The 72,089-nt window shown below is 32.9% G+C and overlaps 3 protein-coding genes across 6 annotated transcripts; all 3 read right to left on the bottom strand.

Annotated features, from left to right (window-relative positions):
* Window positions 1-4,030: 4,030 nt before the first annotated feature.
* LOC120078620 (probable galacturonosyltransferase 3) lies at window positions 4,031-9,149 on the bottom strand. Of its 2 annotated transcripts, XM_039032907.1 has the most exons (9): window positions 8,880-9,149; window positions 8,096-8,148; window positions 7,897-7,945; window positions 7,213-7,257; window positions 6,986-7,123; window positions 6,588-6,719; window positions 6,177-6,511; window positions 5,149-6,094; window positions 4,031-4,513 (listed from the first exon to the last, which is right to left on the bottom strand). In XM_039032907.1, exons 1-9 carry the CDS (start codon window positions 8,943-8,945, stop codon window positions 4,238-4,240), a joined length of 2,040 nt encoding a protein of 679 aa, XP_038888835.1. In that variant the 5' UTR covers window positions 8,946-9,149; the 3' UTR covers window positions 4,031-4,237. The 2 variants fall into 2 exon arrangements, with proteins under 2 accessions (XP_038888835.1, XP_038888836.1); XM_039032908.1 differs by lacking the exons at window positions 7,897-7,945; window positions 8,096-8,148; window positions 8,880-9,149 and having other exon boundaries at window positions 6,588-6,715; window positions 7,213-7,263.
* Window positions 9,150-20,674: 11,525 nt separating this feature from the next.
* On the bottom strand, window positions 20,675-24,595 carry LOC120077077 (probable serine/threonine-protein kinase PIX13). 3 transcript variants are annotated; one of them, XM_039030932.1, is made up of 7 exons: window positions 24,577-24,595; window positions 23,999-24,090; window positions 23,139-23,461; window positions 22,095-22,230; window positions 21,817-21,959; window positions 21,539-21,662; window positions 20,675-21,406 (listed from the first exon to the last, which is right to left on the bottom strand). In XM_039030932.1, the coding sequence occupies exons 2-7, from the start codon at window positions 24,063-24,065 to the stop codon at window positions 20,958-20,960; spliced, it is 1,242 nt and encodes a 413-aa protein (XP_038886860.1). In that variant the 5' UTR covers window positions 24,066-24,090; window positions 24,577-24,595; the 3' UTR covers window positions 20,675-20,957. The 3 variants fall into 3 exon arrangements, with proteins under 3 accessions (XP_038886860.1, XP_038886861.1, XP_038886859.1); XM_039030933.1 differs by lacking the exon at window positions 24,577-24,595 and adding an exon at window positions 24,377-24,395; XM_039030931.1 differs by lacking the exon at window positions 24,577-24,595 and adding an exon at window positions 24,206-24,250.
* A 5,540-nt stretch (window positions 24,596-30,135) lies between these two features.
* On the bottom strand, window positions 30,136-35,228 carry LOC120078081 (bromodomain-containing protein 4-like). The gene is made up of 9 exons (XM_039032289.1): window positions 34,665-35,228; window positions 33,996-34,041; window positions 33,834-33,912; window positions 33,696-33,741; window positions 33,500-33,598; window positions 32,522-32,590; window positions 32,076-32,430; window positions 31,817-31,974; window positions 30,136-31,443 (listed from the first exon to the last, which is right to left on the bottom strand). The coding sequence occupies exons 1-9, from the start codon at window positions 35,139-35,141 to the stop codon at window positions 30,433-30,435; spliced, it is 2,340 nt and encodes a 779-aa protein (XP_038888217.1). The 5' UTR covers window positions 35,142-35,228; the 3' UTR covers window positions 30,136-30,432.
* Between the last annotated feature and the right edge of the window lie 36,861 nt (window positions 35,229-72,089).

The raw sequence follows: 72,089 nt of genomic DNA, 5'->3' as shown, positions 1-72,089 counted from the left end.
ATCTATAACTTAATTTGAAAGTTAAAACAATGTAATTATAATTTAAATTACTTTTATATTCTTTATTTACAAAAGTATTGATGATATCGATATATTTATAAAATAAAAATATCTATATTGATATCAACATCAATATCAACGTCAATATTTTAATCCTCCTACCTAATTAACTTGTTTCTTTCTAATATCAAATAGAAAATTTTCCCTCAATTCCAAATCCCAATCATCCCAACCAACATGAAAATTCTTATAGCAACCCTTAATTTCAAAGCAGGAATATAAAGTTTAAAGTAGTTGTTAAGGACCCAATCAATTGTCCCAATTCTTATCATTTTTATCATTACGTAAGTTTGAAGGCCCAATTTTAACATTTATATAAATTTGAAGGTTCAATTTTTATCATTTGAGGATCTAATTCTACAACTATTGTAAGATTGAGGAGTCTAAATTTGACATTTGTAGAAGTTGCCAAGTACAGAGCCTAAGAAGTACGGACACTTTAAGTTTGGCTAGCGTGTCCGTGTCCAACACGTGTCAAACACTTGGATACTCTGACAGTTGTTGGACACGTACGAAGCACTTGTTAGTACAACAAATGTGTTAGACATGTAAAGAGCACTTGTTAAGTAGATTAAAAAGACACATATGACAAAAATAATAAATTTTGAGTGTGAATTATGTCAAACTAAGTTTTTTAAACATTCAATCTATTTAATTTGAATTTTCTTTTGGTATAATAATGATACATATTTTTAAAATGTATATTTTAATAAATATGTCCTTGCAGTATCGTATTCCTATCCAGTATTTATATTTGTGCTTCTTAGTACGAAGCTCAAGATAAATTATAAATAGACAATGAATTAAATCGTTTACTTGTAAAAGATACATGAATTTCAAGGCAAAAAACGAGTTGGCAAGGAGAGGTTATACTGTTGTGTCTTTCATTTGGTACTCTAATATTTTAAATTGGTTAATTTCTTGGGAAATTTGAACCTCTAACTAATTTAATAATTACTTTACATGAATTTAATTATTAAAATGTATACCTTTCTTAAAATACATATTAAATTTAAGGAAAAAAATCTCCCCTTTTAAAATTACTATTTTTTGTCCATAGAAATAAATTTATTTAAAGTAAAGTTAGCATGTACGTTGAATTATTAAATGATCCAGTTTAGTTAATATTTAGTTTAAATGTAAATTTGAATTAACTAGTTTTTAATTAATATTTTAAAATTAATTAATAAATGATCTTATTTTCTTGTAAAGTTATAAATAGTCACGTTAGGGTGGTAATAGAAAGCCTAAATACCTGAATTAGAATATTGTTTTTTTAATTAGAGAGAGTTATTTCATCAAAGGGATAAACTTCCCTTACTACATCATGTGATATATTTTTACTTTATAATTGAAGTTGTTTCATTTTCATTTACTAAAGGTTAATCCATATCTATAAAACTAGTTTTCCACACGTGTGCGTTGCACGTGACTTTTTGTTGATGCGTTTGTAATGGAGAAAGCTACATTATTATTTTGAGTTGTAAGTCTCCTAATGTGAAGGGTGTCTCCTTTGCTTTTTTTATTAAAAAAATAATTATTATAAAAATAACTAAAAAGTAATAATAGTAATGAGAAATACCTTAAAATTATAGAAAAACTATGCACTTGTGATCTAATAAACGAAAAATAAAAAATTTCTAATAGTACTTTTATGTCAAACCCTAAATATTAATTTTAGGGAGTATCATTAGTTTCTTTAAAATAAATAGAATAAAAGATTGTTCATACTATACCATTTATTTTTCATTTATTCATCAATAATTATAAATGAATTTAAGCCTTCAAAAATGCTCATAAATGATTTTTAATTAATGTTATTAGTGTATAAATAATTTTTTTTATTTGTATGTTTTTTGAGAAAAAAAAAAGGACATTTGTACTCTTTTTTTTTTTTTTATTGTTATGCAATAACTTTAAACAATAAAGATAATCTAAGAAATGTTAAAAAAAATGTCCCACTTGACGTTTTTGTAATATCAAGTGTCATTGTTCTTAACATTTAGTGTTCAAGAATATCGGGGTTCTTGACAAAGTAAAATCGTCAAGAACATTAACACTTGACATACTTGAAATGTCAAGAATATGGGTTTTCTTGACAAAGAAAAAACGTCAAGGTATTTTTACTTTACTCAATATGCGAAAAATGTCATGAATATGGACGTTCTTGATAAAAATCTCTTAACATTTTCTACTTCTCAAATATATTTATATCTTGACACATTTAACTTGTCAAGTTTGTTTGTATTTTTTTAAAATTTTTAATATAGATGTCTACTTATAAATTGCTCATGTATCTTGGTTCAATAATCGCATGTAATATATATATATATATATATATATATATATAGAAGCCCTAATTCTCGAAGAAGGCTGAAAAGGGGGCTTGATTTTGGCTATGAAAAGGAAGAAGAAAGTGTTGATGGAGCGCTTAGTCTGAGAATGTGTTGAACAAGAAATGTAAGTGAGAATGAGGGAGAAATATATAGGAATTTAATAATAGAGGCATTGGTTTAACTATTGTTCCTTGTAAAACTAACGGCTACTTTTTTAAACAAATTGAAATGTGTTTTCCTTTTAATTGATTTTTTTTTTTTAATTATACAGATTTTTAAAAGATATATTAACATTCTTTTGTTTAATTTTTAAACCAAATAAATCATGTACAGCAATTAAAGGCTTCTTTTTCATTTTTCCTTTTCTTTTTTAGTTTATAATATTTAAAGTTTTCATCTTATCAGAGAAAAAAAAATTAAACTTTTATAAGAATTATAAAAATTTGAAATGGTTGTATTAAGAACAAATAATAATTCCTAATTAATTTTGGCTTATATTGAAAAATTATAATTAAATTTATTTGATTAAAAAGAGAAAAGAAAAAGATGATGAATTAATCAATTACATTGTTTTTTTAATTCAAATAATTAATTACATTGTTGTGCGTTTGTTTGAAGATGTTTATTATCTTATGTAAAATAAAGTTTATTATCATATTATAAGTGATTTCATTAAACATTTTAGTATGCCCTTTTTTTTTATTAATGATTAATACTAATACATTTTAAGATGTCGGTTGAATTTAAATGATGTATTAAACATGGGAGTTCTTTTTTCTTTAACAATGTGAAACGTTCTCTCTTGTTTAATGGTCACTATTGGCACATAGTTGGCTTACATTTTTTTTTTCTTTTTGATATTCTAATTAGATTTTTATTGCCAATATGAACGTAGCTCAACCAGCATAGTGTTTGTCCTATCAATTTCAAGGTTAGAAAAAATATATATATGTAAAATGTGGAATCAAGTCTTTAAATCAAGGTTAACAATATAATAATCAAATATGATGGTAGAAAAATCATTTTTGAACCATTTGTACTTTTAAGTTTTTAACAATGCCACTAATATAATTTTTAAATTTTTGTTTTTAAAATACAAATGCCTTAATGGATCGATTTTTATTTTCAAATATATATATAACTTTGACGCACACAATAAGTATAGGAAGCAGAAAGGTGACCCACAGTCTAATTAGTTGGACTTCATCAATTATGTGATTTTTAGGTTGAAAATCCTCCTTTTATGTCTTCTTCATGCTAATGTTGATGGTTGTAGCCCTTTAGGTTTGTTGAGTCCTTAACGTTATGGACAGTTTTGATTGAAACTAGATCAATCCCATTATTTCTAATAAATCTAATCTGACCATCATCATCAACTAAAAATTAAGGGAGGTTTTAATCAACTTTATAGGTCGGTGTTAAATAACTCAACTCCACCGACTTCAATAGACACTATTAAAGTTTGCATATTTATAAAAATAAAAATAAAAATAAACTTCATATTTCTTCATTTCTCTCTTTTACATTTATCGACAAACTTCATCTTTCTTTCTCTCTTTTGCACATTTATCAAGAAACTCAAACTTTACACTTCAGATATAGACTTCCTAAAACAACTAAACAAACATGCATTCTGAACAAAGACTTGTTAACTCTAATATATTAACTTCATACTTCAAAACTCAACTCACGCACTAAACACCCACTTCACTAGCTTCCCTGTCCTCATATTGTGCTTCTTTGGCAGTCGATAAAGGAAATCTTAGGACTTGAACAGAAAAAATGATCTACTTCATTTCTTTCTATTGAAAAATTTAATGAAAAAGAGGAGAAAAAAATTGTTATTCACTGATGTTACAAAGCTGGAGATAAGGGTTTCCAAACATCACATATTTAGACCAGTATGACTTGTACTTGGAAACAGCTAAATCTAACCAAGGTTTGTAGTTTCCATTGTAATGGATAACTGCAGCATTCTCTATTTCTGTGACATTGAGGGCGGGGTCGTATCCGAGACCTAGCACGTGCCACCCTCTATCTAGTGGATAAGTAAGATTGTAAAAAGTGATCAGGCCTGGAGGCAGCGACCCGAGTTTCCACAGAGTTCTATCCTCATTCTGCACAGAGTTTATTCAATTACCATCCAAATGTGTTTGATTAAGAGAAAAGAAGAAGTATGTGCATGGGAAATTGGAAATAAACTTGCCAGTTATATGATAAAATGTCTAAGATATGGATTCCATGTCTAAATAAAATAAGAGTTTTCCTTTTTTTTTTTTTCCTTTTTGAAAAAGGAAATATAACATTTCATTGGAAAAATATTAACCTTTAAGAGATGAGAGAAACTGAGAAAAACAAAAGAAGACAATACAATTGAGATGACATAAAGAGAAAACACCAAAAAACAAAGACTTCAACTTAACCACCCAAAGCTAGTGAACACATAAACTTTAAAGACAGAGCCAACTGAAGAGCAAATGAGGAAAGAAGTCCTTTTAAGACCAAAAGTGCGGATCCATTAAAGTTTATGCTTGAAAAAGTAATATAACAAATTCATTGTCTAATCTACTCCAGCTTAAAACTTTATTCCTTTGCTATTAAATATTCATATTGCATTTAACAAAAGTTTTGGGCCACTTGTTTTTATGATACCAGACCAAATACGTGGGTTAGAACACAAGCTAAATAGGCATACCACATGAAAATCAAAGCAGTTTAGAGGCAAGCAGAAACAGGATTTAGTATGATTTACCATATCTTGCCAGTAATGGTAGATTCCCGTCATGTTTCGTTTTCTCCATTCCTTCAAGTCAAAAATATTCATGCCGAATGCCCAACCACATGCATTTGGATCAAAATTCTCAGAAATCTTTGGATTTGAGAAGTTGAGATATTTGTCAAACCTATGAAAGCTTTCTTTACAGGTCTCCACTGCCCCATTCACCATACCTTTTAGATCAATGGACCATAACGGCGTTAAATCCTTCTGAACTACGATATCGTCATCCAAAAATAGGATCTTGTCCAACTTTGGATACACTTCAGGGAGGTAGAATCTAAGATGATTCAGCATGGACAGATATTTTGGATTCCTATACTTCAGATTATCCATACCAACAGAAAGGGAAGAAGGATGATTTGCCTTGAAGTAATACTCTTTAAGTCTTGCAGATTCAAGTTGTCGGAGAACAGAGCAGTAAGAGGAATTCAACCACTTGAAATCATCAATATTTTGAACTTGGATTGTTGCTTTCGAGGGAGAATTAACAAGAAACCACATTCTCATAGCAGCAAAATTCAGCTTATCTGTGACAATATGGAAAACATGTTTCTCAGGTTCCTTAGCATGTAAAACCGTGGAGTTGACTACGACGGACGTTGCCAACACATTATCTGAGAAAATAGCATAGTGATACAGAGAAGGATTTTCAGTCTTTTCTCTGTCAATATTATGATTAAGATGATGACCCTGAAGGAAATAGTCTCCTGCAAGCTGTAAAGGGAGGCAATGCAAGGATTTAGGGACTGTTTTGGCTGCAAGCTGAGTCAAGAATGCACTCTTTTTCTTTTGGGCATTCACATTGTCCTCAGTTGATTGCAGCATGGCTCTCAACTTTCTCGACATAATAAGACAATCATACAGTTCGTCTTTGGCCATTGCAAGAGCATGGCCCATGGCTTTTGCTCGATCTAGTGCTCTACAGAAAACAAGAACATTACATGAACACCAAGTAAAATAGGAAAGTGGTGACAGGAATAGAGTATGAAGCTTTCTAAAACCTTGGATGAAGCCCAGCATCAGAATTTGCTTCCCCAATGGCAAGTTGACTTTCTCTGCAGTGTTTCATTAGAGTATCGTATAGTCCGGTATCATTCTTTGACCTGGCTATATTTGCATATGCTTTGGCCATTATGATCTGATCGCGCATAAGTTTCAAGGTGGAATCAGATTTTGGGTTTTCAAAATCCTTCCTCCAAATGCTGTACTTTCCCTTCACTGTAGTGTCAAAATTTTTAGACCGTTCAATAGCAGCAACTGCCATCTGATTGTCTATCTCTTTATCTTCTCGAATCAAATCTGCAGCTCGTAAAGCCCTCCTCTCCAGTCGCATTGCCTGAAGTAATAAAATATTAAAAACTACTTCAAATTACCAATATAGGTATGCCAAGTAGAAGTATCAGAAAAATCACCCGTCGTTTCAGCTTCACTGGATTCATTGATGATAAACGAGAAAATTCAGCTTCACCTTCTCCAGGAGGATGGTCATCCACAGAATGCTCCACCTTTTCTTTATTCTCCTTCCTGGAAACTAATGGGTCTGTCTGAAAGGAAAGAATATATGAATTATATTTTACATGAGCATATGCACCAGGCAAATATTATCGACCACTATGATAGTTTTGTGAGCAACAACAAAAAGAGGAAAAGAAACATTGATCATTGATGTTATACCTTGAAAGGATTATGGAAAGTTAGAATCTAACAAAAACAATAATACGCATAATATAACATGTTTAAACCCCATGCATACTATCTAAACAGGAGCATTCAAGAGGGACTTAATCAGCTTCAAAAATATTCACAGTACCTGGGAACTCAGTGGCTGATGGTGGTTTCCATCCAAAGAATTTTCCCATATCCATGAGGCAGACAAATCCTTCAATTTGACCTTTCCGAGACGAAATGCCCCAGAAGGATCACTGTAGGCTGCAATTATGTCAATATCCTGTTTGAAACGAATGATACAAACATAAACATTGTAAGTGTTAAATGCAAAGAATATTGTAATTTATGAACTTCATAACAATTTAATACCTTATCATCTTCATTGGTGCTGATTCTATTTGTTGTATCTTGCTCCTGCATGCATTTGAGTTGGTCAATAGGTACATGAACTTCTGAAAGCAGAAAGCTTATAAATGAAATAAAATTAGAATCGAGAGTATGACAAGGATCCCACAATTAATTGATGGAATTATTTTCCACTAGGTGTGATGGGAGGAAGAAACTAAACTCGTCAAAAACATAACTTCATCAAGGAAGGCCTCTAATGACATAAGTACTCAGCCTTCAATTTGGGTAGAATAAATTTTTTTTAACCATCTCTCTATTTCAAGTAAACAATTACAACGAGGACATGATTAGCAAAACAAGTCATAGTAATACAGGTAGGATAAAACCAAAAAAACCTCATAAGCCCTTGGAATGACCAATAGATAAGAAACCATATGTAGGCATGCATATTGCCAAATGTTATTATTGCCAAAGTCATAACACCAGAGTGTAAATTATGTCATATACTAAACAATGTTTCCATCAACCTAAAGGCTGATAGGATATTCTGCTAAAAAAATCTAAAATAAAAATAAAAATAAAAAGTTCAGTGCAAAAATGCATACATACAAACATCAAATAAAAGGATATTACTGACAAAACAGAACAATAGAAAATAGGATAGGAACATTAGATGCATGTGCCACAAGGAGACAAGTTCGATACCTCTCCATCTCCACATTGAACACATTGATACATAGGCTTCCCATCTTGACTGCAGCACATACAAAATCAAGCCTAGTCAATGTTTATCTATCAGATGGAAATCACCATCCAAACATGATAATCATGGAAAAACCAATACACAATTAAATGAAGAAATAAGAAATGGCCGGCATAGAGAATTTTTCAGAAATCTTCTTACGTGAGAGAAGCATTGGATGCATCCGCTCCAATGAGACCAACGTGAGATACAACCTGCATCGAAAATTAGGCTTAAACTGCATCCATATGGAAGACGAGAAATGATATACATGGCAACTACAATCTGATCATGTGAAGGAATTCTTCTAAATTCAGAAAAATAAAGATACAAGAAGAGAAACTCTATTACGAAAAGATTGCGACACAACAGACAAACAAACTTAAGATCAGCTGGTTCATTTCACTAAGGAGCAAACAAATCTCTAAACAGACACAAAAGTTAAAAAGAAAATCCCAAAAAGTATCAAAACAATCGGCATCAATCAACAGCAAACGGAAATAGATATACAATGACAACTGCGATCTAATCATGTGAATGAATCCTTCTAAATTCAGAAACATAAATATACAAGCAGAGAAACACTATTACGAAAAGATTGCGACACAACAGAAGAACAAACTTAAGATCAGAGTCAACAGTCTGGTTAATTTCACTAAGGAGCAATCAAATCTCTAAACAGACACAAAAGTTCCAAAAAGTATAAAAAAATCGGCATCAATCAACAGGAAACTACTCCAAAGGCCGCTAGAAAAGATAATCTCAAGACCTCGTCAAGGTCTACGAAAAATTCAGCAAACAATCGCCACAGTACCGAATGAGAAGGATCTTGAAGAACATATAAAAATTCACTACCACATTTCAACTAAAAAGAACAAACAGAACAAGAAAAAGAAAATAAAAAAAGAACAGGTAGTACTCGCGAATAGGAATCGAAACTAGTTACCAGAAAGACGCAGAAGATAGACAGAAGATTCAAGCTGAGAGAAATTCCTTTTGGGAGAACTTCCATGGAAGAAATTTGAGTGTGAAGATCAATTGCTTATTGGTTCTAAGTAGAATGAACGCAGAATCTTCAAGATTCAGTTCATCTTCATTGGCCAGCGCGGGACTGACATGCGGAACTCCATGAGAGCGCGTTTCAAAGTCGGTAGATCAAGAAGAGAATATGGAAAATGGAAAATGAAATTGGGAAATTGGGAAATCAGCAAAAATATGATACATTTGAGGGGGGACAAATGAATATTGAAATGTCCAATAATAATAATTTACTATTGTTATTTTTTTTTTAATAATCTATTTGTTATAATATAAGCCATGATAATTTTGGTACATATATGCAAAATTCATACCCATCATTCTTGATTTTACCGTAATTCATCCCTCCATTAAATATATATATATTAGGGTTAAAAACCAAATTCATAATCACTTTACTTGTTTTAAGTGATTTTGAATGAGTATGAATGTGTTTTGGCTTTGGTTTTATGCATGTTTTCAGGTACTGTGCTACTATTTTTTATCTCGTAACTATTTTTCAATTTTTAAATTAAAAAATTCTGATATTTTTATACTTATTTTAGATAATTTTAAATGGGTTTACACATATTTTAGTAGGTTTTTTACCTACTATTTTTTATCTCGCAATCAGCTCGCAATTATCTTTCAACTTTCAAACTTGAAATGGTTAACTCCAAAATATATATATTTGTTTTAGGTGATTTAGGATAAGTATAAACATGTTTTAACAAGTTTTTTAACTACTGTCTTTTATCTCGCGACCATCTCGCAATTATCTTCCAACTTCCAAACTTAAAAGATCGAACTCCATATCATTTTTATACTAGTTTTAAGTCATTTAGAATGGTTAGGAACATATTTTAGCAAGTTTTTTTTTTTTATCTCCCAATCATCTTGCAACTATCTTTCAACTTTCATACTTGAAATGTCTAACTTCGAATCATTTTTATATTTGTTTTAGTTCGTTTTGGGTTAGTTCACACATGTTTTGTCAAAGATTTGTTCTAGATGTTTGTTTTTTTAATTTTTTTTAAATATTACCATTGAATTTTTCGAATAATATACATAAATATTGAGATATTCGTCTTTCTTTTTTCTCTCTCATCCCATACTCCACCGTAACATGGATCATCCTTCAATTATCGCGAAGTTCTTATTTGTCCCAAAAGTCTTCTTTTTAGAAAGTAATACCAAAAATCCTTAATACCCTAATATATGTTCCATTTTCGGCAATTTTTCTTATATTTTATATTATTCTTTTTTTCTCATCTCAATTTGCTCGATAAAATATTGGTAATACCAATGTTTAAAAATGTCCATTTCGACAGAAATATCAAAGCCTTAATCTTACAGAGATTTTGATGTAAACATTTCTAAAAGAAGTATAAAAATCAAAAAATCAAAAAAAATAAATTTAAATAAATAAATAAATATTATATTCTTTTTAAACTAGTTAACATATGTAATTTATACTATATTTACATTAGTAATATTTTGTTGCTTATTTTTTACGTTTAATAGTTTTTTTTACAATACAATGGAAATACGATCCCTCGCGTCGATATCGAATCTATAAGAACGTAGAAATATCGATGAAAATATCGACAAGTAGATGAAAATTTAATATATGGGCAATATAAAGAAGAAATATATATATATACACACACATATCACATACATACATTGGGTGTAGAATTCGAATAGTAATTAGTATCTTTATCATCTAAATTATTTTTACATAGATAGTGATAAATGAAGGTTTGATGTAATTAATTGTTGAAAATCCAAATCTTTAGTATATAGCTTATATATTTTTAACCAAATTGAACATAGTTCAATTGGTATACAAGTGTGTTAGTAACCACGAGATCTTAATTTGAATCTCCCTACTCTCAATTGTACTAAAAAATTTGTTCTATGTGCACCAACTTAAACAACTATTAAGCTACATTCACTAAGCTCTATATGTTGAAATTCGAATTGAGATGAGTTTTCAAGAGACAAATTGATGGAAAATAATATAAATGGTCTAATTGGTTGTAGTTCAAATACTAAAATCAATGTTTTGGACCTCCTAAATATAAGTGAGATAGTAGAAGTATAGAAACTAAATTGAAATTTAAATCAAACATGAATTATAGTAATATTCTACCTATCAAATATAAGTAACCATGTATTGCTAACCTAAGCAAATTTATGTTGGGTTTTATGTCCTGAAACTCGTGATTTGTAAAACAATAAACTTATTCTAAAATTTAATAAAGTTATTATTAAAGTTTGATTCAATAAAGATGTTATTGAATTTATGAATTGCTTATTTCGTTTTAGAAATAAATCCAATAAACTTAGATTATAGTGATCAAGGTGCTTTGAAGTTGAGTTTGTGAGTTTTTCCAAATTTCTAACATTTTCCATTTGGAATTTGGAATTTTGAATTTCAATTTCAAAACCAAAATCAATTTTTAATTTTTAATTTTAATTCTTTAATTAAAATTAAAATTTTAATAATTTTATAAAAATAATTCAATAATTAATTTTTCTAATAAAATTAAATAATTTTATTAATTTTATTAATTTAATATCAAATATTAAACTAATTTGTCACCAAATCCATCACCATGAATCCCTATTCATGAAATTAATATTTAAATCATATTTATATATTAATTGATTCCCCAATTACGTTTATTCAAAGTTAAATGTGTAATTATATCACATATAATTACTAATTCCCTTAATTCGAATTTAAACGTTTCAAATCAACTTATCACGCTATTATAAGGCTAATTCCGTTTGTGAGCTAGTAGGGGACTAATGGATCTACAGATCATAGGCTCTAATGATCAGAGATTAATTGGCTAAACTCAACTCAGTAGTTACACTCCCCTTACTATAGATATATTGTGTCCACTCGATATAACTATGTGTTGGTGCAAAATCCAAAGAAGTTAGAACATCGTTCAAAGATATGCCTATTTGTAGACTATCCCAAAGAGACAAAAGGTGGTTTCTTTTATGATCCTCAGGAAGATAAAGTATTTGTATCAGCAAATGCAATATTCTTGGAGGAAGACCACATTAAAAATCATCAACCTCGTAGTAAGCTAGTATTAAGTAAGATAACCAAATAAACTACAGATAGATCAACAAGAGTTGTTGATCAAACAGGTCCTTCAACAAGAATTGTTTGTGGAACTGGTACTTCACATCCTTCTCAAGAGATGGGAATGTGTTGACGTAATGGGAGGGATGTGCAACAGCCTGAACGGTACATTGGTTTAACTGAAACTCAAGTCGTCATATATGATGATGGCTTAGAGGATCCATTAACTTTTATACAAGCAATAGGTGATGTGGATAAAGTAGAATTTCTAATTCTATATGTTGATGATATTCTACTCATTGGGAATGAAGTAGAATTTCTAGTTGACATTAAGATATGGCTAGCCACGCAGTTCCAAATGAAGGATTTGAGAGAAGCACAGTATATTCTTAGGATCCGAATTGTTCGGAACCGCAAGAACAGAACGATAGCTTATATAAAAAAGATGTTGTCTCGATATAAAATGTAAGATTCTAAGAAAGTTATGTTGTCTTTTAGGCATGGAATTCATCTATTTAAGGAACAGTGTCCTAAGACACCTCAAAAGGTTGAGGTTATAAAACGAATTCCATATGCATCAGCAGTATAATGTATGTCATATTGTCTACTTGTCCCAAGTATGCTATGCAGTTGGAATTGTTAGCAGATATCAGTCCAATCCTGGATATGATCATTGAACTGTCGTTAAAAACATCCCCAAGTATCTTTGGAGAACGAGGGGCTATATGCTCGTGTATGATGCTAAGGATCTGATCCTTACTGGATACACTGATTCTGACTTTTAAACCGATTTAGATTCTAGAAAATCTACTTCGGGGTCAGTATTTACTCTGGACGGAGGAGCTATAGTGTGGAGGAGTATCAAGAAAAGTTGTATTGCTGACTCCACCATAGAAGTTGAGTATGTACACCGAAGAGACGTGATTTTCATGCAGATTGCCTCTGAAGACAACTTAGTTTATCCATTTACAAAGGCCCTCTCGGCTAAAGTGTTCGAGGGTCACCTAGTGGGACTAGGACTGCGAAATAGATAGAACTAGGGCATGTGGGAGAAGTACTGGGTGTCTGATGCCCTAGTTTCTTGTATTTATTCTCTTATTACTCAACATTGTATATATATGTAAAAACCCATTGAAATTTTAGTCCAAGTAGAAGTTTGTTGGATTTTATGTCCTAAAACTCATGGTTTGTAAAACAATAAACTTATTCAGAAATTTAATAAAGTTATTATTAAAGTTTGATTCAATAAAGTTGTTACTGAATTTATGAATAGTTTATTTCGTTTTAGAAATAAATCCAATAAACTGAAAGATCCATGACTATTATATGAGTACTTGAACTTTATGTGGAGACATAAAAGTGGATCAGGATTGAGTAAATAGTCAAAATGATCTATAGTATATGAATAAGGTTGGGTATCTTATTCTGGTAACACTATGGATGTGACCCACTCTGTAGTTGTTACAAAGAGTTGTAAAGTGCTACAAACGAAGTGATCCTGATTTGTTCATGTGGTGACATGAGGAGTTGGGGTGTCCTATGCAATGAGTTTGCATAAGATCGAACCAAGAAATAAGTCACTCTTACTTTATAACGCTGTTTACTGTTTAAGACTGACTATTTTATAGTGATGACCTAGGTAACGTAACTCCTGTTTATTCGGGATTATCCTTAGATTTACATAAGTGACAGTTGGCTCAACAGCACCGACTCAATAAGCCTCCCATTTCAGGGTAAGATCGGGTAGATAGCTGAGGACATAGGGTGCAAGACGGAATTCACTTCTACCCATTTTTAGGGATAGTAGAGAGGTTGTTCCCTTACGTGCTGACTTTGGGTCTTGAACAAGGGATCTCACCCTCTCATTGGCTCGAGAGAGATTCTGTTTGTTGATTGGATCACAAACAAATTGTTCATTAAAGAATTAGTGGGACTTTAGGAACAAGAGGTAATATCGGGAGTAAAACAGCCTTTTGACCCAGCCGTTATTACAAACAACCTGTGAAGGGTTAACTTACTAATCATGGTTATATCGAGTGGACACGATATATCTACAGTGAGAAGAGTGCAACTACTAGGCTTTAGTGGATTGACCCAGTAGTTAACGAAGGGGGGTTAATTCGGTGTAAAGAGTTTAGCCAGTTAATCTCGAATCGATGGAGCCATGTAGGTCCATTAGATTCCCCTATTAGTTCACAAACAGAATTAGCCTTAGAATAGCGTGATAAATTAATTTGAAATGTTCAAATTCAAATTAAGGGAATTAGTGATTATATGTGGTATAATTACATGTTTAATTTTGGAATTAAACGTAATTGGAGAATCGATTAATATATAAATATGATTGAAATATTAATTTCATTAATAGGGATTCATGGTAATAGAATTGGTAACAAACTAATTTAATATTTGATATTAAATTAATAAAATTAATTAAAAATTTTAATTAATTATTATTTTTATTAGAAAAATTGATTATTGAATTAATTTTTGTAAAATTAATAAAATTTCAAATTTAATTAAAGATTTAAAATTGGAAAAAGTTTTGATTTTGAAAATCAATTTCAAATTCAAAAGGGAAATTAAAAATTGAGGAAAATCTCATCCCACTTTCAAGCAAGAAGGTTAGTCACTTTCTTACACATAATTCCACCACCAAATTCAAGGAGTAGTTGGAATCATTTCAAGTGATCAGTTTGCATGAGAGTCATGTAATAAAACTACTCTTGATTGAGTGGAAAATGACATGCAATTTGTTGAATCGCTGAGTTTTTTTAAAGTTGAAGAAGTTGTTCTTCAACAAGCTGAAAAACCAGAAAACCTCTCATCCAATTTTCCTAAGTTCGAACTTGTTTTGAGTCCCACGACTCAATCTAAGGCTCCTAGAGAATAGTAAAAAAGCTCTAGTGGTGGTCCACGACTTCAAATAGAGAAGATTGCAGCTCAAATTCGTGTTTGAAGAGGATCTTCAAAGGTATGTGTTGAAACCCTTTTAATACCCTATGAACATGCTTATTTTGATGTCAAAAATTAAGAAATTAGAATGCTTAATGATCATGTTTTCTTCCGCTGCAGGTTTTTGTAAACCATCAATTTATACTATCAACTTTAAAGTTTCAAGTTTGGTCCATTGTAATAATAATAATAAAAAAAAAAGATAATATTAAAAAAAAAAGACTATGTATCAACAAAAGTGAATGTTCGCACAAGGTTTCCAATAAACTTAATTTGTGAAATTTGAACTTTTGTATTTTTATTAATTTTAGTGTAACAAATGCAATCTCTAATATAATAATTCTTTAAAGCTTTCAAAATAAACTTTAATCTGTAAGGTGGTTGATCTTATTGGATGATCGGCCTTTGGCTGGTTGATTTTCTTGGATGATCGTCCTTTGGGCTTGATGATTTTCTTGGATGATCGGCCTTTGCACTTATTGATCTTCTTAGATGATCGTCCTTTGGGCTTGATGATCTTCTGGGATGATTAGCCTTTAGATTTGTTGATCTTCTTGGATGATCATCCCTTGGGATTGATGATCTTCTTGGATGATTGGCCTTTGGACTTGTTGATCTTTTTGGATGATCGACCTTTAGGCTTGATGATCTTAGAGGATTAGTGTCCGCACGAGGCTTCTGGAGAAACTTGTTTCATGCAGTTGAACTTGTTAATTTGATGCGATGTAGTTTGCGATGTAGTTTGATCTACTTGATCCTTTGATTCTCTGTTGGTTGAATGCGTATGCTTGATTAACTTTAGTCTTTAGGTGTGGTCAGCTTCTGGTTGTTGAGAAAATTCTTTGCCCTTTGGAATGTAGAATTTCTCTATTTATAGAGTTCTTAGGTGGGCCTCGTGGGCTTAGACTTGGTTGATCCATGGACCTGGCCCTTGGGCCCAATTAGTTAGACTTGGGCTTGGTTTATCCATGGGCCTAGCTTTTATGCCCAATTAGTTGGTTTTGAGTTTAATTTGACATTTGGATCCAATTCAGCCCATTTTTTGGTTGAGAGATTTTAACTCAAATAATAGTAATATTAAATTGGACCAAGTTAATATTATCCAATTCAACGATCATGATAAAACCATGTGTCGTCATCGAAATTTGTCTTCAACTGAAATTTGGGACACATGTCACCTCCTAGTTGGTCCCAAATTTGATAATTTGAAATTTCGTCATTAATTTAGTGAATGATATGATAGTTTGTGATTGATCCAAAATTTCTCGTTCAATAGTGTAATTTAAACTTAATTATATATTTAGTAGTATGTTATTTTAATAAGTAATCTTTCCACAATTGCTTAGTATGTCATTCATTATTTTTTGGCTTTATTTAAAAGGGCGTTATTGTTTATGTTGTAATAAGACAGATGAAATCATTAAATTGAAATTTAAATCAATTATGAATTATAGTAACATTCTACATATCAAACATGAACAATCACCTATTGTTCCTTTATTAAAAAATAAAAACAAACAAACAAACCAACCAAAAAAAAAAAAAAACCTACGTACCTATTAAAGTGTAATTTAAACTTAATACGTACTTTTCCCTAAATTGTTTATTATGTCATTCATTGTTTTTTTGGCTTTATTTAAAAGGGCATTATTATTTATGTTGTAATAAGACAAATGAAATCATAAATTTATCAATAAGCTGTCCTACCCTTCAATGTTGTATCCATGTTGTATCTAAAAAATTTATCAACATGCAAAGTTTAATCTCTTATACTTTTTAAAATTTAAAAATCAAATGGATACAAACTTCAAGATTAAACTTTTCATAAATAATCAAAAGATAGCAACAAAAAAATATATTATATATTCCGAGAACATGGTTTAAGTACTAGACTAAATCTTGAAAAGAGGATCAACATAAGGGAGGACGAGGTCACTTAGGACTCGTTTGATAACGTTCTCATTCCCTGTTTCTTATTTCTCGTTTCATGATTCTTGTTTCCTGTTTTTTTTTTTTAGAACAAGAAACAGGAATATATTTGATAACTAATTCAGTTTCCTGTTCTTAGAAAAAACAGGAACAGAAACTTGTTTAATGACTGTTTATTGTTTCCTATTTCTTATTTCTTGTTTTTTAATAATATAATATAAAAAAGATATGTCCTATATTAAACATCGAAAAAGAAATTATCAAAAGTTTATATCATTTAATACAAATAAGTCTCAATACACACCTAAAAACAATAACAAAGTTGTATCAATCCTTCAAATGTTGCCCATATTTGATTGGCAATATCATCTCTCACTTGAGCCATTTGTCTTAGATGATGTCGACTCACATCTAGTTCAATTGTAGCACTTTATAAACTGTTTGGCAAACTTTGTGTATCTTCAACGATCATTGATTCATTGCTAAAGTGATTGAATAGATCATCTTGACGATCATTCAATCTAATATAATTATGAATTATGCAACATACCATCGGTAATTTTGGGAACATTCTTTAAATTTTGGGAACAAGAAACCAGAAACATTATAAAAAAAACATGTTCTTTAAAAAATGAGAAATAGGAAATGGAAACATTATCCAGTGGACCCTTGATGTCGGGCAAGTTGTGGAAGGGACATATGGTCATGCAGCAATGGGCAATGAAATACAACATTGTTCTTACTTCTTACAAAGTTAATTGATTCGGTTCGGCTCGATTATTTATTAAGCTCTAAATCGAGATAACAAAACCAACGTTTAATCGTACGCACATAACCCAATATATCAAACCTCTCACAAATCGATATCATGAAACGGAATCCACCTACACCCAATCTAACACCTTTAAGCTTAACACTAATGTTACGGTACTAAATGAAAATAGTGAGCTAGAAGTGATTGTTTGAGATTCTTGTTGAGAGTCTCATGTTGGAAAGGTGGAGAGATTTCAAAATCTTTATAAGGTATTATAGGGTCATGTTTATTCCAGATAAAATATAGTAAAACAATGGTAATCTGAAAAGTTAGCGATATATTGGTTCCGTTTGGTGTTGCGTACCTATACTGTCATTTGAGACACACTTCCAAATCTATAATAAAAAAGCGCAATTCGTTTGAGGAGCAAAGGGTGATCAATCCGATTGCATTTGAAAATTACGTTACCATTACCACTACAATTCCGGTTTCGATTATGATATTGTTACAACATGAGAACCATAAAATCTATCACATTTACTGTAACCGTTATCGTTACTATTTGATCCTAAAAGGTAATGGTGACGGTGACAGTTAATGTGACAGATACATAATTCTAAGTAAACATGATAAAAAACAATCCAATTACGTTTCTGATTGTGGCTCATTACAAATGATCTATCAATGGAATCTCATTACAATTACACCAATTTTCATCACGTATTGGTAAACCTAGCCTAGAAGTTTCTCCTCATAGTCAATTAGTTTTGATTTTTGAAATAGAACTTCATGGTTATCTAATATTGTATCATAATCAATTAGTTTTGATTTTTGAAATAGAACTTCAAGTTTATCTACTATTGTATCAGAGTCTACAAAACCTAAATAGGTATTTGATTAAAAAAAGAAATTTGACTCAAGAGTGGCATAAAGATTCTTTTTTTTAGTTGACAACATGGTGGGAAGATGATCGAGCCTCTAACCTCAAAGTTAATAATGCATTTTATATGTCAATTGAGTCATAGCCATTTTGTTAAATGCTATTGTTTATAAATATGCAATATTTTTCATACTATAATAGTAGGAAAGCAATCCACAAATGCCACATATTTAATCATATCAATTAAAGTAGTGCAGTACTACACAACTCAATAAACAAAATAAAAAATTAAGCTATAGAAAATTTTGTATTACTACCACAATAAAATGTGTGGATATTTAAAAGTCAAAAGAAATGTTATATCGACCATCATTTCACGCAAACCATTCATTAATTAATCATGTAGATAAACTAAACTACCTTGTTTTCAAAAATAATAAATACGTTAAAATATCACTTCCATCCATATTTTAGATTCTCTTTCATTATAGTCTCTTTACTTTTAATATCTATTTATAGTCTATATATTTTTAATAAATCTTAAATTTAATTTTTATACTTTCAATAAATCAAAATTTTAGTTTTTCAAAATTAAATTTTATTAAAATTGTTAAATAATAATACTTTTAAATAAGAAACGACGGGACCTTTCACAATTTGTAATTGGAATGCTAATAATGACTATTTATTTTTAAGAAAATATCAACTATATTCTAATTGCATAGATTAATTTAAAGACTTGGTAGAAATACAGAAATTAAAATTAAACATTTAAAGGTGTTGAAACTAAAACAAAATAAAATTCAAAGTACAAACAGTAAAATAGTATGTAAACCTAAAAAAATATACATTTTTTTTTTTTTTTTTTAAGTACGAGAAAAACAACGATAAGAAAATTTGAATTATAGACTTATTAATTATTAATAGATCCATATCTTAATTGAATTATATTCACTTTGACAGTATATATGATATTATAGACATACGTGATTGTAGGAAGCATGACTTAACAACAAGGCTAGTTATTTTGACCGCTATTCATTTTCAATTCTTTATTGTATATTATATAATTGAACCAGAAAATGATTGGCCCTACTTTAATCATTCGGATAACTAACATTGAAATAAATGCTATTTATATAATTATTCTAATTGAAGCTAAATGTGTGGTTTGACTCATGATGTTTGGATGTTTGGTTTTGAGAAAATGTTAATTTAATGTCTTGTAGTTAATATTTTAGTCTAATAACCTTAGTTCAACGATAATTAACGTGACTTTTTATCCTATAAAAGTTAGAGATTCGATTTCACATTCCCACAATTATTATACTAAAAAATATCAATTTAATCTTTCGTATTTAATATTTTTCAATCATACTCTGACAGTTGAAAAATATAAAAATTAGTCTATGATAAACATGCATAACATGAAACTTTAGGAAGAAATTTAGGGACTAATCACCAATGCAAGGAGAAAGAAATCTAATTACTTCAATTTGTTATAAAGTAGGCAAATTTTTATACTTTTCTTCTTTTAGAAAAACATAAAACATAATTTCTCTTCTAAATTTGTACATTTATTATAAGTCAATTGATGTAAGAAGAATAGGGGTTAATTTAGTAATTAAGTAATATTCTAGATTAATTTCCTTTTTACCCTCACTTGTAGTAAAACTCTATAAATAGGAACTTTCCCCTCTTGTATGAAATACATTATTCATTCTAATAAAAGATCAACAATCTTGATTTTTGGAGAGAATTCTCCTTTTATCTTCTTTAATATACATTACCAATTTTCACATTTCTTAATGGCAAGAGTATGATTGAAAATACAACGATTAATGTAAAGTTAAACACATATGTATGTCACCCGTAATTCGATTAATTTAAACTTTTATACTAAATGAGGAATACAATTGATTTTTTTCTTCTATTATTTTTTTAATTTAACGTGTGGGATTGGAGATTCGAACTTTGACCTCTCGATCGAGAATATATGCTTTAACCACTTGAACTATGCCTCAAAAGCGGATTCGTAATTTGTGTTTTGAATCAAACTAATTAGGTTATCACCTCTCTATCTAATTACAAAAGACCATCTGGCTTCATCATTTTTGCTCTTCCTTTCTTTTGCAGATAACAATTTAAGTTTTTACTAACAAAAGAAAATAGGAACAGCTGGACTTCAAAGAACAAACAAACTCGCAATCCAGTGTAGTTCAATAACCAGAACCTGTCCTAATTCCCAACATCCACAACCTAAGAAATACTTAATTACAATCTTATAATTGAGAAAACAAACTCCAAACTAACATCTATAAGAAAGAAACATATGAATGAAGAAATGAGAGTGGGATAAGAGAATCAGTTACCACTGAAAAATCTATCTCAACCTGGGTGGTGTTTGATTAGCATGGATTCCATATTGCTTCATGTGAAGTGGAGAATTATGGTGAAGAGGCTGATGAGCATTGCGATTTGATGCCAGACGGGAAGCACGGTTTCTAGGCTCGATTGGTTTCTCGTTTGCAGTTTCAATCTGTTCCAATGTCTCCACGACCTCTTTCATTGATGGTCGATTTTTCTGTTCTTGCTCAATACATTGGAGAGCTAGCTGAGCCACTTGGTATGCAGATCTTGATGGATATTTTCCTTCCAACCGAAAGTCCATCACATTTTTCAGCTTCCTCCTCTCTGATAAGTATGGTTTTATCCAATCCACGAGGTTTTCTTGCCCGGTTGGACGATTTTCATCAAGCGCACGTAAACCGGTCAACATCTCAATCAATACAACTCCAAAACCATATACATCACTCTTAACATACAGATGTCCTGTGTCATAAGTATTGTCATTAATGTCAACTCGAAAATCGCTTGGTGATAACAGACTCCAGTTTGGGAATTAAAATTGACTCATTCAACATAGACAGCCAATTTTGAAAGATTTGTAACTTTCAATTCTACCTGTGGTAACATATTCTGGGGCAGCATAACCATGTGTGCCCATAACTCGAGTTGTCAAATGAGATTTACTTTCTGAAGGACCCAATTTCGCCAAGCCAAAATCCGATAACTTTGCTGTATATGACTGCAGGTAAAGGAAGATCAGGTTATGACAAATACAAGGAGAGAAGATATAGAAGGGAAACGACGATCATGGGAAAGGTTTAGATTGAGATTAATAAAAGGCTCTTTCTTAAAGTGTATATTTACGAATATATTCATAATAAATAGAACTTTACCCCATCAAGCAGAATATTAGAAGCCTTGAAATCTCTATAAATTACTTGCTTGTCTGATGTGTGCAAGAATGCCAGCCCTCGGGCAGCGCCTATGGCGATCTTAAGCCGAGTATCCCATTCGAGTGGTGTAACTGCTGATCCTCCTGAATTTCACAGAATGGATGTTTACACTTCAGTAAACTAAGAATGATCTCTTTGTTCGTGAGAACAAAGATAAGAACACCAGCAATGAATTGAAAGAAACATCCTATTATAATATCATCATTTAGTTTTCTTACTTCCAAATAGATGATTCTCCAAGCTTCCTTTTTGCATGAACTCATAAGTAAGGAGTAATTCATGATCCTCCCAACAGTAACCCAACAGCTTCACTAGATTTGGGTGAGAAAGTCTTCCCAAGAAGCCCACTTCTGACTGCACAAACCAATCATACTATGTTATTATATGTCAATCTTCCAAAAAAAGTTTTGAGAAAAAAATTTCTGGAATATGCAACTGTCAGTGTCACTACCAAAATTGGAAATGTCAGTAACAAATTGATCAACTCATGGGTGGAATATTCTGGTGGTAGTCTTAACCAAGATTAATTGTTGATCTATGAAAATTGAAAGAGGTCGGTATCGTATACACTAACACATACAAGGAAGATGGGAAATCAGAAAAGCTTCAAACGCAATGTAAGTAGTTCACATCGTCCGTCTTATACTTAAAGCAATTCTCTCTAGAGTTGACAATTCTGGAAAGTCAATCTTGCCTAGTTTAAAAGTGATTTATGGTAGTTGCCACCGCCAGAGATTAGCAGTACGGCGTTGACACTAACATGACTGATGGATATCACATTCAGGTGTTGTTTGGATTGCTGTAAACAAACTTCTGTCATGTCAATTTTTTTCAGTACTTCAAATCTATTTAGATGGTATCTTTTTCTAAGACGTTTTCAGTTGAGTTGTTCTCAAACAGCACTTAGAAGGTTCAGATCCACTCAAAGATTCACAGTTGAGTCCACATGATACTCTACCCAAAAAAGTGATTCTCTCCAGAGAAAATACCAAATTCTTCTTTTAGTTTTTTCCTTTAGATAGCCGGGGTTTCGAGCTCACTCTTTGATTTATGCTCATGGTTCGCTCCACTAACCCTCAGAGAGGCTTAGCTCATTCTAAGGCCAACTCTAAGACAAGAATTTGAATTTATTTAGTCCTCAACCTAGAAGCTTGGACCCAGGACATAGAGTGAACAATCTCTTAATAGAAACATTCCATAGTTCTTTTGTTTGAGGAGCTTTTAGGGAAGAAAGTATTCTTCTCTATAACAATATAATTTACCTGCCACTCCTCAATTCCTTGCAAGCTGTCAGATTTTAACTTTTTAACTGCAATAACCATCGAATATCCCTTCCTTCCAAGGCCCTTCTCCTCAAGCCAACCTTTGTAAACCTTGCCAAAACCTCCTTCACCAAGCATTGCTTCAGCTCTGAAGTTTTTGGTTGCAGCTTTGAGCTCGGCCAAGCTATACTCCCTCAAGTTTGAAGATGGCAAAATCTGTCCATGTGGAAAAACTTCATCTCCACTTGCTGCAGAGAATTGACTGTTCTTGGAGATGTTGCTGATAGTTGATGATGTTGTCTGATTGGTTGTCTGGGATACCACTGTTATAGCCCAAGATTTTAATCATATAAATAAGGGAAATTTTTCCAAATCATAAACAATATAATCATTATCTGCATGTAGCTCTTAGTCACAGATCAAAATTCAACGGAAAAAACCAACCACACACACTTAAAAAGCTAGAAAACTCCAAACATGAAACAAACAATTAGCCATATGGGAAGAATGGCAAAGAGTTTCGAAAAGTAATTCCTCCTCAAAGACTGACAAACAATACACATCATATATAACTCAAAATTCATCGAAAAACCAATCAAATACCCTTAGAAAGATAGGAAACTCCAAACATGAAACAAACGATTACCCATATGAGAAGAAAGGAAAAGAGTTTCAGAAAGTAATTCCTCCTCAAAGATTGACAAACATACACAACAAAAATAACTCAGAATACAAATTAAAAGAAACCCCATCAAAGAACTCCAAACTCTAAAGGGAAAATTTTATTTGGGCAAAACTTGCGGATAGTAAGCACAAACTTTGAAATAGAACTGGATTCAAGTAAAACCTTCTGAAATTACCTGAACTGAGATGTCCAGTGGTATTAGGGGTATGATTATCAACAGGAGAACCCCAACAAATCCCCATTTATCTTCTCTATCTATCTCTCTTCCTGTTGGGAGCACAAAAAGGAAGAAGAAGAAGATAGTTAAGGAGAGCCCGTGTGAAATAAACTATAAGCAATCCAGACTTGTCAGTCAACTATATCATTTATCCGCATGCCCCACCTGTACATTTCTTGACCAATTAATTCAAAAATCTCTTAATTAATTTCACAAATACGATCCAATGAACTTGGCAAATACGCAGAAATATCAGCAGCGATTGAAACCAATGGCGGTGAAAAAAGCAGGGGTGTAGAAAAAAGGGGGTTTAAATTGAAGATTGACGGATTTTACCAAGAAGACTGAGTCGTAGAAATCAAAATTTGTGGTGGGAACTGAAGAAGATGACAACAGACTGAAAATCTGTCCGTTTGCTCAAAGTCAACTGCCGTGCATGATGATTGTTTGGTTTCAATCTATCTAACTACGTGCAAAATTGAATTCAAAGCTAACGAAAAGGAACGGAGAATTGATAAATAAATAAGTAGAATTACTTGTCTGATGGGGCCGAAGAATTATGGCGTCGCCATTTTCCGCCATTGGAGACCACGCCAACTGGAGCTCGCTTTAACTAGCAAAAGAAGATGATGACCTGGTTTGTCTAATTAAAAAAATAGAGGGAACTCATGCTCTCAAATTTCAGGTAAACAATTTAAACCCTAAACTAATTCACCCTATTTTAAAATATATTGTATAAATTACATAGTTGTTTCAATTAAACTTCGTGATTTTTATAAGATAATTAAGTTGAATATTTTATTAAAATTATATTTGAAGACTGTTCATTGTATTCCGTTCTTACACGATTGTAAATTTTTTCACATATTAGATTAAGAGAATATGTTTTGTAAATTTTTTAGTAAAAAGGAAAAAAAAAAATTGTTACATAACAACTTGTGATTGAACACTCGAGTAGACTGCACAAAAATAAGTGTAGTCGGAATGCGTCCAAATGTTTTTCTTTGAATGATGTACATTTAATCTTTGGAATTTCAAATTTTACTTTGGTAGCACTCGAGTTTTTAAAAATATATAAATTTAATCCTTAGATTTCAAACTAATACTTTTAAGTATTAGAATTTTTAAAATTAAGTTTAAAACGTGTTTGATGTAAGTCATAACTTAATTATACCTTATTCAAAATGACAGACAAATTACTCATACAAAATTAGTAAGAAATACTATTGAAATGTCTATTTATTCTTAATATCCGTTTTGGTTTAAAATATAAAAAAGAATGTCAACCATCTTGTGTTACGTTTTTTTCCCATTAAAATAGTGTAGTTTTAATTATTTAAATGGTTGAGTTTAAATAGCTTTATCTTAACCCTTTTAAAAAAAATAGTTCCATAACTGTAGATGTCTAATGAATTATGCTCGTATTTATTCTTAAAAAGATTTTTTTTTTTTTTTTTTACAATTATTCTTAAAAAGATATTAAATTTTAAAAGATTGGCAAATCTAATAATTGATGCTATTACTTTTAATGAAAAAGTGACACCTTGTTTTTGTTGTCATTCTTACATTATCGTATTGAATGCTTAAATTATTTTTAAAGGAAAAAGAACAATTAAGGTTAAAATATTGAGTTCGTTCAATTTTTGTATATATACGTTCGATTATTCAATTTCAATTTATATATTTTTAATCAATTTTAAATTTGTCTTATGATGTTAATTTGTTGTTGATTTTTTGTTTTTAAAAAACTTGTTATCTATTAACGTTTTTACTATAAATTTTGAAACGTGCTCACATATTATATTTCCTTGCATAAAAGTTATTATTAATATTTAATCAATTTCAGAAAAAGGTAACTTTGAAGCATTAAACTTAAGATTTATTGAAAGTACATGGACTAAAATTGAACTAAAATTGGATAGTTGAAAGTATAAATACCAAAATGATATTTTAACTAAGAATTATTTTATCTTTTCGTATATTTTCATATTAGGAGCTTATCATGAACTATTAATTGTTGTCAAATATTATCTTTTATAAAATAGATCATAAGTCAACGTAAGCATAATTTAACTCGTTATGACATTATTTACCTCTTGAAAAGTTGCCTGTTCTTTGTTAATTCAAGGGACTAAAGTATAATTTTTCAAAATTTAGCATAGCAAATATAAAACAAGACTAAACTCTAGGAACAAGACAAAATATCTATAAAAGTTAGACCAAAAAAATACTTACGAAAAAAATGAAGAAAAGAGTAAAATTTATCACATTCCTCATAAACGTAACCTTTGAGTCCATGGTTACCGTCTCTCGATTTCAAATGTTCTTTTTGGTTATTATGACAAGTTGAAGATTTCTAATGTGGATGTGTCTCTAGGTTTCTTTCCCTTTTAAAATTTGTTCGTTTTATTTCTTGTTCTGTGCATTATCTTTTATCTTCGTTTATTTTACGAATTGAATTATGTGTTATCTATATCTTGTCATGTTTTGAATTCGTCTTTGTGTCTTAACTTAACATTGTGATTAAAGTTGAATTTTATTTTTCTAATATTATCTTTTTTTTAAAAAAAAAAAAAACTAGGTAACAAATAATAATGACTCACCTAACCAAGTTTGGCTAAAATAAAGTCTAATTACTTTTTTTCCTTTTTTTGGATTGAATAAAAAAAAACAAAAGCAAAAACAAATACAGTGTGAATGCATTCTCTGATTCTTTATTCTCTTTTTTTCTTTCTTTAAGAAAATTTAAAAGGATAATGATATTTTATTTTCATTATTTTATGATAGTTAAATGATAATTCTTTGTTCATTTTAAAAAAATAAAAATTGACTCAGGTTAATAATAATATAATCAAAATAAATGTCTAAGTTAGAAACTCTAACCCCTTTATTGCGGGTACATATTTTATGTCATCAATTAAGTTATAATCGTATTTGTGGCAGTTTACAATTATCTATTTTAAACAACTATTATTTATTATATTCTATATTGATTGAAATTTAAATAGTATATAGATGAATTTGGGTATGAATAGGTTGAGGTAAAAATTAGATTTGGTTAAGGTTGATTTTTCAAATATAGTTTCTTAATTTTTAACCTTTGAATGTACGGTCTATTTTGATTGACTTTTCAAAGGTTTAAAATCTTTATTTTCTAAATGCTTAATTTTGTATAAGTACTTGAAAAGTTAAAAAGATTCTTTACGGTTTAAACTAAGTTTTCAAATTGTTTTTATGATTTTAAAAGTCTTATTTGTTATAATTTAGTTAGACCTCGTAAATGTCTCTATTGTTATGGTATTAAATATATGGTTTGTTTCTAATTTACAAAGTGTTAAAACTTATGATGTTGTGTTAGTAAAAGTGAGTTTAGTTAAAAAATAATTGGCATAATTTTTTATCCTAGAAGTAGGAAGTCGATCCTCCATCCCTACCATTGTTCTACTAAAAAAAACTACGTTAAGGAACTAATAAAAGGATTGAAGAAAAAAAAAAAAAACTAATTGTTTAAGACTAGGTCTAAGTATAAAAATAAACATAAATTAGTAAATTTATGGGCGAAGAAAATTGGTGAGGTTTAATTAAACTATTGATACTAAATTAAAATTTTTAAATTTATTGGAACATTTGTACATTTTTCTCCAAAATCTTTTTTAGTTACAAATGAAAAGAAGGAAAATTCAAATCTACCCTTCATGGAATTAATAAATTACAAGAGGGCAAAGATTAAAAAAAAAAAAAAAAAAAAAAAAAAAAAAAAAAAAAAAAAAAAGGAGAAATTAAAATTTGTGATTTTCACCATGAATTTAAAGGTCTGAGATTGTAAGACATATTGTGAGGGCCATATTCAACAAGTTTTTCACTATATATATATACACACACATACATACTCACACAATAATATACTTAAGTCATGTATACCAAGCCGTAATAGAATTGGTGTAATCAAAATAAGATTTCACTAATGAATGAATTATAACAAACCTGAATCGCAAACATAATTGGATTGTTTTTTTATCATGTTTACTTAGAATCATGAAACTGTCATGTTATTATTATCGTTTCCGTTACTGTTTGACCCTAACAAAAATAACGATAAAATAACGGGTCCCACATAACGTTTAACTAGAATCAAATTAAGCATCCTATATTCCTTAGTTAGATTGCAGGATTTGACTACAAATATCGAGGTAGGTCCCACAACTTATTATGATTACAGAACGCAAGTAAACAAAATCGAAAGTAATCAACTGTGACTCACTTTTAATGTGGCCTTACAGGACTATGGTCAGATTTATTGTTTTTAATATTTTTAAAATTTTCTTTTGAATTTATTTAAATTTGCCTTTTGAATTTATAAATGGAGAAATGGAATAAATGTGGAAAAAATACAAGTAGGGAAATGGTTAAGAGTAGAGAGTGGTGTGGACACTACATGCCAAGGACTAAGTAGGCTGAGAAGACTTTGCCATTTTCCCAAATTCAAACAAGAAAAAAAAATTAGAAAAAATAATATGCTTTCTTTGAAAGGGGAAAATTGTCTTGCTTTCAATCTTACCAAACAAAATGTTCAAACTTTGGCATTCTACCCTTTTTTTTTCCTATATCATATCTTTTGTTTAATGTTAAAGTTTTAAACTTTAGATGTTAAAGTGACACCAAGTTTAAAGTTAGTTTTTTTTTTTCTTTTTTTGGTGTGTGTTCTCTTTGACTAAAAAGTATTATCAAACCCCTTTTAAACTTTTTTTTAAAGAATAAACTATAATAATATAACCCCAAAAGTTATACCTAATGCTCTTGAATTTTATAAGATAAGTTTTAATTATGTTCTATTTTAACCTTTAAACTTTGGAATTATTTTTAAAGTACTCTTAAAGTGTTTTTGGTTATGACAAAAAACATAAACAGAGGCGAGGTGTAATTATAAAAACTATATGTAACATTATTGACAACTCAATTTTAACGATGTAAAATATTAAAACCGGTGTTGCCATTAATTTCAACTCAAAAGATATCATTGACATTATTTACAACATCGATCAAAAAATTAAAATTTACACATCAGTTGTCATGATTTTTTACATTGTAAATGTATCATGTATACATTTCAATTGTACAGATTAATTATTGTGTCATTTTTCGTTCATAATTATAATGGTAAATTCTTCAAGCGTATGTTTTTCAAAACTTACTTTAATGTGGAAAAATCTTTATAAAATTGGTCAATGGTTATGAGGATGGGAGAAGGAATTTCTTCCTGGAAAATTCAAAAAAAAATTCCCAACTTGACTTTTCCTTTGGTAGGCTTTTCTTTGGCCCCCATCTCTATGGCAAATTTTAACACCTCTAACAAAATCTTCAAAACATGTGAAGTAAGGTGATATAATTGTTTGAAAATGAGATTTTTTTTTTCCAAGAAAAATTTCGATAATTACTTTGAAGTTTAAATAAGAAAAAAAGTATCAAAAACCTTTTTATCAAAATAAATAATAAAACTAAATAAGACCTAAGGTTATAAAGTACAAAATGCCTATAAAATTTACTACTTTTTTTTATATATTCGTGAGTGTCTGAGCCAACTTATGTGCATGCGACTAATCTCACAGAATAATTTTTCTGACCCTACAACATTTGACAGAAACTTGTAGGAAATTAATTCCTAGGTAGGTGACCATCATGAAATGAACAATTAAGTTAGTTGTTGACAAAGATTAAAGACACCAAATAACACTTCAAGATCGATGATTCTATTTCCGACCTCGAAAAAAAAAAAACAAAGTTAAAGTCCAGAAGGAGAAAGCAAGCTATACCAATCCACCACTAGCTTGACTATCCTAATACCTACTTTCATCCTTCCTTCCATGTCAAATAACGAAATTCGGTTCATTTATGCTTTGATTTCAAGTTCAAAGCTCTCAATCTTGACCTTTTGTCCCAAAAAAGAAATTTATGGTGTAGCTCAAGCCAAATCAAATAAGCTATGTCACAACCAAAAAGATTTGTAAATTTGACAGACTTGTAGATTCAACATCATTTGAAGTACAAGAAACCATGCATGATCAACCAAATCCTGCCATCCCTGAGATTATTAAAGATGTGAAAAATAGAAAATAAACAATATATATATATGATTTCAAAAAAAAAAATCTTCCTACACTTTTCCAAGGACAGAAAATTTGGCATCTATCTCTTTTTCCCCCTGAATCTAAAAAATTAGGATACATAAATCTGTACAAGAACCCCTCTTCTAATGTTTTTACAACACAATTTGGTAGGGTTGATTTGATAAGGCTCCACCTTTGTCTCTCTACTCCAGGCAGGAGCAACAGATCTCAAACCCACCATTTCTATGGTTAATCAGAAGTTGAAAAATAATTAATAATTAGTAATCCTCAGAGCTGTAAAACCAAATCAGGGTGAGCAGAGTCCACCTTACTAGAGCTAGGAGATCCTGGAGATTTAAATCTCACATTCAGGTCCGGGGGAACCGATTCCGCTTTGTATGTTGTTGTTACTACTGCATCTGTTTTCTCTGGTGGTGATGGCCCCTGTTGCCGATGCGATCGTGGATGTGGACCGATTGCTGGGTTGACAAGAGCCTCATTCCCCGACCCAACCAATGAACTTGATGAGTTTGTTGTACTGGGATTGTTTTCGGGACATTTCGGTTCCTTCAGATTCAGACTGGTCACCGTTGCTGGAAGGATGAAATTAGCATTAGTCCTGGAGATCATTTCAAGCATTTGAGATGACTGAGGCTTTACACCAGTGGGCTCGGCCAGTCCTATTAGTTTCCCCCTGTGAGCAGAGAGATCAAAACCGTAAGCACCATTGAATCCATTTATACCAGGGCGGATTGTTGGACTCTGGTGTTTCTGAAATGAAGGCCTTGAGATTGGAATGCTACTTTCCAATACATTATAATCACTACCGGGATTCGACCCTTCAACTGTTTCTGCCTGTCCCTTGCAAGGCTCAGAAGATCGTCGAGTACTTGATGGTGATGACGAAGCTGCAGCAAACTCAGTGGGAGGCCTGGTTAACTGGCCATCTGAACTGGGGGCACGAGAAGGCTCGTCATGCATCTTGGATGATGTATCAGCTTCAGAGTTGTCGGATGATCGAACCCTCTTTTGTTCTGGAGTAACAGGCTTTACATCTGGACCCGAACTTTCATTCCCAAGAAAGGGCTGCAACGTGGACATTTGACCGAGTTCAGCTTGCGGTAGAAACACCCTCTTTGGTGTGGTATCATTTTCTACAACCCATCCAGGACCATAACTTGAACCTGAAGGCAAAGATCTTTCAATCTTCTTAGAAGCAACTGTCCAAGCTACAGATCCAAGATCTGCAGCAAATCGAGCAAGGCTTCTTGCATAAGCATGCTCCAAGAAAAGTCCAACCTGAATCACATAAAGAGCAAGTTATCCAACCGAGGAGTCTATGTAGGTTACTTGTATAATCCAAGTTGCCAGAACCAAATAGTGGAGAGTTTTCGGCAAAATTAGATAGATGAGGATGGTAAATATTTAAGGCAACACAATTAGCAAATCAGAAACTGAAAAAACAGCCCCATCCTCAACTATGCTTTTATATCTTATTTCATAACAAAGGCTATATCAGATGCCACAGCTCCAACTGAACTAATTTTAGTAAGGAAAGAACTGATTCAGAACTTCTGATTATAATTGAATAAATTCAGCATTCAATCTATACTGGCATTCGAGGCACGGCGCTTAAAAGATAATGTTAACAGTAATTAAGTTAGATACATACTGGCATTAAAACCTTCCTCTCTCTATCAAATGTATTTAACACAGAGGGCTCTAACAAAGCAGCTGCCGCTTGAAATTGGTTATATGTATTACGCCTATTCTCCTCGGAGACAATAGGCTTTTTCCCCTGTCTCACTGAATTAAATCTCAGTGCAGAACCTGCCAGGAAAGAATATTCTTCAAATCAAAATTTAGATTATATCTTAGTAGCACCCGTCGGGTGGATGCTATAATAAAACTGCTTGCCTAAGATTTCATACCTGTAATATCCTCGCTTCTATCAAATCTATTCTGGTTAAACAAATTAAATGCAGCATCACTATTAGAAGAAAAGGAGAATCTGCCAGAAAAATCAGCTAAACTAGGCTTTTCCAAATGATGAAGTCCTTTCCTCAAATCGCTGGACCGATTTGTGTTTTCACCACCAGTAGCAAGAGTCGCATCTGGGGAAAACTCTGAACCAGCGCGTTCCAAGGAAGGTCTACCTAATGGTTTTTTTAGATTCTTGGTTGGTGGTCTACCCCTTCTCACCACTTTAGGTTCTGGTTCATTATCATCACTATCTTGTCTCAAGTTCTTAAAATTCTTTTTTGCCAACTCTTGTATGGTACGTGCCTGACAAAAATATAATAATAACTTTTATTGTATGTGCATCGTGCAGAATGGAAACATAAATGACAATAAGGAAGTCTGGTGAAAATCAAACCTGCCGAAAATATATAGTATCTGGGGAATTATATTGCATTGCATTCGAACTGATTAAGAGAACGTCTTTCTACAGGAGAAAGAAACAGAACAAACATTACATCAATACTAATAAACAAAGCATAGAATTCTTTACAACTTGAGAAAAGCACTTAGTTTTAGGCTTTTGGGCTAAAACTCAAAGGTTCAACAAACAAATGGGAAAAATCATATCCAAGGAGATAACACAAGTCTGAATTGAAAGAAACAACCATTTACTTTAGAACAGATGATGCACATGCGATGCTTTTAAGCAACATGTATATACGTGTATGCTGAATAGTAATAGATAATTGAATTATAAGATAACTTAAGGAAATTGACCAACGGAGAACAACTGATAGAGGGGGAAGCAGATTGCAAAAGAATAAAGGAGAAACTTCATGAAATCTTAAACCATACTCTTATCGAACTAAACTGCAAAGTAGCACTGTGCTAACGTGTTGCTCATAAAAATAAGCATAACTAAATTTTAAATCAAGTTCTAGAACAAGGATTCTAATTCCCACAACCAGTTTGTTCAGAATCAAACATCCCTGTTCACTTATATAAATTAATCTATAGACCAGATGGTCAGGTAGATTTCCTATGCAGAAGAAAATACAATTTTAGAACCAAATAAACACAACAGAAGGAAAAGAAACTACTGGAAAATAACAGATAGAGTTCTGTATTAAAGCCTACAATGCCTAAATCATGAGTGATTGAAGTTTGCAAGCTTCACTATTCAGAATACCATCAAGATATTAAGTGAATCACCCTATTTCATTCCAACTTGGCAAATACAGTTAAGAATATTCATAACGAAGCAATTCGATTAACATGGTAAGGAACTTCAATCTTGTAGTGTACTGAACATGAAGGTATCTAGTATTCAGCAGAGCAAGAAAGGTAAACTAACGATTGAAATAAAACAGAAAACAATAAAGACTGATCGTACTTCAAACTGTTCCAAGCTGCTATAAGCTCCAGAAGTAAGCTTCTCCCGTACAGTCCCAAAATCCATCGGATGATCTATAATTTCGTGATAGTCTGGAAGCTACAAATAATAATTTTAAAAGTAAAATCAATGTAAAGATAGGACAAAGCATGTCATAAGACCCAAAAGCTGATGTGTCATCACTCCCAAAACCAACCTCGTTGGGGTCCACTGGTTCGGAAAACACACCATAGACGTCCTTCCTGGAATTAAAAGCACCAAGAGAATTAATATTAAATAAAAGGGCACAACACACAGTGTCAAAACCACAGAAAGAAGAGCTAAAAAAACACACTTTTGAAGCCTGTCGAGGATGAAGACTAAAAGCTTCTTATCTGGTAAAGGCGTCGAGGGTCCCGAATCCATATGCACCCCTGCATATAATTATGTCCATAATAATTAAAAACAGTCATAAACATAGTTTTCAAAGAAGTGGCGTGTGATTATTGACAAAAACCTTCAAGGGTTTCTGATGGGTTTGTAGCAGAAATGGACTTTTCACCCTGAAACATCAAAAGGAATAAACCAATGGCAACAGTTATACTCGGCAAATAATTTTCCCATTATGGGTGAGGCTTCAGAAACAGAACAGATCTAATAAAAAGGTAAACAGGACTGGGAATCAGAGTGCCACGAATGGGAAAAAGAACGCAGCTATCACCAGAGAAAATAATTAAGGGAAGAAAAGACAAATCCGAACTTTTTGGTTTAAAAATATGACAGTCAAATCATATGGTTTGTAAGGAAGATAAGTACCCAGTAAATGCTAATATATCAAATAGTGAGCATCAAATTTAAATATGGTGAAGATAAGAATTTGAACCAAAACTTAAATCCCAGTGTTAGCCATTTCAAATTAACGAAGTCAACCATCCTTGACTGAGATACTCAAAAACCCAACAACAAAATTCAAGAGTGCGAAATTCAAGGAAACTCTTTCAAATATCGTCAACGTATTTTTCTCCCCACACCCACAAAAATAAAAACGTACAAATCTCCCAAAAAAAAACTAACAAACAAAGAAAACTTTGCCGCCTTAACAATTACTACTCCTCAACAAGATCAACCCCCACTTCCCCAAACCCCAAAAAAACATCACATCAAAAAACCCCAAATTTTGCAGTACCTTCTCGGAGTCTTGGATCCTAGATCCCTCCCCAATCGAACCGATCTTCCGTTTCTTGTTAATCGAGGCAGCATTACCATCCCCTTCCGCATTAGAATCGGAACCACAAGAATTAAGAGACGAGGAATTGACTGGGGATTTCTGGGAGTGCAATCTAACAACAAGCTTGAGTTTCTTCTCGCGGCGGTTCCCAGCCAATTCGTTGTTGTATTCAGCATCTTCGTGGTCATCAGCGACCTCATCGGGAGTGAGTTCGTCGGTGTTGGGATTCCGACGAGTAGATCGCCGCAAGGGAGTTGGGGAAGCGTAATTAGGGTTGGAAATTGAGCTGTTGATTCGTTTGGTTTGGTGTTGTTGCTGTTGCTTTTGGTCTTGCTGTTCTTGCTGTTCTTGCTGCTCCTTGAGATTCCGCTTTTGAAGATCCAACAACGATGGCCGCCCTTTCTTCCTCTTCTTCCTCTCCACTACCTTACCCATTTTTTGCTGCTCCTCTGTTCTTTCTCTCTCTCCCACCCCGCTTCTCTCTCTCTCTCTCTCTCCTCTCTCTCTCCGGAGAGATAAAACAAACAAAAGCCGTATTATTCTATTTTATTTTTATTTTTTTATTATTTCCTTTTTCAATTATTTCTATTTTCTTTTCTTCTTTTTATTATAATATTCACATTGCTACTTAACTTTCATGTTAGTTTTAGTTTCAAATTTCGAATCAACCTTTGAAATATCGATGTCTATAAATGTTGATGCATGAATTTAGCAAATATATATATATATATATATATATATATATATATATTGATAAAATAAATAGACATTTTATTGTTTTTAAAAAGTACTATAAAATTTTTAAAAATAATTATTATATAAATTGATAAATAAAGGTATTTATATATATTATTATATATATATATATATAGATAAAGGTATTTAAAAAAAAACAAGTGTTAATAGGTATATTTTAGTGGCTTTTTTTTGTGTTGTTTATTTTATTTATGTTTTGTATATTTTTTTTATGATATAATGGAATTTTTTATTCACCCCTTGTGTTATGCTAAACTTATTGAAATACGAAAATATAAATAGGAATGTCGAAATGTCGATATAAATTTAACATTGGTTCTATTTATGTACTTGTTATTTTGGATATTTTTTTAGTTTATATACCATATAAAGGTAGTGTCAACTAGTATAAAATATTTTTTTTTATAGTTCAAATTAGGGGTGTTTGTGGGGTTGAGTCGAAGTACTTTTTGGATCCAGTCAATTATTCTATTTGTAAATTTCTTCAACCCAAATAAATTTTTATTAAAAAATTAACACAACTCAACTCAACCATGAAATATTTGAGTTGGGTTGGTTCGGGTTACTCAGATCATTTGTTTAATTTTTTATTCTAAAAATAAGTAAAATATTAATACGTAGAAATTTGATTTAATTATTTTAAATATCGATTTAAGACTAACAACTCAATTTCAATTTATATAATACAAATTTTCTTTACAAAGTATTAAAAACTATTTTTATGAATTGAATTATTAGAGAATAAATTATCTAAAAGATAACGAAATTAAATACAACAAAAATAAATATATCTATACATAATTATATGACAAGTAAAAAAGTACATATATTTTAAAGTAAATAATAAGCTTTGGTGACTTAGATGAACTCTTGAACCAATCTAACAAAAAAAAAAAAAAAATCACTTATTTGAACTCAACTCAACCCAAACTACATATATTAGATTGAATTGATCGATTTTTTTGGATCATCGAATTTTTTAAATGCCCCTAATTAAAATGGCATAGTATTTGTACTAACAAACTTAAAAGATAGGGGGAGACAAATTTTTTACCTCTCTTCTCGATATTTTGAAATTATTCAAATATGCTTCTTAGTAATTTTACTCTTAAAATAAATGAAGATTAACGTAGTAGTTGAGTTGTACTCTTAGTTATATGTAACTCGTAGAAAATAAATAACAAATTACTATTGTGTTTTTAAAATCTTGGTTGTCGTTGCTTCGTTTTTAATTGTGCAACTACATATATTTTTGTTACTCATCTTATTCAAACAAATTTCAAGATTAAAGTAAAAGTAAAACTTTTAAAATAAATAGATATAAATAAAAGGTTAAAATATCATTTTCGGTGTTTATAATTAGAAGTTTGTTCAATTTTTGTCTCTATCCCATTTTAATTTTCATACTTTTAATAAATTTTAAATTTACTCACTTCGAGTTTTTCAAAATTAATATTTACTGAAATTGATTAAATAGTCATCATAATTGTAATTTTCATGTTAAGTAAATACAACATGTGAATATATTTTCTAAAGTTTATAGTAATTAGAAATGTTAATTGGATTTTAAAAAACTGTTAAAATAATAATAATAAACCAGCATAGAAATTAAATTTAAAATTTATTGAAATTACCAATATTAAAATTGGACAATCAAAATTATGTTGACTAAATTTTAATAAATGCTAAAATATAGGGACAAAAATGATAATATTAATCCAAAACAATAAACTAAATGTTAAACATTTATTAATTAATTGTCTTTTCAAGGAGTTCTTGTAACTTTGAGGAGGTGGAACGCATGCTTGTCACGTGATTTCACCTGGGGACTAATGAGTATCTGACACGTGGACCACGAAAACTAATTTTGTTCGAGAAGGAACAGAAATTTTTGTCATTTTCATGGAATTGTGTACGTGGCGGCAGAGAAATTTTTGAACTGGTGCAACGCCCTTTCTCAAATAATGTTTGATTTTTTATGTTTTTCGTTTTTTAAACTTTATAAAGTTTCTTTTTTTCTTTTTAATTTTGTTGTTTTTTGGTTTGAGAAAAAAATATTTTTGTAGTTATGTGATGCTAGCTCGTGTAATTAGTTTTTTTTTTTTTCATTTAATAGTTATTTAGTTTTTATGTTAAAAAATATAAGTTTATAAACCCTATGTTTACCCATTAAATTTTCAATCTTGGTATGAGAATTGGGTTCAAAATTCAAGCCACTTTTTAAAATGTAAGAGAATAAAATAAATTTTTAAAATTTATTTTTGTGTTTAGAATTTGGTTAATAACTCAAATATTTGTATCAACCATGATTAAAAATTTGTGAGAAAAATAATTTAGAATTTGTTGGGAAAAATCCTCTCATTTCTACTCTGAGAATAAGCAAAAAAAAATAACGGGTAAATTAAAATAAAATTAGAAAAGTAGAAAACCTTAAACATTTTCCACTATGTAAAAAATTGTTACAATCAGACAGAATAATTTTCTCACTAATCTCATCTACAAGAGCACTCTCTCAAATTATTTATATTACTCACACCATTTAATCTCACTCTCGATCTAGATAATACAAAAGGGAAATTAACTTGAGTTAACACACCAAAACTCAAAATGTTTATAACTAAAACTACTTGAAACCAAAGGCATTAACTTCTTTTATAGCTCTTAGAGCCCATTTTGAACTTTTTCGGTTAGAACAACTACACTTCTAATATTTTGTCAAAACCTAATTGAATTTTCTATTAGAATAAATGACATGTGGTTTTTCTTCCAGGGTTGCATCATTTCAATGTGATGGAGTGCATTCTTTCATAAATAATTATGTCTTCTCATAAATAACCAACTCAACTTGAAGAAGAGACCAACTATTCAAATATCACAAATTAGTATATAAATATGTATTTTTTTCAAATTGCAACTTCAACTTTTCATAAGCTTTTCTCCTATAAACTTTTTCACCTTTTATAAATTCATTTACGTTTGGTTGATTCCACATGGTGAGTTTGTTGAATCTTGTGGACAAGGTGTTACTTCCATAAGGAATGTAATATGTTATATCTTATGAGACAATTAACCTTAAATTCCTTAAAGTGAGTAAAAGTGTCTTAATTAAAGAGACAACGTGAATTCGTTGGACTCAATTATCTCTACTGTATACAAAATTTTGTATTTTTCAATATTATAATTTCAAAAGCCAGTTTTGTATTTTTCAATAAACTGAACTTCCTTTGATAATTATTACATATAATAGACTTTATTTCCTGATAAATATCTAAATTCATAGCAACTATCGAAAAACATAAATAAAAATTTAAAATCTCTTTTATTTTTAACTTTTAAAAACGTTACCCAATTGTGAAACACTCTTTTAAGACTAGACAATAAAACAAAGAGATAAATAAATAAAAATGATGTTTTATAGTACAATAATGACATAGAACAAAAATTTGGATAACTATATTATTCTAGGTCATCATCACACAATTTTAGGTCATTGTTTCTCTTCAAAATTCTATTGGAGTTCTATTCTAGGAGTACTTTTGAAATGTTTATAAAAGTTTGAGAGTAATATTGCAACTTTTAAAAGTATTTGAATATTTTTTAAACAACGGAGTAAAATTTAAATGTATTTATTATAATTTAGCCATAAATAATAACCAACTCAAATTTTATAATTTTTTCATTTAACATTTTTTTTAAAGATATTTCCCCATCACACTCACATTAAAATAATAATATTTTTTTTTAAAAAAAAAAGAAGAAGAATTTTTTACCACATTATAAAATATGATTTGACAATTGGACGGGATGTAAAAAGATAGGTGCCACCTAATTCTTAAATAAAATTTTGATTACTTCCTGAGTCCAAGGCAGTTACTATTTGGCCACAACGTCAAGTTTTGTTTGACTTATTTTGGGTTGTTTTTGGGTTAAATTTCAAATTTAGTTATTAATTTTTAAGTAGGTGTCTAGTCTAACTTTAAATACTTTTTAAATTTTGTGTTCAACAGGTCATAATCATTTTTTTATCCAAATCTCAAAGTCATGTTTGTTAACAATTTTGTTTTTAAAAACCAAGCATATAAATACTATTTCCACTTCAAAAAATTTTTAATTTTATTATCTACTTTTTACCAATGATTTAAAAAACGAAACCAAAATTTTGAAAACTAAAAAAAAGTAATGTTTAAAAACTTGTTTTAGTTTTTGGACTTTGCCTAAGAATTCAACTACTACACTTGAAAAAAAAAATGCAAATCATTGTAGGAAACAAGAAAAAATTGGCTTAGTTTTTTTTAAAAAAACGAACAACAAATGAAATAGTTATCAAACGAGACTCAAAATTATTCAGTTTTATGTCCAAATTCTAATCAAAACTTCTTGAATATGTTATGAATATGTTATATAAAGATTGAGAAGTTTGAGACTCTTTAGGCATTTTTTAAGTTTGTGAACCTATTAACAAGAATTCAAAGTTACATGACTCAAATACTCGATGAAGTTGAAAAATTGGTTATTAATAGTATTTCTTTTATTAGTATTCTTTTCCTTTTATAATACGTGAAGTTGGGAGAGTTGAACATCTAATTTTGAAGTTAATAATTGAGGTATGTTTATTTTGACTTTTTTTTTCTTTAATAGTGCTAAGGATCTTCATTTGTACTAAAATCTTAAAATTTTTACATAAAAATAAAAAATAAATTTATTTTACACTTTGTTTAAAGTGTATATTTTTTTGTTAAAAAAAAAACATTTGTTTAGCCAATTTTTTTTTCTAAAATTCATACACATCAGCTATTCAATGAACATGACATTTCTATTAATAATATTAATTTGTTCTCAAGACATGTAATTTCAACATGTTCAAATTATGACTAATATTCTGTTGACAATTTGGATGTGCTCATTCAAAGAAGTATCTTCATAGATTCATGTGAATCTTATAGGTTAATTAGTTCATATTAATTTATAAACACATTTTAATCCTTTTAAGATTTGGGTTGAAATAACGTTTTGAATGTTTTTACACAAACAACCTGTAAGACCCTAACACTAAATCTAAAGTGGGAGGTTAAATAGAGAAGAAAAACCTAAGAAAGGATATTGGAACAAAGGGAGGAAAACATTTAAATTATCCAAAAAGAGACCAAAAATCCAAATGCCTATGAGGGGCTTAAAACAAGTTGGATGTAAGAAGGTATGGAGGATGGAAGCAAGAAGACTTGAAAAATGGGACCTAAAATCCCTAATAATAAACCAAAATCCCCTACGCGATTAGCATACAACCAATGCAAAGGCATACATGAGCCATGCGGACACGGGTAGGAAGCATGCATCGAATGAGCATGCTAGGCACGCAGCCCATGCGGCGATGGTGTATGCCGAGCACGAAGCCCATGCATCGATGGTGTATGCAGAGCGTGCAGCCCATGTGTCGATGGTGTATACCGAGTGCCCTGCCTATGCGTCGAACAGGCAAGCGGACAAGCCATCCTATGCGTCAAAGCGCTGCCGAGCAGCCATTCGTCGATGCGTTATGCCAAGCGCATGCCCATGCGGCCGAGAGTGCCTATGCAGCCGAGCATGCAAGCGTCTAGGCAGCACATCGTGCATCGATGGTCAGCACTATGCGTCCATGTTTAGTAGGCCGAGCAAGCACCACCTAGCAAGCCATGCGTCGAGAGTGAGCGGCCATCCCATGCGTTGGTGATGGCCAACTCATACGTTGGCTAAGTGGGACTTTGATGAAGGAAGGGTGAGTTGCTATGCATTGAGGATCAAAGGTAAGGCTAATTGATGGAAAACTTCAAGGGAAAATGCCAATGGTTTACGAGCATAAGTCTTAGACAATTTAAATAGAGAAATATGTTAAGTATTTAAGCGATTTATGTGGCAAAAGGAGGATCATACAAAATTCTAGTAGAAGGTGGACAAAGGAGATTTCATGCAATTGAAGTCTTATCACCCCAAGCAGGAGGTGGGTGAAGGAGATTTCATATTAAAAAAAAGGAGATTTTGGCTGTTAAACTGAAATGAGAACAACTCAAGGCTAGGCTGGATAGGCTAAGTGTTGGCAGCTCCAAAGTGAGACAAATGGGAGTTGAGTTGTCACCATGAGGTGAGTTTGGAATGACTATAAATACATGGGTTGGGCAAGAGGAATTTATTCATACCATCACCTAAATTGTGTGTTGAGAGTATATTTAGAGAGTTACGTTTGAGTTATTAGGGTGCCAAGTTGATTGGAGATAAAAAAAAAAAAAAAAAAACAAAGGTTGCATTGGTGAGGCATTCAGTCAACCGGACGCACAGCTAGTCCACACCCTACATGCATGCAGCACTGTGTCCGCTCGTCCACACGTGCCTCGCTCGACACATCCCACGCGCTAGCCCAGTGCAACTGCATTTCCTGTGCGACGCATCACGGCCAGTGCAATGCACGTCCAACACATCAACCCCCTGTGCGACACAGCACGCCCATCCTACCTACTGCCAATGCCCAGCTGCCTACCACGGTCCAAATAACCTCTAAGGAGGCTAATTTTGGGATTTTGGCTAAATTTGAGTAAGGTAAGTTGGTATTTTCATTATATAAATGGTTTTTGACATTATTTATTGATATAACAAGTATTAATTGAAGAATTTCCATTAATATGGAGGAATTCTCGAGAAGGTATTCTCAAGGTGATTTTAGTAGAAAAACTTGCTTGCGGTGAGTGTTTACTTAGTTTTATACATTGATATATGAATAAATGCATATGTAAGTGCAAAATGCATGTTGATGATGTTATGTTGTTGCCATGATATTGTTTGTGAAATTTCTATGGAAACTGAGATTATACCTGGACTACATAAATTAGCATGCTTAACAAAAGGTGCTTGGCAGGAAAATATAGTCAGCCTCGGTCGACGGGAAATAATAGTCGTTAACGACCAACGGGAAATATAGTCAAGTTACATAAGCATGACTAGCGGGAAAAGAAATTTTGATGTGCACATTGGCGAGAAAAGAGGGTTATAGGAAAGTTTCCATAAAAAGTTGTTATGATTGATAATGTGTTCATGATATGAGCATGCCACGTATAGCATGGAACAGGAGGATGATGATTGGATGAATATACACATGATCATGCATAAATTATACTAGACTTATGATTATGTGATTGATTTCCTAAAAATATGTTTTGCAAAGTGATTATTATTTTAAAAGCACCACTCACTAGGCTTAGTAGTTCACACTCTTCCAAATGTTTTCTTATATCCCCCTCCCCCCCAGGTAGCAAAGCGGAGCGTTCAGAAAGGAGTCTACCAACCACCAACGCACCAAGACTTGGTAAATTCTCAGGGCACGGCTCGGATCATGTAATAAAGAATATAGGAAATTGAACTATGTGTATGAAAGTTAGATATATTATTGTAAACATGTTAAAGTCTTAATAGATAAGGGGGGAAATGTTAAATTGAAATATTATCTTGGAATACTACTGGTGTATCCTCACGTTCCCTTCCAGGTCTTGAGGGCTAAGGCTAAAGAGGGGGTGTGACAACTTGGTATCAGAGCAAAGGTTTACATAAAACCTGGGAAAAGTTCAGTCTAGCATAAGTATAAATAGAATCTAGGAAAAATAAAGGAAAAAAGGATAGGTTAAAGCCAAAGCGGCATCAGGAAAAGGCTTACCTAAGGTAGGAAAGCCAGATAATATTAGAAACTAGGCCAGGTCAAAACCTAAAAAGAAATAAATATAATGAAATATATTAGGAAAAACCTAAAGTAGAATCAGGAAAGGTTGGGAGAAATAAATGAGGAATAATAAGTGGACATTGGGAAATATGAGAAAAGGGAAGTGAAAATAAAGAAATTAGTAAGTAATAACCTGAATAATGTCTAATGTAGGAAATGAATCCGAGCAGACAAGACTGGTGGTGGAATGACTCAGGAACGCAAGCTGGAAACCATGGCACTAACCCAGAAGAAAACCCTGAAAGATTTGAGAATAGTGTGAACAATAATACTGAATATCCTATTACTTTGAACAATGCAAACTTGGTGGAATCCCGAACTAATATGGGATGTCCACAGTGTGGTAAAAAACATAGCGGTCTGTGTCTGAAAGGGACCGGAATTTTCTATGGGTGTGGCAAGATTGGCCATATCCGCAAAAATTGTTATACTTTTCAGAGGAAAACGAGGGAGATCAAGGAAAAATATCAATGAGAACTGGCCGGAGGTTCGAGTTCAAGAAGTAACAACATACTGCCTGAACTAACGGTGGACCAAGAATGGGCGCGTGCAGGAAAGAAGGATATTCCTCGACGTATCGTGATCGAATTCGAGGAACAACCCACCTATGACTCTAACAACGTGGAATCCTATAAATCTTGTATTTTCTGTAAGGAAATAGGACATGTTCAAGAAGGTGTGCATGGAGAAACGAAAGGATGTGTCTTAACTTTGAAAACTTACGACTATTGGAGAACGAGTAAACAAATAACTACGTAGACTGGAAGAAACTACTAATGTAAATAGCAACAATGTTCATAAATAAAAATAGTATGTTGATAACATATGTCTAATTTATATGTGAATGGTTGTAGACAAAATGCTAAGAAGTGGAAAACGTAGAATTGGGCAACCCTCTAGGAATGAAAGTAAAAGTGCTTCAAGCCATCCAAAAGAGAAATCCAGGGAGGAAGAACAAATGGATAAATTCACCGAAAGACTTCAAGCAAGCTTATAAAATATACAACCTAATCCCGAGAAGAAATATGGGATAGAACGATTGAAGGCATTGGAAGCCACAAACTCTGAAGAAACAAAGAATCCTGCAGATGCAGAAGCATGGATGAATCAAATAGAAAAATGTTTCGAAGTGATGAGATGTCTTGAAAATCGTAAGGTAAGTTTTGCCATATTTTTACTGCAAAAACAGGCAGAAGATTGGTGGAAGCTACTAAGGAATAGGAAGGGCGATTAAGAAGAAATATGTTGGGAGGAATTTCGAAAAGCATTTTTCGAAAGATTCTATCCTCGATCATTTAGGGATATGAAACAAGATGAATTCCTACAGCTCATGCAGGAAAACATAACTATAGCGGAATATGAATTAAAGTATACGGAGTTATCCAAGTATGCTTTAAACATAGTGGTAGATGAAAAGGAATTCTGTCGAAGGTTTGAAACAGGATTAAGATAAGAGATTCAAACTCCCGTCACAGCAACCGTGGAATGGGGAGAATTTTCAAAGCTAATAAAAGTCACGATGAGAGTAGAAAGAAGTTTAACGACGGAAGAAGTAAGACCAGAAAGAGACTCGTCAATGAGTTGGTAGTAGAGAGAATAACCAAGAAGTTTTACCCCCAGGGTAGAAAGCAGAAGTGAATGGAAAAGAAGAGGAGCTATCAATACTAAAGCAGATCCTGAACGAGAGAGCCAAATAAATGAGTCAATGATGAGCATTAACCAAAGACCAAGATGCCCGATCTGTAATAAATATCATTGAGGAAGATGTTGGGATACCCAAGAACGATCATACACATGTTTTAAGTGTGGCAGACCAGAACACTTTAAACGAGAATGTCCTCAGTTAATGGATACTGGAAATGTACAACCACCAAACAACCCATGAGGAAGATCAACGACGATTGAAGGAGGACGAACTGTAGGAGGGAGAAAAGAGAAAACAGGAAAAATGACATTAGGGAAACTATATGGACTAACTCAGGATAGGGAAGACAATATGTCGGTGGTGAAAAAAGGGAAAGAGAAAGTTTTAGAAGACGAGAATAGAAAGTTGTGGTGTAATAAAACTATATGAGGCAAATTACTAAATAAAAGTTCTATTGTAAATTAAGTTTTGTTTAATTTCAAGGACGAAATTATTTTAAGGGGGTGGTAAATGTAAGACCCTAACACTAAATCTAAAGTGGGAGATTAAATAGAGAAAAAAATCCTAAGAAAAGATATTGGAACAAAGGGAGGAAAATATTAAAATTATCCAAAAAGGAGACAAAAGATCCAAACGCCTGTGAGCGGCTTAAAACAAGTTAGACGCAAGAAGGTATGGAGGATGGAAGCAAGAAGACTTGAAAAATGGCTAAGGGTTGCATACAATCAACGCAAAGGCATATACAATCCATGCGGACACAAGTAGGAAGCATGCGTCGAGTGAGCATGCTAGGCGCACAGCTCATGCGTCGATGGTGTATGCAGAGTGCGCAGCCCATGCGTTGATGGTGTATGCCGAGCGCACAGTCCATGCGTCGATGGTGTATGCCGAGCACACAGCCCATGTGTCGATGGTGTATACAAGGCGCCCTACCTATGCATCGAACGTGCAAAGGGCAAGCCATTCTATGCGTCGAAACGCTGTCAAGTATGCCAAGACTGCCGAGCAGCCATGCGTCGATGCACTATGCCAAGCGCACACCCATGCGGCCGAGCACGCAAGCGCCTAGGCAGCACACCGTGCGTCGATGGTCAACACCATGCATCCATGTTTAGTAGGCCGAGCAAGCACCACCTAGCAAGCCATGCGTCGAGGGTGAGTGGCCATCTCATGCGTTGGTGATGGCCAACTCATGCGTTGGCTAAGTAGGATTTTGATGAAGGAAGGGTGAATTGCTATATGTTGAGGATCAAAGGTAAGGCTAATTGATGGAAAACTTCAAGGGAAAATGCCAATGGTATACGAGCATAAGTCTTAGACAATTTAAATAGAAAAATATGTTAAGTATTTAAGTGATTTAGGTGGCAAAAGAAGGATCACACAAAGTTCTAGTAGGAGGTGGACAAAGGAGATTTCATGCAATTGAAGTCTTATCACCCCAAGCAGGAGGTGGGTGAAGAAGATTTCATGCAAAAAAAAGGAGATTTTGGCTGGCAAGCTGAAATGAGAACAACTTAAGGCTAGGCTGGGTAGGCTAAGTGTTGACAGCTCCAAAGTGAGACAAATGGGAGTTGAGTTGTCACCACGAGGTGAGTTTGGAATGGCTATAAATAGAGGGGTTGGGCAAGAGTAATTTATTCATTCCATCACCTAAATTATGTGTTGAGAACATATTTAGAGAGTTACGTTTGAGTTATTAGGGTGCCAAGTTGATTGGAGATCAAAAGAAACAAAGGTTGCATCGGTGGGGCATTGAATCAGTCAGACGCACAGCCAGCCCACACCCTGTGCGCACGCAGTGCTGCATCTGCCTGTCCGCGCGTGCCTCGCTCGACGCATCTCGAGCACTAGCCCAGCATACCTGTGCGACGCATCATGCCCAGTGCAACGCACGCATAACGCGTCAACCCCCCTGTGTGGCACAGCACGCCCACCCTGCCTAGTGCCAATGCCCAGCTTCTTACCATGGTCCAAATAACCTCTAAGGAGACTAATTTTAGGTTTTTGGCTAAATTTGAGAAGGGTAAGCTGGTATTTTCATTATATAAATGGTATTTTGGCATTATTTATTGATATAACAAGTATTAATTGAGGAATTTCTATTAATATGGAGGAATTCTCAAGAAGGTATTCTCAAGGTGATTTTAGTGGAAAAACTTGCTTGCGGTGAGTGTTTACTTAGTTTTATACATTGATATGTGAATAAATGCATATGTAAGTGCAAAATGCATGTTGATGATGTTATGTTGTTGCCATGATATTGTTTGTGGAATTTCTATGGAAACTGAGATAATACCCGGACTACATAAGTTAGTATGCTTAACAAAAGGTGTTTGGTGGGAAAATATAGTCAGCCTCGGTCGGCAGGAAATAATAGTCGGTGACGACCGGCGGGAAATATAGTCAAGTTACCTAAGCATGACTAGCGGGAAAAGAATTTTCGATGTGCACATTGCGGTGAAAGAGGGTTATAGGAAAGTTTCCATAAAAAGTTGTTATGATTGATAATGTGTTCATGATATGAGCATGCCACGTATAGCATGGAACTGGAGGAAGATGATTGGATGAATATACACATGATCGTGCATAAATATACTAGACTTATGATTATGTGAAGATTTCCCAAAAATATGTTTTGCAGTGATTATTATTTTAAAAGCACCACTCATTGGGCTTAGTAGCTCACACTCTTCCAAATGTTTTCTTATATCCCCCTCCCCCCAGGTAGCAAAGACTAACCACCAACACACTAGGACTTGGTAAATTCTCAGGGCACGGCTCGGATCATGTAATAAAGAATAGAGAAAATTGAACTATGTATATGAAAGTTAGATAGATTATTGTAAATATGTTAAAGTCTTAATAGATAAGGGGGAAAATGTTAAATTGAAATATTATCTTGGAATACTACTGGTGTATCCTCACGCTCTCTTCCAGGTCTTGGGAGCTAAGGCTAGGGAGGGGTGTGACACAACCATCCTTTTAAATATTTAAAAGGTCAATTTAAATAAATTTACGAAATAATTCACATGAGTACACAATTTAGAAAAATGTAATTGAATTTTGAAAGAATGGGACAAAGCCCTATAGCGACAACTTCCTCGAAATATCCTATTCATATGTGCATCTTGAAAAAAAATGAAGAGCGATTTTAATAGGTAGCAATTAGTTGTTTATATTTTGGAAATATAGCAAATTTTGATACATATACTCATTGGATAGCAAATTAGCAATTTATTGATTGTAAATATATTTTCCAAAATTTATAGACAAAATTCTATTTGATAATATTTTTTTTTAAAAAAATCAACCATAAATTAGTATTAAGGATTAAATTTAAGATTTATTAAAAGTAGAAGTTTCAACCCACAAAGGCCTTAATAAACAATGCTAAATTTTATAAATGGCTTGAAGTTGTTTTTTTTTTTTTTTTCAAATAATGACCTAATTGGCTTTTTTTTTTTTTTAAATAATATTAGGATTCATTTACTAATAATCCCTTATTCATATTATTTTTTAACCTAAAAAAGAGAGAGCAAAAGAAAATCAAGAAAGGAAAGACTTGTTTTCTCACAATTTAAAAACCCTAAAAACTTATTTTTATAAGTTTTAATTTAATCTTAATTCTTTTTTTTTTTCTTTTTATACTTTATTTTAAAGGTCAACGTTGCAGTGAAAATTCAAAATCTGCTACTGTGGAAAATACAATATGTGTAAGGGTATATATTCGTGTAGACATTTATATATATGTGTATATATGATAAATTATGTGGAATATATATGTATCAATTTCAAATATATACATTTGAATATATGACAAACTAATAAATCTCGATACTAAAATTTAAATATGGAGTATATATATTATATAAAAACCTTAAATCTGTAATTATCCGGATTACATTTAGAATAAACCTAGTATATATTTAAAATAAACTTAATATATATACATAAGGATGAAAACAAAGATGTATAACCATAACTTAGCATCAAATGCAGTCCACTGAAATTGAAATTTTAAGAAAGAATTTGCAATTTGTAAAAAAGGAAGTTTTATCTCGAAATATAATTATGTACAGATATTCACAATATACCTGAGATTATTATTTACAACATGAATGCATTGAAGATAAAATAAAGCTAAATTTGAGGGGGGAAATGCAAAATATTCCATAAACAATTCAATGAAAGATTATGACCGATCTTAAATTAATTAAATGTAAAATTACGAAGTCAACAAAGAAATTGATGAGAACAAGGAAAGTAAATAATATACCGAATTTTTTGAAAATATAATGCAAAGATTAATATTGTCCAAAATAATAGCTAAACGTTTTTATTGAAAAAGTTCAATTTTTTAGGACATTATGAAATATCTTAAAATGTAGAAAGGATTTAATGTGTAAAAATGTCTTAAAAATATAAAGATTAAAATTAGATATTTTATTAAACATTAAAATCAGAACAAGACTAAAGTTAAAATTCAAGTACAAGTTATCATTTTTATTTTTTAACTTTTTAGACAAATGTGATCAATCATTATTCAAGGATCTTCTTGTACGACGTGTCGCAGTAGAGGATTCAATGTACTTTCTTCATTTGAATGAATGAAGTAGGATTTAAAAGTCTTACAAAATAAAATAGCATTTAAAAATATTCTAATATAACTTCATTAATTGTTCGTTTTAAAGAGTCTAAGAATATTTATAGTTTTCAAAGGTAGGACTCAAAATTCACGAACGAGTTCAAGTCCAAAAAGTACTGATGATGCTTAAGATCCAAAGTATTTAGTTCCAAGATATTTTTATTACAACTATTAGAGTCTATGCTAGATAAGTCTACAACCACACTCTCAACACCTTACTAGACCCTATTGATTTCCTATAGTAGCAAGATCGGGGTTTGCTCTATTGGATTTTATATCCTAAAATTCTAGTAAATGTTATTAATTGACCGTCATCAATAAAGAGTTATAGATGTTAATTCAATAAATTTCATTGTTTGCATTATTGCCTATTTTGTCTTAATAACCCTAAATTCGATAAATTAACATCAATGCTGAATTGTATGCGGAAATATATAAGGATCAATATTCAAGATACAACCTAAAGAGTCTATAATATAGGGATAAGGTTGGGTGCATTATCCTAGTAACACTATGAATACGACCCACTTTATATTTGATACAAATGTAATGATCCAACGCGTTCGTATAGGTGACACGCGAGTGGCGGTATCCTATGTAACGAGTTTGCATAAAACTGGATCGCGACATAGCAACTACTAGATGTGACACTGTTGACTAGTTAGGTTCCTATTACACTAGGATGACCCAGACAACTTAATATTAATCTTGAGTATATTATAAACTCTTGTTCATGAGGAATTGTCCTTTCATTTGTATGGGTGAGAATGACTAGATCGCCGACCCAATAAGCCAACCATTTTGGGGATAAGACCGAGTGAGAAGCTGAGAACATAATAATACCAGATGAAAATCACTCTTTCTCCCCTTAAGGGTAAGTAAATGAGTGTTCTCTAAAGTGGTGTCTCTGGGATTTGAACAAATAGTCCTACCATCTGATTGACCTTAGAGGGGTTTCTGTTTATTGGTTTGGACCATAAACAAGTTTCATTAGAACAGCGCTAGTACTTAAGAAGCCAAAGGTAATCCAATAGTAAAACAATAATTTAATCAAATTGGAGTTACAAACATTTGTGAAGGACTAACTTGCTAGTATTGGTCTATATCCGTGGACACAAAAATAAATATGTAGTGAGAATAGTGCATCTGTGGGTCTTTAGTGGAGTGTACCCATAGTTAACGAATATTGATTAACTTGGTTAATGAAATTAACCAATCAATCTTATATTGTTGAAGTTTATGATCTACAGATCTACCAGGTCCCCTTGTTAGCTCGCTAGAAGATACTTAAAAGGGATCATTTGAATTGTTCAAATTAATTTGAGAAAACTATATATTAATGAGATTAATATATAATTAATTATGAATATGATCTATAATTAATTTGGGGAGCAATATTTGAATAAGATTCAAATTAATTAATTAAAGTGAATTAGATTCATAAAAAATTAATTAATAGAGGGGTTTTGCATATATACATGGGATGTGATAATTAAATTTATACATAAAATGGAGTAATGTATAAGTAGTTATTTAATTATTGTGCAAATTAAAATTAAACAAATGTTATTTAATTGTGTAGATTAAAATTAAATAGGTGTTATTTAATAGTGCAAATTAAATAAATGTTATTTAATTGGGTTAATTGATTAAATAAGCGTTGTTTAATTAAATTGGCTAATTAATTAAATAAATGTTATTTAATTAATTATAAAAAAAGAAAATATATTGAGAAAGAGGCTTGACTTTTCTCTATATAAAGATTTCCTCATGGCCCTTTGAGAAAACACTGAATACACAATTCTCATTATAGAGAAACCATGACAATACACAACTCCTTAGTGTTATTGTGTAGAATTTTCTCTGAGCCCCTCTACTCTCCAAAACCTTATTATCCTCTCCATTTTCCAATAGTTGGATACCACCTATTCCTCTTTGGAATCTTAGAGAATAACGAGGTAACTCTCGTGATAGTGTTCGAGATCACTCAAGGAGTTGTTCGTGATCAAGACCATTTGGAGATATGTTTGTTTGAACCTTGGAGATGATTGTTTGTGGTACTTGAGGAATCTACAAAGGTAAGAACCATTCTAACCCTTTCACCAATAACATGTTCGTTTATGTGTTTATCTATTCCGTCTAGTACTACGATTTTGTTTAATATAAAAATCGAATCGAGGGATACAAGGCGTTCTCACACGAGACACTTTCGCTATGGGATTCGATCCCTTCATGCTCTGCTAAGGTGGTCGATCCTGACTTTGAGTCACACTTTCATAACATCCTCTTTTGCTACCTTGGGGGGGAGGAAGGGAACAAAACAATTGAAAAATATGAGCTGGAAAACCCAATGAGTGGTATCTTTTATACGAATATAGGTTTGTTTTTTTTAAAAAAAATCATTTTGAAAACGTTTGCTTAGACAAAAAGTCATAAAACAATATCCAAATATAAAAACGTAAACATCCCAGTCAGTTAGCTGAGACAATAATGACGTGATCATAAGTTTTTCAAAGTAATCCATCTCAACCAAACAAGAGTTCAAGAAAACAATAATAGGACCCAATACAACCCGTCTAATGTGCACATGTCGACAATATCCTGTAAGTCGTGCCCAAGACACGTTAACATTTTCCAAGGAACAATTCCAGTTTTCGTGGTTGAAATCCCTTTCCCTCAACCACAGCTTAAAACACGAGTTTAGAGTCAACCCAAATATCAAAACCAACATAAACATGCTTTCAAGTAAAACTAAAGTTAAAACAGTCATTTAAGTAAAACAATGAAAAAAAAATCAGGGATTCAACCCAAGAAATCACATTTTCAGATTATGCCAAGTTTTCCAAACGATACAAACATATAATATCATATATGTATATAGATACAACAAAAAATATTTGAAAATAAACCACTCACAGTCTTCGTTGAGGATCTCCCCACGGTCTTTCTCAATGTTTCATAGTCTTGGCTTCCTCGAATTCTACTTTATTTCAAGGAAATCTCAAATTAGCTTAATTTTGCAAATAAATCAACTATAGGATTTAAATATGCTTAAGAATACCTTTTCGGCATTAAGTTCCACTAACCAACCTTAACTTACACAAAAATAGGTTCCAACACTTGAGAACACAACATTTAGAGGTTAATTGGCGTTTGGGCTGGAGAGCATGTGCGGCTGATAGTGCACAGGGTGGGTGTTGAAGCGTCAGCGTGCGCAACGTGAGAGGCAGAGGAAGCTTGGTATGCGCGCAGACGCAGGCGTGCATCGAGTTATCCACGCAGCCGAGCTGTGCGCGGTGCGAGCGTCTGTGTGTAGCTTGTTGAGTGCTCGTGCTTACGAGGGCACGTGTCAAGCATGCGTCGTGTTGGGTAGCGTCAGGCAATAGTGCGTGCGACTAGGCGCTTGTCCTTTGTGACCAGCTAGCCTCTCTTCCTTTCAACTCGAATTTCTCAATCTTCGCTACTCCAAATTAAATGGCAGCCCAGGGTCACTCAATACACTCACCTCACAACACTTTGACACCAGTCTCACTTGATTTTCACGAGAAACTTGTGAAAGTTAAGGTCCTCTAGATGCCCTATTTATAGTGGTCCCAAAGTCAACGTAGCTTGACACATTCTTAGAATTGCATGTCTAAGTGCCCTCATCATGCATAGTCCAACACATAGGCCTTTATTGGTGTCTTTCCTAGGTTTTTGCATGATTTTTCTTACTCCCCAAGCTTGATATCTACCCCATCTAAGTTGGCAACTACGGCCTTGTTCCCCAAGAAATCCCATCTCAACGCATGGCCTTCTTGTGATCGTCTATCTCTCTCATGTGTGTCTAAGGTTGTCAATCTAGGCTTCCAAAACTACATTGCTATGTGCCCACTCTTCACCACCTATGCGTTCAAGGTTCCTTCCTAGAGTAATTTGGTGTTATACTTCCTAGGGTATGAAATTCTCATCCTCATCAACTTCAAAATATGCATCTAGAGTAACCTTCCTTACCTTAGATATGCATTCAACCCTAGCCTATGTGTCTAAATGGTCCTATTGCTTTCAACTTCAGAGTAACACATCACAAGCTAACCCCTTATTCCCTGTATACTTAGTACTTAGTTTAGTCTTCCAACTTTCCATACTTATGCATTCACCCTAACTTTCAACACTTAGCTAATTTTCTCATTTTTTACTTTTAATCCAACTCATGCCCTTAAGTTTTTCAAAGTTCAACGCATAACTTGAGCACTTAGCCAGATTTAATTTCCTTAACCTAGCCTACGATCCCTTCTATTTCCTTGGCTAAAATGTTGGTTTGACTTACTCTCTATCTTAGCTCGAGGGATCATGAGTGTGTGCTACAAAAGGAAATGTCAACGTCTTGTTGTTTTGGTCGACCGACCGAACTAAGGAATATATACCAATGGTAAAATAACTGAGTTGGGCTCAGACTAAAACCCTGGATCTTCGAGTGCCAAAAAACGTCATTGACACCACTATTGTCAAACATAACCATAGATGTATGTAAGAGGGCAATCTTGTAAATAGCCACATTCGACTACTAAAAAAGAAGAGTAAGTCATCTCTAAAGGAGAAACCCGACCATAGTTCTTTTTAAGTTTGGCTAAATTAGCCACTCCTAGTACTCATTTAAGCATCAGAATCAAATTCAGGCTGACACTCTACAAAACTTCAATTGTCGAAAACATCCTTGACACCACAGCCATCACACATAATCATAGATTTATGCTAGAGGATGGGCTTACAAATAGCCTTATTCGACCACTCAAAGAGGATGAGTAAGTGATCTCCAAATGAGAAACAGAACCTTAATTCTTTTTATGCTTAGCTGAATTAGCCACACCTAGTACTAATTTAATCATCAGAATGTAGGAAGTTCGACACAATACTTGTGTAAGGATCTTTTACATAGGTCAACTTAGAAGATATTGAGACTAGGCTGGAGGTCAACCAGGCAGTTGTAATGAATCTCAATGCTAATGAGATCTTAGCACAGTATAAAATATTGTTGGAGTTGATGCCCTAAATCTCGTAGGGTTCTATAGTTTTACACTTGTATGAACAAACACTTTGTGATTTATAATATATGATGTTTTATTCACTTCGGTCTATGACATATTTGATATTTTAGTTGCATTAACCACAAACCAATAAACTAAGATCCATAGTCATCGTTGTAACATAAACATGTATGTTGAGACATACAAGTAGATCGTGTTTTAAGTGATAACCTAAATGGTCTGTAGTATATGGATAAGGAGAGATACCTTATCTTGGTGACACTACGAGTATGGCTCGCTTTGTAGATGTTACAAATGTTGTAAAGTGCTACAAATGATATGATCTTGATCATTCATGTATTAGACATGCAAGCGGGAATATTCTATACAAAAGAGTTTGTATAAGACCAGACCACAAAATATTTAGTCTCGTTATATAACGCCGTTCAAAATTGAGACTTTTATTTCACTAGGATGACCATAGGTAACATGATCTTAATCCTGAGTGAGTTGTGAACTCCTGCCTATCAGGGTGGTCATTTGATTTACATAGGTGAGAGTGGCCAAATCGCCGAATCAACAAGCCTACCATTTTGAGGATTCCTCTGATTGGGGAGCTAGGAACTCAGCTACACAGGATGGAATTCATTCTTCCCTGAAGCAAGAGTAAGTAGATAAATTGCACCCTTAAGGGCTGATTCTAGGGCTTGAACAATGTGCCATCATACCCTCTTTTGGCTCGAGAGGGGTTTAGTCATAATAGGACTATTTTCTATTATTCGTTAGAGGAATTAATGGTACTTAATGAAGGAAACCAAACATGGGGATTTCCATGAGTAGTGGAAGGGATCATTCCAAATTCAGTTTGAATTGAACACAAACAATTACAGTCTAAAAATGGAAACAAACAAGTCATGCATACATAGAAATTACAACATGTTATACGATGATACAAGGGATAGAGGATGCATACCTTTGAAGAACCATTCTTCAAGAATCCCTCGAACAGTCCAATGCATCCAACAAAGTACTCGAACGTAACGACCGATACAACCACGAAACACGAACACGACAAACAGCCAAGAGCTCATCGAACCTAATCGAGTCCAACTCGATTCACGAACTGGGTGAAGAAACCACCTCAATGGTTACCTTGGTATTCTCGGTGTGAGAATCCAGAAGTTGTGTGCTCTGTATGATCTTGGCTTGAGGAAAAGACTAGAGGTCTATGATCGAGTAGACGATCGAGCAAGTGGGAGAAAATAAGCTGGTCTATCGTATAGACGAACTATCGTATAATCAAAGGTAAGCAATCGCTTAGATGATCGTGTAGTCACTCAACGCTATCGCTTAGTGAAAGCCTTTCACTTGATAGCTTGTCTCCGTGAGAACTTTCCGAACGAAGTAACTTCTAAATTTAGGAAAATAACTTGTCTTTTATCTCACGATTACCATAAAATTATCAATAATCTCCCACTCAATCGGTTATTAGAGAAAAAAGAATTAATTATCATATAATTAATATATTATAAATAAATATGATAACCAACTTATCATATTATATTTATAACCAATAGTTTTAATATTTCATCTCATGAAATATATAACCACAGATCTTAACTTATTGGATATGAGTAAATACAAATAAAATAAAACTTATTGTATTATTAAGAATATGTACAAACTGTTTACAAATTACGAGATTCTGGGAGAATTAGTACACTAATCTCAACAATCTCCAACTTGTCCTAATGCCTCAGAAGATAAATTCAGCATCTTGTACCTGATCAACATCTTATCGATGTACAATGCCTGAGACAACGCTAACCTCTTGTTCTTATGATCCTGAATGATCTTAATCTCTAGAACATATTGCGCCTCTTCTAAATCTTTTGTTTGGAATTTGGCGACTAGCCAATTTTTAATGTCAGTCAGAAAACTTACATCATTCCCAATTAGTAGGATATCATCTACATACAGTACCAGGAAAGCTACTAAGTTATTAATGATTTTCTTGTAAACACATGGCTCATCAACATTTTGATCAAAGCCAAACGATTTGATCGCACTATCAAATCTAATGTTCCACGATCTAGACGCTTGTTTCAGTCCATAAATAGACCTATTAAACATGCAAACTCTTTGCTCTTGATCTGGAACAATGAACCCCTATGGTTGAGCCATGTAGATGGTCTCCTCAAGATTACCATTCAGAAAGGCAGTCTTGACGTCCATTTGTCATATCTCATAATCATAAAATGTGACTATGGACAAGAGCATCTTGATAGACTTCAACATGACAACAGGTGAGAGTTTCCTCATAGTCCACTCTCTTGACCTGGATATAACCTTTTGCTATGAGTCTAGCCTTAGAGGTATGCACCTTTCCATCTACACCTCGTTTTCTCTTGTAAATCCACTTATACCCTATAGGTTTTACCCCATCAGGTTGATCCACAAGTTCCCAGACAGAATTGAAGTACATAGACTCCCTGATTCATATCTTTAATCCACTCGTCTTTGTCAAAATCCTTCATTGCTTGCTTATAAGACAATGGATCCTCAACCCCATCATCAGACATGATGTTTTGGGGTTCAGTCAAACCCATGTAGCGTCTTGGTGGGTTCGTAACCCTCCCACTACATCGAGGCAGTCTCAGCTCTTGAAATGGTTGACTAGATGATCGACATCAACAACTCTTGTTGATCTATCAGTATGTTCAAAAATTTTTGTTGAACTCTTAGTAGTCTAACTAAAAATCTCATGTAAAACAAGCTTACTTCGTGGTTTATGATCCCTGATGTGTTCTTCTTCTAAGAAGATAGCATTTGTCGACACAAACACCTTATTATCACTCAGATCATAGAAGTATCCACCCCTCGTTTCCTTGTGGTAGCCTACAAAGAGGCAAACTTTCGAACGCAGTTCCAACTTTTTAAGGATAGCCACAAGCACGTGGGCCAGACATCCCCAAATCTTAAAGTGGTGTAAATTACCTTTACGGCATCTTTACAGCTCAAAAGGTGTTTCAGAAACACTTTTTGAGGGAACATTGTTCTAAATATAATGTTGTCTCCATTGCAAATCCCTAAAACGAGTTTGGAAGATGAGCATAACTCATCATAGACCGAACCATATCCAGTAGGGTTCTATTTCTTCTTTCTGATACATCATTCAGTTGAGGTGTACCTTAGACCGAGAGTTGGGACGTGATTCCATGTTCTATCATATAATTCTAGAATTTGAGGTTCATATACTCTCCACCACGATCAGATCGTAATGTTTTTATCTTCTTACCTAACAAGTTTTCAACTTCAGCCTTATACTTCTTGAACTTGTCAAGGGCGTCAGACTTACGTTGTATTAGGTATAGATAATCATATCTTGAATAATCATCTATGAAAGAGATGAAATATTCATACCCACCTCGAGCTCTAACACTCATCGGACCACAGAGGTCTGAATGTATAAACTCCAAGGTTTACTTGTGTCACACCCCCTCCAGACTACTCTCTGAGCCTAGGAAAGGACATGACTGCAGAAGTTATCAATCCTTTTGCTGACACTTACTGCCTAATAACTCTAGCAGAAATAACTCTGATACCAACATGCAAACTCATACACAGAAGATGCCTCTATGGTTAAAAACATTAAGTTTACGCACAAAATATTTAAAGAGATTACATTACTAGTTTCATAAGTCCCAATGCCCAAAACCTTAGTCCCTATATGAACTACTGTAACATGTGTACACTATTTACAGTAACCACCTAATAGACGGGTTATAATAACTTTGTCCTTGAGTGGCAGAGCAAATGCAGAGCTACCTACTGAGAATTTGACCGCAACGTGGGAAAAAAAAACATTTGAAAACGTGGTGGACTTGCTAGCTCAGTGAGTGACTTAAGAAAGAAAACTGATTTTCATGCAAAAGTCTCAATAAAGAGATTAAAATGAAATATAAATTTCTACAATAACCTTGTACTGCATTATAAACGTTTTCCAAGCATAAAGCATATAAAATTGTTTTCATCATAAACCATTAAACTGTTCCTTAATTGAGAATAACCCTGCTATAGTTAAATCCCAATGTCAATTGCTAGTCAAGAGAGAACCATTTTACTCAATCTATGACTTTAACTACCTACGTGCACGTGGCCATGACTAAGTACCATAATATCTTAGGTACTTTTGCTCAGATACCTTTTCAGAACTCATCCCTCAGTATCGAGTTGCTCGAATACCTTCTCAAATGTCCTTCGGTATCAAGTTTCAAATAAAACTAGTCATACAATGACTTTCTCTTTAAAGCATATAAAGCATAAAGCATAGAAAATATGTCTTCAAAGATAACAACTCATGCTTTGTGTAATTAAACACACATAAATAATTTTTCAATAAACTTTCATACATGGCATGTGTTTAAAACATAACTCATGGTTTGCTTGGAAATTACTTTATAAAATTTGCTAGCATGAGAATAATCTTTCTTTAAAACATGGTTTCCTTAAAACATTGTAAATATTTAATCACTCATAACTTTTAGAACTATTCCTCAAGGGTCGATATGCTTCTATTACTGGTGTAAATCCTGTGGACACAAAAGCATATATTAGCTATTAGCATAAGTCTCCCTTTTGAGACTAACCCTTAAGCAAGCTTTACGTTTAGCCTTCCTCTTGAATACTTTCACAACAACGCACGTTTCTTGTAGGTTTAGACACTTAGGAATTTTTTTGAGATTTGGCTCATGCAAAGCTTCCAAACGCTCTTCACAAACGCAACACCAATTATGTAACCAACACTTTTCTCTCTAAGTGTTCTTAAAGCAGTATATGGTCGTCCTCAAGGCTGCTTATGTATCCAAGACTCCATTGCAAGCTCTTCTCGGCCTACACAGCAAGTCCAATGCACAGAAAAGCTCAGCTCTCAGTCTGTCCAAGCGTTTCACCTCGAGCTGTCAACTCACTCAACTCAAGCAGCTGCCAACTTTTTCATGAAATTTCATATTCATTTTAAGAAATTAATAACTCAAATTCTTGAGCTTATCTCAAGAAATTTCCTTCTATAAACTTGTTAAGAATTGTCTCATAAATCTTACCATGAAATTTTAGCTTTATTCTTCCTGTGGTCTGTCCTAGAGACTCAATTATTTAACAATGGCACGGATTCACCTGAGAACAGAACCTCTAGCCATTTTTCTTCTTCTCTGGCCTTAATTCGATGAGGACTTCATCAAGTAATGTCACTTCTGAAAGTAAACTCTCAGAGCTTTCCAACGACACCAAGAACTTTAAATTTGCACGGAGGAATTGATCAAACGGATTGTTTAAAGTTCGGCCTCCCCTTTTTATACTTCTTTCCACCACTTCTCATTAAAGCATAGCGTGACACTTCATTTTTCATGGAGTTAAATTCGGTGCTAAAGAAATTTGGTGTTTTTAATTGGTGATTACTGCCGATCAATACAAGTCTAATGGTTCAGCTCACCGCCCCATCGTTTAGCTCGTCATTTAGTGACCTCACACTGATGCTTGTCACCCGACGATCTCGCCCAACGCATAACACACTGATGCCTATCGTGTAGCGCTGACACCCATCGTCTAGCGCAACATGGCTATTGTCTAGCACCCACGCCCATCGCGTAGCACCATCACCAAGCATTATCCGGCGCGCACAACTCCAATGCCCAGCGCCCAAGCCCACGCACACTTGAGGCTGCCGCATGCTTTGCTAACCTCTTAAGACATTGGCTGCTGCNCTCGTCATTTAGTGACCTCACACTGATGCTTGTCACCCGACGATCTCGCCCAACGCATAACACACTGATGCCTATCGTGTAGCGCTGACGCCCATCGTCTAGCACAACATGGCTATTGTCTTGCACCCACGCCCATCGTGTAGCACCATCACCAAGCATTATCGCCTAGCGCTGATGTTGATCGTGCAGTGGCAACGCGTTATCGCTTAACGCTATCGTCCAACGTATAGGCACTATCGTTTAGAGCGACCCTTCGCATCGTCTAGCGCCACACCTTTCCGCATGATCACTTACCGCATCGCGTAGCTCCGCGCATTTGCTACAAGATCGCCTACCTCATCGCCTAGCGTCGCTCATTTGCTACACGACTGTATACCTCATTATCTAGCACTGCTCATTTGCTACACGATCATCCAGCGCGTGCAACTCCAACGCCCAGCGCCCATGCTCGCGAACACTTGAGGTTGCCGCATGCTTTCCCACGCATAGTTTTTCTCTTAGCCATACCTTAGCTTCCTCCTATGCCCAAATAACCTCTCAAATGAGCAAGGCCCACGCACTTAGCCAATTTTCTAGCCTCCAACGCATGGGTTATACTTGGCAAATTTTTCAAGCTTTACCTAAGAGTCAAGCTTTCAAATTCAAACTTTCCTTCTAACTTTTCACCTTTTTCTTTACCATTACACATTAATTTTCACATCAACCTACTCACCACACTGGTCTCAGTGGGGAACATACTCAAATAGAGAATTAGGGCTCAGGGTTCACATCTTGGTTCTATAACCTTTTCCAGTAAAAAGTCGTTTGGTCATCTTTCCTTCAAGGCATGATTCACATGCCGGCAAAGAGGTTTCTTTTAAACCTTTAACCCTTTTGCAATTTTCGCTGTTTTGAACATTTCCGTATTAAGCAAGGCTTTTATGATTAACGGCCTTAATACATATAAGTTATTTTCCATTGAACTAAAACCAATCTTCATACCATTCTTGAAAATAAACACTTTACTTTCAGAAAAGAAGACGGTATAACCTTGTTCAATCAGACAAGAAACCGAGATTAAGTTTCTCTTGATATAAGGAACTACAAAATATTATCCAGTAACAGATAACATTTCGTCCAAAAATAACTTCAGCTTGCCTACAATAACAACTTAAACAACCTCACCAGTAATGACTCGTAAAGTCAACTCTCTCTCTTCCAACATTTTTCAGGAACTAAATCCTTGGTAGGAAGAACTAATGTCAATAACACCTAAATCAAGTATCCAAACAGAATCATCATTCTCTACCAAACATGTCTCCAAGACAAATAAATCACATTCACTGTCTTTAGACTTCTTTCTCTTCTGGAGAGTAGTTGCATCAGTATCAGAACCTAAATAAGCTCTAAGTTCCATTTCAAAGAACAATTCTTGTCAATGAACTTCATCAGAGTTAGCAACAATTTTTTTCTCTTTTAGTCCCTTGACATTCAAGAAAGACTGGAGGTTATCTCGGGAATTGACACTGTTGGTTTCTTCATCATCCATCCCTTTGTGCTCAAAATGTGAGAACTGACGTTTCTTGTAATGAATCCATGATCTCACGTGCAATGACCATGTTCTCAACCTTTTTAGCCAATGCATCAAGTATGCTAGCCAAAATGTGAAGTCGGGCCAATGAATTAGCCTTCATCCACATCTCATATATAATACAAACATTTCGCGGTGCATCAAGGGTTGGGAATTGAGGACATTCCTGAACCATAACAAACTCGAGGTCGTTTACCACAAAATATGTTTAAAGAGACTCTTTCCAATGAACGTAATTGGTTAAATTAAAAGAAGCAACTAACGAAAAATCATACATGTTGCTGAAAAAACAAACACATTGATCTACATTAGATTTTAAGCAAATACTATTTAAAAAAAAATCCAATCTGGTTTAGCAAAATCTAAATGAACCCCGTGTGACATCTAGTTTTGCAATGACAGTTCGGTGGTTTAAGACAAAAGTCGTTGGATGGTAGTCAATTTATCCCTTCTCTGAATTAAGACACTCTCAACCAGTCATTAATACCATAACAACTCTTGTTCCTATAACGACTAGTCATCATTAATTTGGTTAAGAAATCATTCACTTACTTGACAATTTCTCATGAGTGTAACCCTTTGTTTTAGATACTAAAGTTCTGCCCCAAGCAGCCAATCCGAAGGGAAAAAAATCTGATTGGGGCAAAAACTAAAACAACCCTATCCATTTCTGGAGTTCACCTTGATATTGACCAACCGCACAAAAACCATCCGAAGAGAGACGCTCCCAGGGGTCCACGAGGCCGTGCAAGAAGATCTCACGGTGAAAATTAATGAAGGAGACCGTAAGACATGTTGACACACATCCTTCACCAACTTACTATAAATACTCTATCCGTCCACCTTGATATTAACTGATACAAACACCATATGAAGAAGGATGCTCCCAAGACACCACGAGGCCAAGCTTGAATCTCAAGGCGTAAACATTAAGGGAGAAACGTGAGTGGAATTGACATATCATATACATCTTTTCCTCCCACTGAGTATTTTACAACCTAGGGTTTAGTTTACTTAGAAAAAACATGGCTAACGATTTTAACTAAGTGACTTTTTAGGTTTGCCCAAAAGTAACACTTACTAAGGAAAGTTGAACAACTTTTGATCATCATTCATTAAACTCTTTAACGAAATCTTTGATCAACTATTGCATACTTGTAACAAATCTATCTAATTCCCCTTTCCAGGTAGAAAGGAATACTGCTAGAAGAAAGACGAAGATCAAAACCTAAATGTGCCGGGGGTTGATATTTTCCAGGTAGAGGTGTTCCGTATCCGTCAGCTTAAATATCCAGTCTAGCCTAAACAGAATCCGCCTTAGACAAAAAGTCCCTTATAGATAGATTTAATACAAATTTAATCTTTTATGGAAATAAATTTAATCATATCAAATCGATTTAAAGGATTAAACTTAGATATCTAATTTCATTAGAACCATGAACTTAGGTCTATCTCAATCCAATTTAAAACCCTTTTAAAACATGAGTTCACCTAAGTTTGCATGCAACTATTTCTTATTGATTTTAGTTATAGTTTCCAATATAACGCTTATAACAGAAAACAACCAGAACCTATTACAATGCGAAGCTACACATACAAGGCATTCAAAACTCTTATAAAAAATCCTAAGTGTCATGCTCCATGCATTGATCATTCATTACTATTGGTATATAATACTTATATAACAAAGCAATGAACCAAGCATACATGCTTCCATACACCTTTATACTATAACTTTTATAATATAAAGACGATGCATGAATATGCTTAATGCATGCATAAATATAACTCTTATATTTTATGATGCATGCGCATGCTTTCTTGTAATTTCATCATGCTCATAACTATATTATAACACTTATAATATATGATACATGAATAAAATGCATAACCTAAAGTGGGTTTTAAATCTATATGTCATACACTATTACATATAAACAAATATACATCTCATGTATATTAAGTAAAAGTTGATGAACTAGGATAATTAGCCTCAAATCCTTAAAAAAAATAAAGCTAACTATTACAAAGAGCAATGAGTCACTGGTTTAAACAAGCGAACCGGGCCTTGAACTGTCCAGGCGAAGCTTGCGACTCCTTGACCGTGTACCAAATCCTTGTGAAGGCTAACAATGTTGTATGAGCATAAACGATCGTGTACCTTTGACTATGCGATGAAGCATAAAGGCCAGCGATCGTGTAACACGCATCGTGCAACGCAAGTCTTAAGTGATCAAGTAGACGACAACGATGCGGTGAAGAATAATCATCTAAACGATCACTGAGCTAGCGGGTATCGTATATCGAGTGATCGTGTAGTCAGTGACTATGCGATGAAGCATGATGAACTACGCGATCGTTTAATGCGCGTGCCTTTTATTAAACGACGAGCATCAAATACTCTACGCGATCGTTTACCTCAAGTGTCTACGCGATCGAGCAACCAATGCTACACGATAGAGTAAACTCTTTACCCCATCATTTAGCATAGCTAAATGATTGTTTAGTAAATACTATACAATCACGCAGAACTTTTCTACACGATCGTTTAACTTGGGCTACACGATACAACCAACTTTTGGTCTTCTTCCTCGATGAGAACTGTATCTCCATGCTTAGAAAATTCATCATGAATGACTCAAACAACTTCAAACACTTTGAATACAGACTCGATTGCTTGTTAATTATGCCAAAAAAATGCAGGGGCCCTTACAAATTAACACTTTGTAAATTTAAAGAAAACTTTAAACAAAGGCAATCATCACGTAAACATCCATCAACACATCCACAAACACATTTAACTCTTAAACGCATTATAGGACAAACTTAAAACCCACCACGACTGTAAAGGAAGTTCAAAACAGCAATGGAATTTGGAATATCAGAACAACCTAGCTCTGATACCATTTGAAGGAAATAAAAAACGGGGCTTTCCTTGAGTAACGGAAGTGGATCGTTCCAAATCCCATTCGAGTGAACACAAACAATTACAGTCTACCCAAAAACTAACAAGTTATGCATTAACATAAATTATAGCATGCTATAAGAGATTCAAGGGATAGAGTATCCGTACCTTTGAAGAACCATTCTTCAAGAATCCCTCGATCAGTCTTCAATATGTCCAACAACAGCACTCAAACGCAATGAACGGAATACCAACAACACAAACGTCTTGATGCTCTTCAAACCCAATCGAGTCCAACTCGCTTCACGAATAGAGTAAAGACACCACCACTAGTGTTACCTTGGTATTCTCGGTGTGAGAATTTAGGAGTTGTGGGCTCTGTATGATCTGTGCTTGAGGAAGAGAGGAGGTCTACAATTGAGTAGACGATCAAGTAAGTGGGAGGTATGAAGCTATCTATCGCATAGATGATGTACTCGATCGTTCAGAAAAAATAAACCTATCGCATAGGCTTTGCTACTCGATCGTGTAACAACGATCAGCTAAATAACTATCGTATAGTCAACTCTAAACGATCGTTTAGTCTTTCAATGGCTATCGCTTAGTAAAAAAAAATTACTTGTTAGCCCTTTTTCGTGACAATTTTCCGAATGGAAGAACTACTAAAATTAGGAAAACAATTTTCCTTTTATCTCACGGTTACTATAAAACTTCCAATAACCTCCCACTCAATTGGTTATTAGAGAAAAAGTAATAATTATCTTATAATTAATTATTATAAAAAAATATGATAACCAACGTATCAAATAATATTTATAACCTATAGTTTTAATATTTCATCATATGAAACATATAAACCACAATTATTTTTCTATTTTATGATACCTAATATAAGTCATATTTATATTAATTCCTCAAATAATGTATCTAATACATCACACCAATTATATCACATATACTTCAATTTCCTCTTGTTAATTTGAATACTTCAAACTAACCCAAAAGCTGATTCTTAACTTGAACCCATTGAGTTACCAAGGGGACCTTATGGACCTGTAGCTTGAAGCTCTAATGGTACGTGAATAACTGACTAAACTTTTTAGTCACGAGATCCACCATCCATTAACTGTCGGGCACTCCACTAAAGACCGACAGTTGCGCTTTTCTTACTTCAAATCTATTTTTGTGTCCATATAACCAATCAACAGTGCGATAACCCTTCACAAATGGCTTGTAAGTACAGTTGGGCCAATTTAACGTTTTTCTCCTATAGCTACATCTAACTTCTTAAGTACCACTGATTCCTCTAATGAACAATAAGTCATAGTCCTACAATAACTGAGTTCTCTCTTCCAAATAGAGAGTGTGACCACTATGTTCAAGACCCAAAATCAGCCCTTAAGGGAGCAATTTAACTACTTACCCTTGCTTCGGGGAAGGAGTGAATTCCATCTTGTGTAGCTGAGTTCCCAACTCCCTAATCAGACGAATCCCCAAAAAGGTAGGCTTGTTGAGTTGGTAATCTAGCCACTCTCACTCATACTAATGAAATGACTGTCTTCATAGGCAGGAGTTCCCAAAACACTCAAGATTAAGGTCATGTCACCTATGGTCGTTTTAGTGAAATGTAAGTCTCAATTATCAACAGCGTTATATAAAGAGACAAATCATCTCATAGTCTGGTCTTATACAAACTCTTTGTATAGAACATCCCCACTCTCATGTCTCCACATGAATAGTCAAGATCAAACCATTTGTAGTACTTTACAACACTTGTAAATACTACAAAGCAAGTCGTATCCGTAGTGTCACCAGGATAAGGTATCCCTCCTTTATCCTTATACTATAGACAATTTAGGTTATTACTTAAGGCATGATCCACTTGTATGTCTCACATACATGCTTAAGTTTACATAAACTAACCACAGATCTTAGTTTATTAGATATGAGTAAATGCAAATAAAATAACATTTATTTTATTATTAACAATGTGTACAAACTGTTTACAAACTACGAGACTCCGGGAGAATTAAGACACCAATCCCAACAACATACACACACATTTTTTTAATTTTCCTTCCAATTAATTATTTCGATCCCATTTTAGTTGTGAATATTCATAATTGTAATATATTCAAAAGAAAATTTGACAATTGTCAACTCTAACATAGTTTAATAGTTAAAACATCTACACCTTTCTCGAGCCAATAATTCACATATGCACACTATAAGAAAATAGCCTTTTTCCCGACGCTTGAATTCGTCGAGAAATGGTTCAGTCGTCGGGAGTTTGGTCGCGATATACCCATCGGGAGACTATCTCCCGACGCTCGTACACATACCATTGGGAGTTAGTGATAACTTCCGACACCTAATGTATTGCGTCGGGAGTTATCTACTTCCGACAAATGTATGTTTTCCATTGGGAATTCCTTAATCTCCTGACGATTTTCTTGTCGTCGGGAGTTTGATTCGAAAACCCAATTTCTTGAAATCAGCTCTCGATGATTTACCATCTGTTAGGAAATAGTGGAACTCCCGATGCTGTCGTCGAGAAATCAAACTCTTACCCTTTTTTTTCCTTTTTTTGTTATTTTTTAATTTTGTTCTAAATAACCTAATATTTAGAACATTATTAAGCAAATCAAACGAATTCACATAAAACGAAGAAACAAACAAAGTTGATAGTATTTTTTATTACATAAAAGAGAGAAAAGTTGGCAAAGATGGTCTGCAAAACAAATGTCTTGACAAATATATAGAAGAAAGTTTGATGACGTCTCTAACAACATCTCCAAACAGCATCTCCAAAATAATATTTTACCGATAATTACATTAATTAAAGGACATTATTATATATATCAACATTAAATATAAGAAGAATTATAAGACATAGTAAGTGAATACAAAAAAGGTCATGTCAACAAAGTCCAAAGAGAACCTTAGAATCTAAGAGGGACATATTAGCCAATTAGATAATGAAGTAATCATACCTAATTCGATGGTTATTCTTTCTTTGATCGTATCATATCTTGCATGATCCCCAATCATTTGTTTTTTAACATCTTTAAGTTCCTTAATCTTCAATTGAGACTATTCAACATTCACTTTTATTTCCCTCACCTCCCAATCATGTATTTCTTTTAACGAACTTTCCACTATTCAAACCTTCCACGATTGATGTGACACCTTTTCCTCACCTCCCTATCATACGTTAAAAGAAGATTGCAAAATGGCAAAATAATATATCTCTCTTGGGTCCAAGGCTACATGTTCTCAACTTTAAACCTCCACAAACACAAAAACCCACAAGTTGAACTCCAAAAGAAAGATACTAATCTCAAACCACCCCACACAACATTCAAATTTCATAAACCTCTACAAACACACATAAAAATCCACAAACACATTCCTCAAAACGCATTAAAATCTAGTTGTTTGGCTACCATAACTGCGGGATTGCCAATAATTCATTATCATAAAGTTCTGCGAGTGCCAATATATCCTATCTACATATATATCCATCTAAACCAATATGTCCTACCACAATCTTCTAAATCAATATGTCCTACCACAATCATCTCAATAAGCACAATCATCTTTTGCCAATATGTCACAATTTCTTTATGAAATTCTAAAGTATTTCTATTCGAAGGTTATTTTTGAAACCTTTATAAAATGCCAAGGGTAATTTTACAACTTTTGAAAGATGCAGTAGTTTAATTTTACAACTTTTGAATATGGTCAATTATAAATATTATATGAATAAATAACAAATGGAAGTGAAACAAATAAGATTATAAATAGATTACGGTCAAGTCTTCTTTCTAAAAGCTAACATAAAATTAATCAATTCTTCTTACTAACATAAAATTACTCAAATTTTAAATAAATTATAGTCTACCCAAGTGAGACGGACGGTTTCTTCAATTTAAAAGTGTAGAGCCAAAGTTTAACTCACCAAGAGAGATGGACCAAAGGATGATGAAGCAACTGATGGACTAACGGACGATAGAGCAGCTGACGGATGACGGACCTTCGATTTCGGATTTTCGCGTCTGCCTTCGATGTGTGCTAGGGTTTGAAGAAGGGATGAAATTAGCAGATAAAAAATGATTTGGTGGTTTTATAAAGGAACTCCCAACGGGCTACCGTAATCGTTGGGAGTTCCTACCCAACTTCTGGTAAATAAAACAATTCGTCAGGAGTTCTTTCATTTCTCCCAATGGGCATGGGAGTCGTCAGGAGTTCCTTCGTGGAGAATGGTTTTCCGTTCCCATCTCCCGACACCTACTTTTGACGTGTCGAACTCCGATGCGGCTCTTACGTAGTCAGGAGAGATCCTCTCTCCTGACATTGTATCTCTCGATGGTCGTTTTAGGCATCAAGAGAGTCCCTTTTTTCTCGTAGTGGCAACATCAACGTTTGTTTTACTAAGTTAAATAAACAAGAGATTTTAAAATCTTGTGGAAGTCGTACAACTCTTCATTCCACGAGTGTGCTCGTCATATACTTGACCATAAATAGGAAGGTTGCCAATTTTTCTTAGGCCCACGAGGTCTTTTCCCCCTCCCAAATTACTTACAACTTCCTCTAAACCTAAATATATTGTATACTCATGTGACTCAAAGTACTGTCAATGTAAGCATCATCCAATCTCCGATTTAAAATGAGAAATAAAATATGCTTCGTCTATTTGAGGAGACCAATAATATGAGACGATGATCTCCTAGTGCACAAGTGTCCATATATAAATCCTAGGTGATATATACCAAAATATCGCATTAAATGATAAATAAATAAATAAATATATACACACACAAAATATACATATATGAAAATTAAAATAAATATGAAAACCGGACAAAAAAAAAAAAAGAAGAGAATTTAAGATGAAGATGAAAAATAAGGACAAAACATGCAGGCCCAATTATGAGTCCGTTAGTCGTTTGTTGTTGAGCAGTGCTTGGACCTTCTCCAAAATCTTGGATCCATTCAAGGAATGGCTTTCAACTTTTTATTATTATTATTATTATTTTTTTCTTTTTTTTCCATTGGTTAAATGAAAAACAAATTTGTTACCAGAACGTTACTCTAACTGATCATCATTTAGTTTTTCTCAAGAGTGATAAAGACGGAGAAATTCAAATCACCGATCTCTTAGTCGCTAAAAAAATTGTATCAAATGAAATTTGATCTAGTTTTTTCAAAATGAGTTACTACCCACTTTCAAACTTTTAAATATGTTAGAATTTTATAGGAAAAAATTAAAAGTTATACTTTTAAAGTTCAAAAGCTCATTATACAGATAATTAAAATGTATAGATTTATTAGATATTTTTTTATTATTCATAAACTAAATAGACACATCCCTAGAAAGGAGAGCTCTATAGTAGATATCAAAGTAGTTAGAGGATATTATTTTTATTACAAATTTGGTTACTATCTCTCTTTTTATCACATTTTTAGAGAGCAACGGTTCATTCTATTACAATTTTGACATCCTTTCGAGAGTTGTTCTCTACTTTGAAAAAATGTCGGTATTCTCCTCTCATTCACTACGAGGAGGTACGAGAATAGTTGGTTGAGTTGTTCTTTGTTTCCATCATCTAAAAAACATATATTTAGAACTTAGTTGAAAAAATAAATTTATTTAACTGAAAAAGTGGAAAGAAAAACGGTACATGTTTCTCTGCAAAGTGGATTACAGCCGGTTTGCTTGGACTTCAGAGTTTCATTCCCATGATCACGTGAGTTTCAAAGCTATTGGGCCCGAACCATCCTCGTTAGTGGGCCCAAAAGTGGGCCTCACGTGAGTTGATCCGACACAAATAATTGGTAGGGTAGTAGGGTAGTAGGGTAGGTACCTCGGCATTTGATATTTTCCTCCCTCAATCTTTTTTTCTTGTTTTCAAACGCCACCAATAATTTTACATCCTAGTATATATATATATATTATTATAATGATAAGTTGTTCGAATTTTCTTTAATTGTTTTTTTTAATTAAAATTACATATTTAATACCTAAACTTTGAAATTTGTATACAAGTTCTTTGAACTTTGAGGTCCGGTTTGACAACGATTTTATTTTTTACTTTTTGTTTGTGAAAATTAAGTTTATAAGCACTACTTCTACATCCAAAATTCTTCCTTTGTTATCTACCTTCTACCAATTGTTTAAAAAATCAAGCCAATTTTTGAAGAAAAAAATAGCTTTTAAATATATATTTTTTTTTTAAACTCGACTACGAATTCAACTGAGAAAATTCTTATAAATAGAAAAAATTTTAAAATAATTATAGTTTATAGCAAAAAGTTCTAAAAATACGTACTTTTAGAACTTTTTGCTATAAAGTGTAAATGTTTTTAAATATTTTTTATATTTAAAAAAGCTCCTTCGACTATTGTAATTACAAATATGCAAAACATTGTTATAAATATAAATGGTTACCAAACCAGACATAAACTTTAAAGAATGTCTAATATGTTTTTAAGATTTTATCAATTAAACCTTTACATTTTCACAAATGTATCAATTTATATATTTAATTATATTTTATTTGGATGAACAACGTTTGTGGTTTATCATTTTATCAATTATAGTCATAATTCATAAACTTCGAGAAACAAGTCAATTTTGACTCCCAAATCATATTAACAAAAAAAAAACCATTCATATGACACGTCCATTTTATTAATCCACGTTAGAAGAATTCACATATATGTAAAAATTGATGCATTGACGATTTTCAAAAATAGTTATAATAAAGAGTTTAAGTCGATTCATGTATAATAATATACAAGTTTAATCAAACTGCTACAAGTCTCACATACTATTTTTTAAACAAAATCCGAATAATGATGTAAATTGACATATTTACAAAAATTTTAAATTTAAATCGATATAATTATTAACTATCGATTTTAATCAATTTAACTCTTAAAGTTTAAAGGTATAATTTTTAAAAATTTTATTTCAAAATTTGGGGGGAAATGAAAGAGCTATATTTAAAGGACAATAATATCCATTGATATTTTTGTTTTTGGGACTATTGGAATAATTAGTTGGGAAGCATGAAATATAAAGCATCTAACCTTCGCAACAAAAGTCAAATTATAGTACAGCTGTGAATTGAGAAAATGCCTTCATTTTCAACCTTTTATTATACCTATCTTTAACATTGTATTTTGTAATTTATTGTACCCAAGTTATTCATCGAAGAATAATTATTATTTTTAACTTAAATTCTAAGTTTTTTTTTCCTTTAATTTTGAGGTTTGTATTCGATTGATCCATTAATTTTTAAATATGTCTACTAATATTTTAACTTTTAATTTTATTTATTTTTTAATATA

This window comes from Benincasa hispida, chromosome 5 (assembly GCF_009727055.1).
Source record: "Benincasa hispida cultivar B227 chromosome 5, ASM972705v1, whole genome shotgun sequence".
NCBI classification, from domain to species: domain Eukaryota; kingdom Viridiplantae; phylum Streptophyta; class Magnoliopsida; order Cucurbitales; family Cucurbitaceae; genus Benincasa; species Benincasa hispida.
This window is presented reverse-complemented; position numbering and strand designations above follow the sequence as displayed.

Excerpts from the sequence above, each read along its gene's own strand:
- LOC120078620 (XM_039032907.1), bottom strand. The coding sequence starts at position 8,945 with ATGGAAGTTCTCCCAAAAGGAATTTCTCTCAGCTTGAATCTTCTGTCT. Across the intron at positions 6,720-6,985 it reads ATCAGCCACTGAGTTCCCAG|ACAGACCCATTAGTTTCCAG; the intron begins GTACTGTGAATA and ends CTTTCCTTTCAG. Across the intron at positions 6,512-6,587 it reads CAGTGAAGCTGAAACGACGG|GCAATGCGACTGGAGAGGAG; the intron begins GTGATTTTTCTG and ends TTATTACTTCAG.
- LOC120077077 (XM_039030932.1), bottom strand. The coding sequence starts at position 24,065 with ATGGGGATTTGTTGGGGTTCTCCTGTTGATAATCATACCCCTAATACC. Across the intron at positions 23,462-23,998 it reads CACTGGACATCTCAGTTCAG|TGGTATCCCAGACAACCAAT; the intron begins GTAATTTCAGAA and ends GGGCTATAACAG. Across the intron at positions 21,960-22,094 it reads GGAGAATCATCTATTTGGAA|GAGGATCAGCAGTTACACCA; the intron begins GTAAGAAAACTA and ends TGTGAAATTCAG.
- LOC120078081 (XM_039032289.1), bottom strand. The coding sequence starts at position 35,141 with ATGGGTAAGGTAGTGGAGAGGAAGAAGAGGAAGAAAGGGCGGCCATCG. Across the intron at positions 33,599-33,695 it reads AACCAGTGGACCCCAACGAG|CTTCCAGACTATCACGAAAT; the intron begins GTTGGTTTTGGG and ends TATTATTTGTAG. Across the intron at positions 32,431-32,521 it reads ATACTATATATTTTCGGCAG|GCACGTACCATACAAGAGTT; the intron begins GTTTGATTTTCA and ends TATTTTTGTCAG.